Source organism: Perna viridis, chromosome 7 (genome assembly GCF_037379345.1).
Source record: "Perna viridis isolate PV_CMFRI_1.1 ecotype Kerala chromosome 7, ASM3737934v1, whole genome shotgun sequence".
In the NCBI taxonomy this organism is placed as follows: Eukaryota; Metazoa; Mollusca; class Bivalvia; order Mytilida; family Mytilidae; genus Perna; species Perna viridis.
In genome coordinates this window covers 30,283,307-30,342,328 of record NC_142451.1, presented here as the reverse complement: position 1 = coordinate 30,342,328, position 59,022 = coordinate 30,283,307, and the positions used below count along the sequence as shown (strand labels likewise).

Sequence of the window (59,022 nt, the reverse complement as noted above, 5' to 3'; positions counted from 1 at the left end):
AAAAACAAGACTGCTTTTACAAAAAAAACAACAGAATTTTGCTTATCGAGCCAGGTTAATGATTCAGGTTCTTTGGAGCCCCTAGTTTTAATTTTTGTCAGTTTCTCCTTTATTCCTTTGGCAGTAGCTTATGCCATTATCTATCAAAGTTTAGGAAATTTATGAACATAATTTAGAGAACTTTAACATTACAAAATGCCCTACACTGAGAAACGTCACATCAATGTGAAAAAGAAAAGAATACTTCATCTGCTTCAATTGATTTACTAAATAGGCCATCAAAATGCAATTACAACATATTAAAATTATTACAATGGTGAAAAAAATATTGCATCACAGACAGTGATTAGTTTTTATCACATTTTAGCATTTACTTTCAATCAAAACTATCCTATAGAATGTTATTTTTGTTGTAAGTTTACACAAGCCAAAAACATTTTCAATCGAAAAGATTTAACAAGACAAATCATTTATACCACAGCACTAGCATAACTCAATTTGATACACATATTTAATGTAGATAAACCAAATGAAAACAAGTAAGACATTTGCATATTAAGCATGGTCAGTTTGATTTATTAGGCAAAATATATACATGTAAGTTGAATACAATTTTACAGACATATCAACTAAAATAATGTTAATAATTTTGGAAAAAAAATAAAATTCTCTGACCCTAAATTAGCATGGTTATTGGTATGTAATATAACATTTGAGGACTGTGAAAAAAACTTGAAATCATTAATTGCCATATTATCTGATTTTTCAGAATTAAATGTAAGTGGGGGGGGGGGGGGAGGTCGCAACATACCTTTTTTTACTAACTACATCTGATGTTTTGTTGATGTTTTTCTCTTTTGTTCAATACAAGCTATACACTCCATCCATCATATATTTATTAGGAGTGCCCCTCCCCCAACACATTGTATTCTGAAACATCCCTAATACCCTATAACAGGTAATTTTCACAGGTGACAAATTTTTAGGACTATTAAATGCTCACTGTTCACTATCTTTATTTTTCAAAATTTTGTTTGAAAACCTTCAATAACTTTTAGGCTTGCAAAAACAATGACAAATACACAAAAAATGTTTCATAATCATTGAAGTGTGCCTCAAACCTCTTAGCCTAAACGCAATGCATTTAAAATATCAAATCTAGAATTATTTACCTGGATTGTATAATGTCTAAAGTGAATACTAAACATCAAACTTCTGACATTTACTAATAATAATTTTTTTACAATTTATATATTTTTTTTAAACTGGAATTTGATCTTCCGAGCAGGAGAACAGAAGATAGCTTTAAAAACAGAAGATTATACCCTCCCAGAGGTGGGTTCACATAAATGCAATTCAAACTTAAGTTTTTGTCATTTTGTATTGATCTTTTATAGGACATATTTCGTGATACCTGTCATTTGCTATAATTACATTGTTTAACTTCTCCAGTGATATGCCTTATTATCATTGCTCTGGTCCAGTACAAGATAAATGGACGGAGACGTCAAAATATAAGTACACACACACATGACACATGTACATTTACATTCCTCACTATACTGAAGATATATACAATTCGTAAACATGCAGGAGAGACTTACTGGTATTATTTTGCTACACTCTGTAACATTCACTTTTTTTTTTAATTTCATGAAAAGATACTGGTACTTAAATAAGGATGTTCACTGCTCTATTTTAGAATAGCCAGGATTTCAAAACGGTTGTGATATCTTTTAAGATCATTCATGCTAGAACAATATAAGAAAAATACAGGTAAGTTGGTGTATTCATTTTTGAGATATAAGCATTTGAAATTATGGTGGGAAAAGGATTTCTCTTGATTTTCATAGGTTTTGTCCTAGTAGGTTTTATCTCTTAAAATCACTGACGAAATAGACGAAATAGCAAGGATTTCATGAATCCTTCCCAACAAACATTTTTAAAAGGTGTGTTAAATGAAATTATGGAAGGAATATTGGGAGTCACTGGGAAAAAAGTACTAATGCTATAAAATAGATAAAACCAGAGGAGTCCAAAAACCTGACAAAAAATGGCTGAACATGACCGTGAACATCCTTAATAAGTTGCTCCTTATTTTTTATTGAAGGTAATTCTTAGTACAGTAAAACCTGTCTAAACCAAACCCTGACTATACCAAAAACATGTCTAAACCAAACCCTGACTAAACCAAAAACCTGTCTAAATCAAACCCTGACTACCAAAAACTGTCTAAACCAAACGATGACGACACCAAAACCTGTCTAAACCAGACACCTTTTAAAGTCCCTTTATAAGACTTTAAATGCATTTGTTAACCAAACAAATCAAACAGTCCATAAGAGATTTAGTTGTTTCACTGTAGTACAGAGTTATTTCAGATAGTTGGTGCCTAAAACTATTGAAAAAAAATAAATTATTGTGATTTTATCATTTTCTCCAAAATGTGATTCTCATTTGTACAATATTATGAATCCTGCAACATTCACATGTAAAGCTCAAAAATGTTATTTTCATTTTTTACAATTGCAATCAAGCCAGTCCCATTCTCATAATAATAAAAACATTCTCTGAATCAAGTGTAAAACATGTAATTAAAATTGAAAGTGGGCTGCTTAAAAAAATACAAGCATTCAAAGACATGCATAGACTAAATTTCTAAGTCAGTCATATTTTCAAACTTTCATTAACAAGACAAAATTTCTGTTCTAAATTTAAATCTTCTTTCGTTTCCTGTACAAGATTTCACAATATTCAAGCAAAAATGATCCTTAACCTTAAAAAACATCAACAACAGCACCATAAGAAACTGATTTTAAGCTTACCAAGATAAACAAGAGGCTCCCAGGAGACTGAATCGCACACCTGATTAAAGTCTGTCTTTCAAAGGCAATAAATATAACAAGGAGTTGTCCAACAATTTCGACTCAAGAAGATTTTGGTAGGACTATCATGAGGATCATTTCAGCTATAGAAAGTTCCTATCTATTAGTTTTCAAGATATTGGCTGAAAACCGTAAAAAATTCATCTTTCAAGGGCAATAACTCTTACAAGGAGTCACCTGACAAATTTGATCCCTGAAGACTTTTGAAGGCCTTATAATGAAGGTCATTTCAGCTATAGAAATAATACTGCTAAATCTAATAATTTTGGAGATATATGCGAAAAAATAGTCTGAACCCTATGTTCTATTTTTAGTAACGATGGCCATGTTTTTTCGACAGATCATAAATCCCCACATCAGATCTATGCACGATAACCCAAGGAAGGTACATGCTACGTTTGGTTCCAATGGGTCAAGTAGTGACAGAGGAGAAAATTTTTGAAAGAGATAACATTAAAAATAGCAAAAAATGTTGAAAAAGGGCAATAACTCCAACATGGCCTAACTGATTAAAATGAAAACTTGACCACAGCGAGATCTCATTATGTAGAACACTTCAACGTCAGTCAGAATTTGGCTAAACCTAACTGTTTAGGAGATATATGGAAAAAACTACTCTCTGACCCCTATGTTCTATTTTTAGTAACGGCAGCCATGTTTTTCAACGGATCAAAAATCCCCACAACAGTTCTATGCATGATACCCCAACAAATATTCATACCAAGTTTAGTACCAATTGGTCAAGTAGTGTCAGAGAAGAAGAGTTTTGAACAAATGTAAACGATGACTGACAACGACGACTGACGCCAAGTGATGGCAATAGCTCAAGTGGCCTTCGGCCAGGTGAGCTAAAAATAAAATAAATTTAAAAATAAATTAAATAAGAGACATAGCTGTCATCAGCTCATAACATACACAACAGTCTGAAACATTGATTGTAATACATGTAGCATGAAGCACTTAAGAATTGCAAACAATGGGTCATTTTCGAAGTCCTCGTAACATTCTAGAAAACCTTAGTAGTCCAGTAACATCCAGTTTGAAGTCAGTCTGTAGTAAGTGATAGAAGTACTCTGGTGCATTCTCCTGTATAGTTTTTAGCTCCTTTAGTAATTGTCCATCTAAAGTCTTCATTCTACAAGGTAAAAGAACTCTATATTATATCACATTATGATTAGCAAAGGTTTCCAAGTAACTTGAAAGTTACTGAAATTGTAATTCGTTATTACAAGATAATGAAGGCAATGCTATTCATAACTTTCCATAAATGTACAAATGTATGCTCAAATATGGGCACTCATTGTTTTCTGATACTTTGATATTCGGAATTAATTAGCTTATTTCAACTTAACATGTGGCATCACTAAATGTTACAATATATGACAAAATTCATTTTTTACTTTATTTTAGAATAACCTAATTGGTATTTTTTAATTAAATATTCAAATTCTTGTTAACAGTCCCAAAACAAAAATAAATCATTGTCCATTCCACACATAAAATGCCTCCAACTAACTCTTATTTAAAATTAGACTGGGTAACCTTTTTTAGAATTTAACGTAAAATTCTTAATTTGCATCATTCTTTTTTAAAGTATGGAAGGCTAAATAATTCAACCATTTTTAATGTTTAAAATTAAAACTGTATAGTATAGTTACTGCAAATGCAACCCAGTCACAGTATTCCAAATGATAAGAGAATTAATAGAACTGTAAGCCTAAATCATCAAATTAGTACATGCATTTTAATTATAAATTTGTCATTTTTAGAATATCAAATGTTTAAGATATATCAAATTTTCCATAAAGTGTGTATTTTACCATAACAATCAACCTCAGTCTCCTTATGCACAACAATAAAGCATTGCAATAATGTCTTAAGTAGTACTCCAGCTAAGAATAATGCAAATTCTGTAATTTGTACTACAACCCCAAAAAGGCTACACATTTTATTTTTGTTATTAACCTGTTCTATAGGTCTATATGATGAAATATGTAATGTAATGTATTTTTATCTCCTATGAACATGGGTTATATGAAAAGCCACATGCTAATTTCTGTTTACTATACAGGGTTCGACGTTAACTTTTATATTCACTTGTCCAGTCGGGCAAGTGACATATGTGATTCACTTGCCCGAAATATTGAAATACTTGCCCGGAACTTTGTGTCACTATATAGTGTTTAAACCAGAAACCCTTGTTTAATAAGACGTGGATGGCAAGAAACTGTTCAACTATAATGCAGATGACAGTGGTTTAACATAAATTGACCCTTCTAAGATTCGATTACAGTGATACACAGAGTTAGACACCATGATCAATCAACATTGTTGAGTATACTATTTTACTCCCTCAACACTTGGGGAGAACTGATTAATTGCAAGCCAAATAAATCGAAAAGCCGTCATATTTTTTGCAGGAATAAGGGGTAAAACAAGAAGCAATGAAATTACAAGTATTCATGTGAGGAATTTTTATTTCACATCTTTAGTTTAACAAATGGACAACAATAACTATCTTCAATAGAATTTTATTTCTCTTTTTCTCTCATATTTTCGAAGTTTTCGATACAGATTTCTTACAGTTTTCCAAAGTAAGAAATTCCATAAATAAATTGCGATGTTCAATTGGATAACGAAAATAGATGTACAATTGGACGCATCTGATTGGTCGACATTAATATCATACGATCTATTTTTGGCAAAGGGAAAATCAGAAAACTATCCAATGATAATCTAGGTCAGCAAGGTCGGGAAGAACGGCGAACTATACAGAAGTAATTTTCGATGTTTTAGAGCTGCGATGATCAGAAATAATGTAATTTGGGCACATATTTTTTTCACTTGCCCAGTCGGGCAACTTTGATGTCGTTTTTACTTGCCCAGACCGGCGATTTACTTGCCCTGGGCAATCGGGCAACCGTTAATGTCGAACCCTGCTATAAAATTTTATTTAAACAAAATATCAAAAATAAAAATTTGTAGGCTTTCCAACCATGAATCATATTTTGCATGATCCTTAGCTTGAGTGCTACATAATACACTGTATCTTTTACATCGCTTACATTTGAACAGGGATACCAGTAATGAAGTTATCTGACAACCATGTCAACACTTCATCAGTTGTCCATTCTTCATAAGAGATTCTTTGTGGAAGGCTTGCTATGCATAAACCTGAAATTAAAATCACTTTAGATAAACAACTTTTAACTCAATTTAGCCTTTATTTTGTCAAAATTGGTAAAATACAGAATCTTGGTTTGTCATTCGTAATACAAAATATTGCCTTTCAAGATTAAAAGATTAAAATTATCACACAGGAGTTCTCTACTAATTTAAAAAGTACATGTAGTATATTTTGGTATAATGTAGGGCAGAATTCTACCTAGAGCATTTTTTTCCATCCCTAAGAAACCTATCTACATTTGACAAATACATGTACCATCAACATTATCAGTGCCAATCTTTCCTCTACTTCCAAGTTCTTTCATCAAATTTGTCATTTGCTGTTCGATCTTGTCATCACTGCTAATGTCGAAATATAATCTGGTCCCAATGAGCATGCCAAGCCAGCCATCTGGTACATATCTATGCTGAAGTCGTAATGGGATGAAACTTTTCCTTAATTTGTAAGTGTACTCTGCTTCTGCAAATTGCAAAAATACATTTTTCAAATAAACTGTTCATAAATGATAAATACCAAAACACTGATCATTCTCTAACCTATTTACTGGTAATTGTTTAAGTACCAATCCATATACTGTATTCTTCCATGTATACCGCACACCTTTTTTCAACTTTTTCTTTGTTCCAAGAGGGGGTGCCCAGTATACACCAAAACAATGACTTTCTAGATTTTTTTTTTTCTGGAGACATAATTTTCGAGAATCAGAAGTTTTACTGCTATTTATTAGTTGTTTTATCCAGCAATGCCGTTTTCCTGCATTTCATAGTTTGTATGATAAAAAAAGGTGACTAGCTTCTTGTTTTTCTCTCAAAACATGCTGTCCTTATAACTTTTTCACTTGTGTGCAGTGGAGCGTTAAATACACAATAACAGGAGTTCCAACCTGTCCTCGGGCCCACTGTCATTTAATTATCAAATAACAAAAGATCAATTTAAAAGGTGAAAACAATTGTCATTAATCCTTTAATCTGCTTGATGAACTGTTTCCAGATGTCAAATATCAATACACAAACTTGTCAAATTTAAACATCTTTTTATATAAACGGTAGGACATGACGCCATTGTTTCAGTGAAATTCCTGAATTGCATGAAAAACAGAAAATGCAAACATTTTAGTTGAATGGATCCAATACATCGCTGTATTTAAATCAATAAATGGCTTGCAAACGCAGGGAAACATAAAAAAATACTTTCATTTAAAAGATTAATGATGAAAGGATACGCATTTCAGGGAATTTACTGGAATCCCTACATCTGAATATGGTCCTCTGCTGGCGATTTTTACTTCCACGTGCGCATTTTACACGGAAACTAACTTTTTTCATCAATATCCCTAGCCAAGAAGGTGGTGGGTGTAATACAGTGAAGAATACAGTACATGTATATAATTCATATACTGCTAATGACAGCTCATGGTAATTCATTGTGCAGAAAACTCCACTGAAGACACAATGCTAATTTCAATATTTTTATGTAGCTATACCTATAGTCCTTTCTGCAAACAATGCAGTATTTTCTAGAAAATTATGTATTCATCTCCCACTCAAATCAACCACATCAAAAAAGATAACTCTTACAAAGTACAATTTTCATGCACAATCTATTTAACAACGTACCTCCACTCTAATTTTTATAAAGACTGCTTGAACCTTTTTAGCATACAAACATACTCTCCTAGCTAACCGTTTTTTTTTTTGGTTTTTTTTTAAGTTAATTGTAATACTTTTCTAAAGTATAAAATCTAAACCTAACAGAAAATATTTTCAGTTGATTTTTGAGAGAACTTTATAATACTTTTAATTGTAAAAGAGGTTTTAAAGGAGGATATTGCACGAAAAATAGAATTTTTTTTTTAAGTTTGGCTAGCCTACAGTAAATGAAACAGGAAGTACCTGATCTGCAAGCAGGACTATCTTTATATTTCTGTGTCATCCCTATCAGTACAACAGAAGCCTTCTCAACAGCTAAGGCCATTGCTTCCAATGTAGATCCAGCTGTATTGGAGAAATATTATGTAAATGATGTTAATATTTTAAACATGTATATATAAATTCTAACCTTATTTTCGGTTGCATATTGATTCTATTGAATATCTAAAGACTTATCAAAGGCTCATCACATTGAAACTCAGATATGATGTACAGTACTTAAAACAGAATGGAAGAACAACTTCTGATAATTGTGCTTTAATTTCCAAAAAATTTCCACCGAAAAAGTACCATAATCAGATTTCATTGCAATGATTTAACTGATGTGTATCACTATTTCTTTTAAGTTTTTAGCTTTTTTCCAAGATAAGGAATGAAAAATGTGGCTACTACTGAATTCCAGAATCTCTTTAAAGTTTTAATCTGAGAAATTGATACGAATATGTGTCTATTTATTTGCGGAAAATCATTTCTAAGAGATAAACTTTCTCAAGAAAACTTACTCATATGTTCCACATCCATCCATACTTTGTACCCAGCATCCTTCAGTCTGTCCTTGACCTTCAACATGACTGGTTGGCTGTCCCACTGGTAACTGATCATTATATGGGGACAATCAGCCTCTTTCTGAACTAAATTGCAAATATCACATTTAATAAGGATTTTCTATTTCAGCTAGATACCAAATAGACTCAGAAAAGATATTGGACTTATCCATTAATGAATCAATTATACTCCATCATGACAAAACAAATAGTACTACTTGCATTAAATGACTGTGAAGGAATTGAATTGGATGGTATCAACTTTCCTGGTTTCTCAAATTTTGCTAGTTTGTTGAGTTAGTATTTGTGGATTTCAGTACACATGGTACAACCTTTAAGTTTTTAACAGACATTTTACATTCTGTCGTAAATTTGAACTGGTGGTTTGACCTAACCATGAAAACCATGAACATTTGGCACCCACCAAAAAGTTCTTCTACCAACTCATTCAAAAATAATATAAAAAAGAATTTTGAGAATTCCGAATAGAGTATCATAAAAGAGAAAAAAATTTTGATATTTTTGTACTATTTTTTATGTTCTATATTGTATATGTCTTTATAGTCCTTTTCTGTTGTCAAATAAGCTTTTGTTAAAATGTGGTTTTTTTTTAGTACGGTAGTTATAACTTTGTGTGTGAGGGCCACGGGAAAGATCAGGTTGTAAACCAACTGTGTAAACCTCTTGAAAAAAATACACTATTACAATGTATTATTATTATCATTATTATTACAGTTTTCAAGTTTTCAATATAATCCATTGTAGTTAACACACAACATAACAAGTTATAAATCCACTCACTTTTGTGGAATATAGTACACTGTACAAGATTTTTTAATTTTCAAAGCCTTAACTGCTAAGCATTATGGGTATTCATACTGTTCAAGTCAATAAATTAGTTCAGAACTAATTTTAAGGAGGTAGACCTAGGGTACAGGACACAACTATTGAAATCAGTGATATGTTTGTATCATATTCAATTTCACCAAAGCTTTTCAAGCTTTCATTTGAAACAGAATGAAATCAGTCCAAGTTACTTTGATGCTTACATGAAATTGATCTAAAATGGTGGATACAAACATTCCAATGATTTTTAAGAGTCGTGTCCCTTACCCTAGTTCTACCTCCTTAATAATCCATGTATCAAGAAGCAAGTTAAAACAGTTTTATATTGTATCCTACCTTTGTCTCAAATGGACTAAAGGAAATGTTTAAGTTAATATAAATAATTGTGTATATAATGTACAAAAAATCATTGTCGGCAGGAGTTTATGTTTAGTCTACATAGAGGAGGTCAAGAGTTTGGTGAATTTACTGGATCTCAACCCAACACAGAGGGACCACAATTCCAAAATGTTTCTCAAGTTTTCTATCCACAATTAGTTGAAGAAATAAATTTCAATCAAGTACAGAAAACAGAACTGGAAACTGTCAATTCAAATCTTTTTATGTTAGAAATTAAAATTTGTGTTGATAGGTAATGTATGTTTTTTCCTGATTAATCCCACATATTGTCATGCATAATACACAAAACATGTAAAGCATAAAGAGCACATGATGTTATTGCCTGTGTAATAAGATTTTCCTTGTGTAAGTCAGATTTTTAAAAGGAAAATCTACCAGTGACCGAAGTGGTAATTACATGTAGTATCATGTACATTGAAACCTGTCTAAACCAAACACTGAATCAATTGGAAACCTTTCTAAACCAGACCCTCTCTTGGGAATCATCAATTGAGTGCACTTTTAACTTGTGTAACCCAAACACTGAATCAATTGGAAACATTCCAAACCAGACTGTGTAAACACAATGCTTGTCTAAACAAACAAATCATTCTGTCTGACAGAGGTTCAATTGAGATAGGCTTCACTGTATATACATGTATGTAATTACATGTATATGCATGTATAAAGACTGCCGTTTTATTAATACATGGCGTGTGAACTATTTCGGGTCACTTGACAATATCACTCCTTGTGAAATGCTTGCGTTTCAGCTAGTGTCTGTGTGTCTGTTTCATTGTTTTTATGTTAAGCTTCAGTTAATTTGTGCTGTCATTCTGAGCTAACCTCTGCCTGATGATTTTAAATAATAATTTGCACTTAATTCAGATTTTAAGTGAGCTGCATCATAACTATTTTCAAACATTTTCCTTCCATACATGTAACTGTGTAAAAGCATTGTACATGTACCAGTACATCATTTTTTGCAAAAACACTTAGGCAAACATGTAGGACTAACAGCTAATAGGATAGACTACTGGTTAGAGAGTACATTACATTAAGAATTCTACGTTATATGCAAGGAAATTGAGTTCTATAGTTTCATATCCACTTACCAGATGCAAAAAGCAGAAACTCAAGTTAACAAACCAAACTGGAAAATGAAATTTACAACATTTATATTAAAAGCAATTTCTGTAAATAAAAAAAAAAAACAAAGGAACCTAAAGACCAATTATAATGAATTGTAACATCCAAATCCATTTTGTTTCAAATGCAAACAACATAGATCTCTACAATTCTATATTCTGTTCTTAGTATACACATCTAAAAGCTCAAAAGTTTCAACGTTGAATGATACGTACTCAGGTACTGTTTTAGGTTCAGTAATTACCATTCCATTGAAATTTAAAAACAGATACTTGGGTACTCAGGTACTGTTTTAGGTTCAGTAGTTACCATTCCATCGAAATTTATAAACATCTAAGAAATTATTTCACAGATACAGAACCCCTGAAGGTTTCTTCTCCTTAAAATTAAACAAATGCAATTCAAAATGTTAAACATCTCACTTATGAATTAAGTGCCTTGAAACATATATGTACAAGTCATTAAGTGTAAGTGTTTGTAAGAATCAGGCAAAATAGGAAAAATCAGAAACATGCATGTCAAAACCCCACCAATTTGACAATGTAATATCACTCAAGGATACTTTCTCTGTCTGAAAAGACATTTTGATCTCTGCATCACAGGCTTTGTGCAGAAATTTGTTAATAAAATCCTAGAAAAAAGAGGTTTTTTACAGAGTTATCTGCCCTTGAAATCATAATTTTCAGTGCATTTCAATGAAATTGTAACTCAATGGTCCAGCATGATATGGACAATATTGTCTGTTTTCCTTGATTCTGATAGTGCAAATAGATAAATTACACTATCAAAATGATGGTTTTTTTTCATACCATGTTTCATACCATGTTTCACCCACTATCTGGTTCTTCAGGATACTGACACTTAAAGCAAAACAAAAAACATGCAACAATATGTAAATTCTCTCATCTGAACTTCAACAGTCTAGCTTTAGGGATTAGCAAAAGGAGGGGCCTGACCTCTTATTTCAAAACAAAACCATAACAGTCACAACATACAGCCATTCACTTCAACAACAACAATCTTATACAATAATGCAAAGATACCTGATCGAGAAGCAATGTCCGGACTTGGAACATTCTGTCCTATCTCCCACAAGGCACCTCTGGCAGCATGTTTCAAGTCCTCATGTAGTGAATCCTGTAATTTGGTCAGTTCTGACAACAACAAAAGACGAATACAATTTATAAATGAAACTATAAGCACACTTGATGGACATGAAGCTACTAGCATTTGGAGGCATATTTCAATACTTGCTTGTTTCATATTACAAATTGATATGGTTTTGTGATTATTCCAAATGATTTTCAATAGATTGTTTTTAATGCTTACAAAATATATCTGCTACCTGGTTTTTGAAATAGTCAGTCCATAAATTTCTCATTTAGTTGGTTTTCATGACTTACAAACATCTGCCTTTCTGTACATGTACTTTACAGTAATCTTTAAAAACCCAATATGATAATTATATTCTGTTCATATAGTAACGAAAAATGCATCAATTTTTAGAACAATTAAAATGGTGTTTTCATAACAAGAAATTACCTTGAAGAAGTGCCTGACTGGCCCTCATCTTATCTTTGTTTGATCTATGAAAAGACAATTTCCATAATCCCAGTACAGTTAAATAAACCTCTTCATCAGTGAATTTCAAGGCCAGTAACTCTAGATATTCTTCTAATATCTCCAAGGACAGCAATTTCTCTTTGTTCTCATCATTAGCAAGGAGATTATTTATTCCATGTAAAATTTCCATAACATTCATTCCATATTTATAGGACATATGATCTTCAGATTTTTTAGCATCTTTTAAAATATTGATGATGAAGACCAGAACCTGACTGTCAGTGCTAACAATGTGTATTTCAGAATCGTTGACGACATAAGACATTACTATTAAACATTTAGCCTTGATCATTGAAATTCTTGTTTTGGACAGTTTCAACAATGCAGAGAGGAATGGGAATTTTCTCAAGTATTCCTTAGCTTCAAAGCAGTGTCTACATATATTGTGAAGTATACCCAAAAATGCCTTTACACAGTACTTCAAAGTTTTATCTTCCTCAAACTGATCATGGTTCACATATGTTTTGAAAACAAAATAAAGAAGTTGCAAAGTCTCGTCATCCCAGACAATCTGTTGACTGAATATTAGACTTGAATCTGATAAAATCCATGTAACATTCAGTACATTCTTAGCAGATTGCCAACCTGGGAAAGATTCCTTCTCATCCAATTTCAAGTCTTTCAAATGCTTCAAACAGTTTTTAAAAACTAAATGAAAATTTTCCTTAATAACTGTTTCCAATGCAACAGTATGCTTTCCCCCTATTTTGTCAGGTTTGACCGAGTTCCAGACAAGGTTTAAGTCATCAGCATGTTTTGAAATTAAAACATTGTTCACTGTAGTTAAGACTCTTACCACAGATGGAAAAGATATTTTTTTCCTGTCATCCTCTCTTGTGTGTCTAGATGGAGATTTTGGTACAACTGCAATAGGGCCCTTTAGTGCTAATTCAGGGGAAGTAACTCCATTCCCATGTTCAAAATGTTGCAAATTTTTGTGTTTACCTGTTCTGTGTGACGAATTTGCATTGTTGTTTCTATCAGGAAGATGTAAGGGAGTACTAGTACTTGGAAAGTTACCAGGATTTTTAGCTGGGTTAAAATTTTCTTTAAAATCCTTATTTCTACACTTGGAATCATCTATAGCAACAATTTTAGGAACTTGATTATTTTCTTGATCCTTTGAAATAAGTTTTTTTAGTTTTTTATGATCTGGGGATTTAGATTCAGTGGTACAGTCCACTTGACTTGATGGTGACCCAAACCTCTTTGGAGTATTACAGCCATCTGCCTCAACTTGTAACTTTTCCAAAAGCCTGTCAATTTCTTCCAAGCTCTTTTCCATTATGTTTCATTACTTATTTCAGTGCATAAATACATTGTCTCTTGTTACAGATTATCATTCATTCTGTAAAGGAGAGAGATTTATTTCAAAACTACATTCATTTTAAAACAGCAAGAAAGTTTTGCACCCCTATTCGCAAAGCAAATTTCAAAACTTGTCACCCGTGAAAATAGCCCGCTATACTGTATATATTGTAATACCATATTACATCAAAATCACATTTTTGTGGACCAATTATTTTACAAAAAAAAATGTACAAAATGTATAATTACTTAACATTTTAGTAAGGAACTTAATTGTTAGAGGAATACATGTAAGTGACTTGAAGTAGACAGTTTTTATTAAATTCTACAAATCATGTGCATTCAATTACATGTACATTTTGCTAGAAGTCACTAAGCATAGAAGATTTATCCATGTAAATCAATGTAAATTGAATAAGCCCATTGCCATCAGATATTATCTGATCAAATTAGATCACTGGCCCAAAGACGGTATAAAATATTCTACATGTAATAGAAAACAAGCACACGTACATTGTATGACAACCCCCTATTTTTCACTTTTAAAAAATTTCTCAAAATTATATGACAGTGCTTTTGGTTACCTCAAGCAAACTGCACCCAAATACATGTACAAGGATACAAGAATTCAAATACTTTATTCACAAATCAGTGACTCACTGTGGGCCTTACATAAAGTGAATATGTAAATATATCGGAATACAATAAGAAAAGAGTTAATGATTGAAAGAATACAGACTATAATGCACATGCAGAACATATTGTGTATACAAGTAAATTATTCTCCGAGTGTATAACAGTAATTTATAATTGTTTGACAGACACAGCCTCAGATGCTGTCCTTCCTTTTTTTAAACAAGGAACTTTCTTGTTTACAATTTATACATGAATTAGTAATAACATATATGGGTCAAAGTTCATTTCAAACTGGAGTGTCATCTGAAGCATCTTTCCTGCAGGAATGCACCTGATGACGGTGTAAATGGCCCAATCAGCACCTGTCCAGTGCAAGTCCTGAACAAAATGCTGACTTGCCACCTGTGCATGGTGTAGAGGAGATAGTTTATATATTGATGAAATAAAATAAAATAAAGTAAAATAAATAAAATGTTTTTGAACATTATCACTGAGTTTCATCATGCAACACATAGTTTTATATACACGTATTCAGGAAGTGTATATTATAGGGAGAAATCATATGTTATAATCTATATAGAACACTGCCATCGCTATTTGGCTGTTTATCAGCCAATTTTCTAATATTTCTCTGTTGAAAATAAGGTTACTTTGCCAAGGGTGTTTGCAAAAACAACTGGATGGATTTAGATGAGTGTTGTACCAAATTAAAGATAACAGATTGGAGAAAGGCAACATGTTTTTTTTCTAATTATCTAAGATAAAAGGAATGTAACAATTTTTAAGTTCAAAATTAGGTCTTTTTAGAAAAGTAAGCAAAAAATTCACTTTTTTAAAGGTTCAGAAATGATGATTTGTCACTGAGTGTTTTTGAAAGTTATTGCATTTATTAAAATGAAATTAATATCAAGTAAAAGATTAAAATCTGCTGAATGATAATGGCTACTTTTAATAAATGTGCTACGAATAACAATCAAATGATGCCTAAAGGAATGTACCTATGTCTTGAGAAAGAAATATCAAAATTTCCATTTTCATACACTATTTCTCAGTAAGCTACTAAACACTGTGTCTGTCTGTTTAAAGAAAAAAACTCTATTTTATAATTGTACTATATATAGTTTGTATTTAGAATACACTTATGTCTTTTGACAGTTTCTCATCAATCTTTTTAGATTGGTGCATACAATGCTAATGTTTTATTTTTTCTATGTAGGTTTTAAATATATATGTTTGTTAGTGGTGAGACTATACACAATGTAATAAAATATTGAATCTTGAATCTAGGATTAAGTTTTATTATTCTCAGCTTGAACACATGTATTTACTGCCAATTAAAACTTCTTTTGAAAGATATAATTTTTTATTACATAATAAGGAGTTTGATATCCTCAATTAACAGTTAGAATTTGACAAAATTCATCAAATTTCCTTGGGACAATAACTGATAAATAATAAGTAATAATTATTTATTTTTACAGCTAAATTGTGTATGTATTATTCTGGTTATTTTATGTTCTTTGTTGTGTGTGTGTCCATGTCTGGCCTTTGTCCTTGGATAACATTCTTTTGATTTCTGCTAGAATCTTGGTTTCCTTGATTACTCTGATATTCTTATAAAAGAGTAATCAAGGGAACCAAGTTTATAGTTGTAATCAAAAGAATGTAATCAAGGGACAAAGACCAGACATGGAAGAGTAATCAAGGGAACCAAGGTTATAGTGGTAATCAAAGAGTAATCAAGTCAACCATGGTTATAGCAGTAATCAAAAGAATGTAATCCAGTGACAAAGAGCAGACATGGAAGGGTAATCAAGGGAACCAAGATTATAGCGGTAATCAAAAGAATGTTATCCATGGACAAAGACCAGACATGGAAGAGTAATCAAGGGAAACAAGGTTATAGCAGTACTCGAAAGAATGTAATCCAGGGACAAAGACCAGACATGGAAGGGTAATCAAAGGAACCAAGGTTATAGCTGTAATCAAAAGAATGTAATCCAGGGACAAAGATCAGACATGGAAGGAGTAATCAAGGGAACCAAGATTATAGTGGTAATCAAAAGAATGTAATCCAGGGAAAAAGACCAGACATAGAAGAGTAATCAATGAAACCAAGGTTATAGCGGTAATCAAAAGAATGTAATCCAGGGACAAAGACCAGACATGGAAGGAGTAATCAAGGGAACCAAGGTTGTAGCTGTAATCAAAAGAATGTAATCCAGGAACAAAGACCAGACATGGAAGTAGTAATCAAGGGAACCATGGTTATAGCGGTAATCAAAAGAATGTAATCATGGGAAAAAGACCAGACATGGAAGAGTAATCAATGGAAACAAGGTTATAGCGGTAATCAAAAGAATGTAATCCAGGTACAAAGACCAGACATGGAAGAGTAATCAAGGGAACCAAGATTATAGCGGTAATCAAAAGAATGTAAACCAGGAACAAAGACCAGACATAAAAGGAGTAATCAAGGGAACCAAGGTTATAGCGGTAATCAAAAGAATGTAATCATGGGACAAAGACCAGACATGGAAGAGTAATCAAGGGAACCAAGGTTATAGCAGTAATCAAAAGAATGTAATCCAGGGACAAAGACCAGACATGGAAGGAGTAATCAAGGGAACCAAGATTATAGCGGTAATCAAAAGAATGTAATCCAGGGACAAAGACCAGACATGGAAGGAGTAATCAAGGGAACCAAGATTATAGCGGTAATCAAAAGAATGTAATCCAGGGACAAAGACCAGACATGGAAAACAGACATACACAACAAAGAACAAAAAGTAACTAAAATCATACATACAAAGTAATTCAGTGTTTTGAGAATACACACTTCCTCTGTATTTTCAACATAACTTTGTCATTATCAATTTGTCAATTTTATAAATTATATAACTAAAATCCGAAGTATTTTTTTTCTTTCCCCCAGTATGCGCAAGTCAAATGTAAATCTTATAGGCCTTAAGTTTAACCAATATGAAGACCGCTGAGGCACAGTTATTTTTATACATTTCATAGACTTTTGTATATCAAAATTTAATTTGTACGTGTATGTAAGTTCTCATTTTCATAACATAGAAGAAGTTAGCTATCATAATTAGACTGATGTTTTACCAAATTGAAAACACTATTATTGTTACTATTTGTTCTATCTCTGGATAAAGTCAAAAACTGGGACAAGCCCACCAGCCAATGCTGGTAAAACTACAGGCAGACTTGTGAAAGTTTTGCTAAAACTCCTTTCAGATTAAGGGTAGAGGCTTGTTGTCTAAAATTTAGATGGCAAAGACTGTGGATATCTCACACAGCTCTCCTTCAAGTTCGATGTCATCCCTGATTTCTGTTTGATTTCTATACAAAAGAATAAGGGGCTTGTTGGTCAGTTCCCCACTTGATAGGTCTCTTAAAAAATTATTCGTATGATTCTAAATACATGTATATTCAAATTCAAATTCAAATATTTTATTGTCGTGGAAACATATTAATGTTTGTGACAAACAAAAGCCAACAACATAATTAATCACAAATCATACAAAAATGACAAATGCCAATATGAGACTATTTAAAGTAAAATATGAAAATAGTTCTGCTTCTTCTACCCTCAGTTCTAATGACTGTTTCAAAAAGGAGCCGATAAATTTTACGTTCCTTAGAGGAGGGATTAAGTATAGATACAGTCGTGTCATCAAATTTCCAATTTAAATCTTTCAGAAGTTTATGTCTTAAGTTTTCATATAAATTACATTGTATAAGGAAGTGTTCTTCAGTTTCAATAACATTGCAATGCTTAGTCCGTTTTCCTTAGGAATTTTAAAATATCTCCCCCTCTCTATTTCAAGATTGTGGTCGCTTAATTGTAATTTTTTGAAACATTTTCTTATGTAAAAGTCATGAAAGTTTAAATAATATTCTTTATCAAGACTCAATTTCATATTTTTATATAGTGAAAGTTTGCTATTTTCATAACAGCTTTTTTATTTTATTTTCTTTAAGTGATCTATATTTCTCTTCTACAGATCTTTTTATATGAATTTTTACAAGATTGACATCTTTAAGGTTTTTACAGTTTTCATACAACTTTTTTTTTATTTTTATGAATATATTTATAATTGACTTTATAATGAATCGGCTGTCAGAGGTTCTATGATTTTCTCTGAAACCAAATTGTGTTTTAGAATTTTTATCCTTCATCAGGATTTTGAGTCTCTCATTGAGAATTGAACTAAATATCTTTGAAATGCTACTCATAAGTGATATCCCTCTATAGTTTGAGGGGTCATATTTACTTCCAGACTTATGAATTAGAGTTAAATAGGATTTATTCTAATCTAGCGGGTAAATCCCAGTTTTCAATATTAGATTAAATATTTTCACAATAGAAGTAAAAGTGACACTATTACTGTGTTAATTATTTCATTTATGATGCCGTCAGGCCCACGTTTTTTGTTTTTTTTAATTTGTTCAAGACTTGTTTAATCTCTTTGATGGAAATTGGTCCATCAGTATCTGTATTACCAGGAAGACTTTGAATCATATCTTTTAATTTAATTAATTTCATTTTCAAATTCCGATTTTTCATTTGAACACTTCCCTTGATCTTGAATGTTTAGTCAGATTATTTATATCACTAAGCAACTCCTCAATACCATCATGTTGATCTTCCTTTTTGTTTTCAATAGATCTTAAGACTTTCCAAAACTCTGCAGGGTTGTTCTCAATAGAACTTGATAATTTTTCTAATTTTTTTTGTATTAATACATTTGTTTTTTATATTTTACATTTTTTGAAAGGATTTTAGATGAAAGAAATATTTTTGTCTAAAACTGCTATATAAAAGGATCATTCCTTATCTGGCTACATATCCAGTTTAATTTTTTCTTTTGTTCATTTATAGAATAATCAGACCATTTTTGTTTTTCTAACTGCTTTTTTGGTTTTGACTTATTATTTTTTACTTTTTTGTAAGACTGATCTGCTATATCACCACATATTCCATTTAAAATAACTGCCTTTTGATCTTCAGAAAATACCCTTCTTTCATAATCAATTATTTTTGTTTTTATTATATTATTTGATAAGGTAAGTCAATGTTCAAGCGTAAGTCGCTAAACAATGGCAAAATATCTTTTATCAAAGAAGGTCAGACCGCGCAGTTTCATTAATGTGATGAAGATGGGAAGTTTTACCTGATATAATGTTCTTATGTAACTTATAAAGGCGTATTTTCATATTGTAATAAATGAAGACATCGGGAAAATACAAACAACAGAAAAAAAATCAGCAGCTGAATCAGCCAAGGGCAGGTAACTCTTACTGGAAAAGGACTCAAAAACGGGCAAGCGATGAGCTGAATTCCGGGACAATTTAGGCTGATACATAATATAACCCGTGGAATTAAACATACCTGAACATGAATACTACATGGTAATACATAGGTTCTAACCTTTGGTAACTTAAAAAGGGGAGATTGGTTTGATATAGCGTCATTTTCACATGTTTTTAGCTGTCAATGCTTTTTGTAATAAAAGAATTCCACACATTACATTTAATAGCCTGTTATTTTGCATGGCACAAAATTGAAACATGTCACGTCTGATCTACACGACTTCCCTTTTCTCCCTACCTCTGTGACTGATGAAAGCGGGGGGTGGTGGTTAAAACCCCCGAAGACGGACAATCCAAGGGAGACTACGGAATCTATGATGAAACATCGGAATGCTCCCGCCGAAAGCGGGAGCTAGGGTTAACACCTATGGACGATATCGAAATACTCTAATTTAACATAAAATAATATTAATTTAGATATAAATAATTATACAACGTATTTTTATCTTGTAGTTTCTAAACAGCTCGATATGAAATTATTCTCTCTCTCTCTCTCTCTCTCTCTCTCTCTCTCTCTGCGTGTGTGTGTGTGTTAATTGCTCAAGATGTATTTGTACTTCATTTTTTTTTTTCAATTTTCAATGAACTCGTTTCTGTCGCTCCAGCAGTGCAAGAGGTTATCTTGTAAGTTATTTTCTTACTTGGGGAATTACAACCGCTTACAATATAGGAGTACGTTTCTGCAAGGTCGATCGTCTTTTGTTTTCTCTAAAAGTATCATATATATCGACTTTTTCTTTTTAAATATCGTCATATTTTTTCTTTTACGATTTGATTCATACACAATGATTCAGGATTTCAAATTAGGGGTGTTAGAAGCGGGGCAAGAAAATTTTGGGGGTAGAATTTGTGAAGAAACATGCAAAAATTATTCCCCTTATATAATCTTATATAAATATTTCTGTGTGGTCCTGGTCCAAAAAATATTCGGTCTGGATGTAATTTTTGCGGCAAGACTCCATAAAGTCTTAAAAACAAATAAAATAATACACAATAAATTTTCACGTGGTCTGTATTGTTGTGTATATTTTGTGACCGCTTATTGTAATGTAGCAAAAATCACAACAAATAGTCCACGTTTGCAGTAGTTGATTCAAATAAGATTGAACTTACGTTTCGCTGATCAATTGTCATTTTTTAGCTATCAATTATCTCAAAGAATCGGGTCAGTTGTGCTATGGTAATTTGTGAAATGAAAAATAAAGCGTAACATGTCAAATAAACAATCCCGAAAAATCATTAAAAAAATAGTCGTATGTAAGCTTGAAGATCGACTCGGAAGTAACAATACGTAGCAACATGTTTGCTAGTCGATCACTGACCACAGTTATGTATTAAAAGTGAAGGAAACACATGTTTCTAACAAAGGCCTGTTCATGTTTCATATTGTTATGGGTAATTCATTTTTTTTATATGTGCGTAAGTTACAAAGATCAGTACCAACTTTAGTATGGGTCTTGTTCAAGTCAGACTGTGGGTGATTCGTAATATACCAAGATAATTAATGAAACATTTCAGTGGCGAATCCAGATGGGATGTAGGGAGTTGGTACCCCCCGTTTATCGGAAAATTTGCCATATATTGTCATATATATTGTTAATATTTTTGACTTTTTATAGTGTAAAAATTCTGGCGAGAAATTTCACCTACTTTTCTATAATATAATGTAACCAAACTTTTAAACGTGTTGATATCTCCAGTTACCAATTTTTATTTGCTCCCTTATTAGGCGTACCGAAGAATTCACAATAAAAAAAATTGGGGATTAAGATATGTACAGTGTATGAATCACTAATAATTAGCTTCGGTCTTTTATTTTAATGCAGAGCTGTACTTATTATTATTATACTATTTCGCGGCTTGTGGAAAGAGGCCTTATAATTACAACATGGAAAGATAATACAAGTATCTTGATGTGGATTTGATAAGCCTATTGTTAATAAGATGGCAAATGGAATAATTATAAACTTCAAACCCACAACTGAAATCGATTGTTTAATATAATATATCAATGTCTATGCTTGTACTTGCCTTCCATTGGTAATAGTGAAGTATAAAACTATTATAGTACTTCATATCATAATATAACCAATATTGAATTTCGTCGTAGAATTTTGTTTTTTTGGTCTCTTAAATCTCGTTGCATTCATTTATACTGATTAATAAATAAGCCGTATCTTAGACGCGATTGTGCACATTTTTATCAAGTAGGTAGTGATGCTTTTAATATACATGTATGTATGTACATTTTTTTTCATTTTGACGCTTCGGTATTTTGTATGAATTGTGCAAAGTAGATAATTTGATTGACTGCTAAAAGGCAGGTAGGGCATTTCCAATTTTTCAAATCCTTGACTTCTTATTATGTCATACAAACATGAGCTCTGTATAGCTTTAATTTTACCGTCGTACAAATAACAACATCGCACTACACTGATAACACTATTTTGAAATGTTTCTATATACGTTACAGTGCCTTTTTAACCTTTCACATAGTTGATACAACCAAGAGCTTCATTTCATCTTCACATAATAAACACCCCGTCCAAATCAAATTTTAAGGTCGAGTTTTCCCCTGATGGGATTAGGCTCAAACTTCATAAGGTTAACGTAATTTGAGACTTCAATACCAAATGCATCGATGCCCGAATCGATCCTAACATGACAATCATATCACGGGAATCACAATAAAGCTAAATTGAGATATCATTTAGGAACATAATAAATAAAATCTGACCTAAGATAGAGCCTTGGGAACACCCTTATAATCATATTGCCAAGTATTGAACAAAGAGCAAACTCTAACACAAATTGAGATCTTTTCGATAAATAGCTATAAATTGAATTAATTTCATTTTTTACCAACTATAGATTGTTTATTCCATCGCTAAATCACGAGGGAGGCAGTGTAAGGCTTTCGGGAACCCAATCAACACAGCAGCTACATATTTATTTTCGTCAAAGTAGGTTTACCTATTCATACGTACTATATGTATATATCTATGCCAAATATACAATGAGTTGTCCACATTAATGTCATTCACTAGTGTTCAATGAATAACCAAGGGAATCAAGACTGGCGGAAATCGAAAGAATGTAATTCGGGGACGAAGATACAGACACGGAAACAGACATACACAACATAGAACATAAAATAACCAAAATAATACATACAAAGTAACAAAAGTAAATGAGTAACTTGGATTCCATTAAAACCTTGGAGCATGGACCAGGTGCACCGGTAAGTAACCGTCCTCATAGATCTGTAAAAAATTATAGGTATCTGGTGTCCTCTGCTTTTCTAGAAACACCCGCTGAATTGCTCATAAAAAATCATGTCCAGGGTAGACGAAAGAGGAAATATCAGTTTTAAGAAATCCCTCAATTCGTTAAAACTTCTATAATAGAATTTTCAGGAATTCTTGTTCGCCATGGTAGATTCCGTGTTCAAGACTGGAAAGATTTCGTCATAAATGTCATTCGTTACATTTGAAAAGAAGTGAATAAAATCCATGTCTGCAATCATTTATACACTGGTCATTTTGTATTTCATTTTCCTAACACAGTGTAATACTATTTTAAAACAAGGGGCTCCCAGGAGCCTGAATTGGTCACCTGTTTCAAGTTTGTCTTTCAAGGGTAATAAATTTAACAAGGAGATGTCCAACAATTTTGACTCAAGAAGACTTTGGTAGGACTTATAAGGATCATTTCAGCAAATGAAAGTTTCTTTCTATCTATTATAGGTTCTAAGATATTTTTTGAAAACTAAAAACAAAACAAAAAATCATCTTTCGAGGGCAATAACTCTTACAAAGAGTCGCCTAAACCTAATGCTTTTGAGATATATGCGAAAAACTACTGTCTGACCCCTATGTTCTATTTTTAGTAATGGGTGCCATGTTTTTTTTATGGATCAAAAATCCCCACATCAGTTCTATGCAGGATATCACAAGGAATATTCATACCAAGTTTGGTTTTAATTGGTCAAGTAGTGTCAGAGGAGAAGATTTTTGAAAGAAATAACATTAAAAATAGCAAAACTTGTTGAAAAAGGGCAATAACTCCAACATGGCTTAGGTCTCACTAACCACTTCCGGGTCAAATGGCAACCCCCCCTCCCTTATGTAGAACGAAAAACACACTGAACCTACACATATGCATTGTAAATGCATTATTTGTGTGTATTATGATTAATAGTAGTCAAAATAAAGCAGAGAATGTGTACTTTAGTCATATATGTAATTAACTACATAAGTGTATGAATATTGTTTACATGTGTGAGTAATTTGCCTCCATGCTGTCAGTTAGCAGAAAAGGCAAAAATGTGGATTTTCAGTATTATTTATTCAAGTAAATTTTGCGAAGAATTTCTACAATCATCGTACCACTAGCATAATGATTTTGGAAGCCTTATTTTCCAAGCTTCGCAATGGTATGCAACTTTAAGATGTCATTTGTTCTGGGAATTCTCAGTGAAACTTTGAAAATTACTTTTTTAACATGTAAAGTAATGGAAACGCTAGAAGTGGTTAGTGAGACCTTAATAGATTAGAACCAAAATTTGACCAGAGATAGATCTCATCATGCTGAACACTTTAACCCCATGTTAGAATTTAGCTAAACGTAACGGTTTTGGAGATATATTAAAAAACAAAAATCCCCACTTCAGTTCTATGCAGGATACCCCAAGAAACATTCATACCAAGTTTGGTTTCAATTGGTCACGTCGTGTCAGAGGAGAAGATTTTTGAAAGAAATAATATTTTAAATAGCAAAAATCATTGAAAAAAGGCAATAACTCCAACATGGCGTAACGGATTAAAACCAAAACTTGATCAGAGATAGATCTCATCATGCTAAACACTTTTACCCATGTCAGAATTAGCTAAACCTAAAGGTTTTGGAGATATATGTGAAAAAACTGTCTGACCCCTATGTTCTACTTTTAGTAACGGCGGCCATAGTTTTCGACGAATCAAAAATCCCCACATCAATTCTATGCAGGATACCCCATGGAACATTTATACCAAGTTTGGTTCTAATCAGTCAAGTAGTTTCAGAGGAGAAGAGTTCTGTACAATTGTTAACGACGACGGACGCCGAGTGATGGCAATAGCTCACATGGCCTTTGGCCGGTTGAGCTAAAAAGGCTACCTTGGTTGGTTGAGAATGATTAAATAATCAGACAAAAATCTTTTGTATAGAGATCTCCTTTAGGCAACGTTCAATAAAATATATTTGTTGTGTATCTCTACTTCATCTATAAATATCTGGTGGTTATTAAGGCAGTGCCATTTTTTCTCTTTTTTTAATGGGGTGTAACCAGGACAATCTTTATTAAGAATTTTGATGATACTAGCGATACCTTGAAATGTAAACTTACCCAATTGGTCTTGTATAGGCAACTCCTCCGTAACAACACAAAACAAGCTGATGAATCAATTTTAAAAAGGTTTGGCATTATATAAAGAATCATATATTGATATATGTTAATTTATATCTCATTTTACTGAATGCTTTGGTATTTCAACATGTATAATTGGCCGACCACTTCCCAAATGTACCGGTAATATATATGTTTTTTTTTGCGTTAATGTTTTTACATCGTCACATAATTGCAGAATTGTATAACGGGATGTCCTTGTAGTATGCTTTCTCATCATGTAGGTTATTTATATACAACTTGGGGTCTGTGATTTCGAAAATAAAATTTCATCCTATATACACTTATGTGTGCATAAAGAATCGCTTAAGGTTATTGTCAGACGCTAGCATAGGAATATAATCAAAATTAATGGGTTTTACATGTTTAGAGCTCCTTAGAGTAACTCCACTTTAAGTGTCAGTCTCTGCAAGATTCAGGCAGTGGGTGAAACATGGTATGAAAAAACCTACCAAACTGAATGTTTAATTCAACTATTTGTACCATCAAAATCTGGAAAAAAGACAAGATTTTCCAAATCACTTTGGTTTGTTTGTTTGTTTGTTGGGGTTTAACGTCCGAGCAGCAATATTTCAGCTATATTCAGACGACAAATCACTTTGGTAAATTGAGTTGTAATTTCATAGAAATGCACTGAAAAAATGAACAAGGGCAGATAACTCCTTCAAAAACATAATTTTTCTAGCAATCATCTGAAAAATTTCTGGGCAAATCCAGTGATTCAGAGATAAAATAATATTCCTTTAAAGAAGAGAAAGCACCCCTGGGTGATATTTTATTGTCAGATTGGTGGGGTTTCGACATGCATGTATTCTGATTTTTCCCATTTTGCCTGATTCTTACAAATACTTACATCTTTAAAATACCTTTCCTTTGTGATAACGAACTTTCCATACATTGGATATTTCATGATATACTTATGTCTGACAACCAAATGTTTACAAACAAAATTGCCTACAAATTTTTGCAGTAATATATGTTCAATTCACAGAAACTAAATAAAAAAAAAAAAAACAATAATTCAGGTCATGGGTGATAAAACATTTATTGAATTACCAATACATTTGGGTTTAATACAAATTGTTTGTGAAGAGGTAGTGATATAAACAAAAAAAATATGTTCCAACTGATGTACAAGGGAATGATTCACCAAGACACAATTTACGTCCAGTATAATATAGAAACAACAACCAGTTATCATCTCATTCTTAGAGAAATATAATTTAAAAGTACATAATAGAGGAGAAAAAAGACAAAAGACCTGATGAATGCAGACATCATAACATCTTCTGATGATTTTAATATTAAACATTACTAACGTTCCCTTTTAAGGAATTTAATATACATAGTCTTTTGCATAAAAAGAGAATATTTTTTTCAGTTGATAAGAAATGTCAGAATGCAAAATTTAACCCAGCCAAAACACTTCACTAAGGAAAAAATTGAAAACGTAACCTAAGAATAGCTAAATTATGAAACAAGTGTACTTAGTTTTTGTGGAATTTCAGCAAAATTGACCACTGACCAGAACTGTATTGGTTAACTAAATTTATCAAGTAATAAAATATAGGGTTAATCTGATACTGTAACAATTAAAACTGCCCAGCTAATGATGTTGTCCCAATGAGAAGATAACTGGTTGTTGTCTCTATTACAAAACTTCTTAAGGAGGTAGACCTAGTGTAAGGGATAAAACCCTTACAAATCACTGGACACTTTGTATTCAACATTTTACATCAATCTCATCTAAGCATCAAAGTAACTTGGACTGATTTCATTCTGTTTCAAATGAAAGCTTGGTAGGCTCTGGTGAATTTGAATATGATACAAACATATCACTGATTTCAATAGTTATGTCCCTTATCCTAGGTCTACCTCAAAAATCAATTTATAACAAATCTGCAAGAACAATTCCAATTTACAAACATATCTTGCCCCATCACATAATTTCAAAACATGATTGCCTATAGCTTAGCCATATAATTCTTCAGTTAGCTTCTTAAGCATAAGTACAAGTACTACTGCTGATGTCCAGCTTGAGTAAAAGCAAATAAAAGACAGAAACATAAAAAGTTATGATACTCTTCCATTTATTTTCTATCAATTTTACTTTTAAGAGTCAAAGGTCCTGGACTAAGCCAAATTTCAAATCAATGGACCAACACTCCTCAATAAAGTGCCAATCAAAAACAATTGAAAGTATATGACATAGGTAATAAAGATTTCAAAAAGGTCCTAGGTCCAAATAGAGGGTCTTTGAGCTCCGATTCAAACTTGAAACCTACAATCTGTCCAAAAATGGAAACTTTAAAATACAATTTACTGTTCTGAAGTTAACCTAGGGTTCACTACTCTTAAAAAAGTGCAAGTTTTTGTAAGAATCAGGCGATACTGGAAAAATCGAAAACCCCACTGATCTGACAATATAATTTCACTCAAGCATGCTTTCTCTATTTGAAAAGATTCTTACTTAACCACTGCATCCCTGCATTTGCTCAGAAATTTTTCAACAGAATGTTTGAAAAATGAAGTTTTTGACAGAGTTATCTGCCCTTCAAGTTTTCATTTTCAGTGCATTTCAACGAAACTATAACTCAATTTACCTAAGTGATAAATAGATAGATTCTGAAGGTGCGAATAGTCAAATTAAATTTTCAAAATGGTAGATTTTTTCATACCATGTTTCACCCACTGCCTGATTATTACATAGACTGACACTTAACCAAATCTTTCTCATCACGTTTATTACATATCAGTTAACAATTATTTCTTTTTCTATATGGACACTAGAAATTTCCAGGTACAAAAGTTGTTTTCAGAGGTCTGTGTCAGTTATCAAATAGTCATCCCTGCCTAAAAATAAAACCTAGCAAAATGATAAAATATACAGATGAAAATTAAAATGAACAAAAAAAAATGATGACTGGTCAACAAGTGAAATGTTATAATATCAATTAAAATACAGTTACAACAACTAGTTGTGAAATGATAACATATTTTTGTGAATTATGATATTTAATTGCTTAGTTCAAGAGTAAATATAGTAACAAAAGAAAAACTGTTTTGTGAATATAAACATTTTGTGAAATCATGACTGTATTTATTGCCAAAATACTAACACATCTACACTCCTTATCTTGACAGGTCACTTTCACATAATCATAGTCTGATCTATCCAGCAAAAATCACTGGTGCAGGAGTTGATCATCCTTAAAGTCTAAAAATACCTAATGACTTGTTATTTTTACTTTGACAACTGTTCTAAGAAAGTTGGCGGGAATGGGAATATTTGTTTTAAAATCTTTTAACAATATGAAAAAAAAAATTGAAGACAAATCTAATGGTAGTTAAAAATAATAATATATCTTTAGAATTGGAGATCTCACAAAGTAAGAAAACCATTACTGTACAGAACATGATAAATATTCACTCTTTGAATAATAAATTAAAATATAGTCCCCCAACCCACCAAATGGTTTTGAATATGTTAAAAATTCATTTAGTAATTGGAATGTCAAATCTGAATGGCCCCATCATCAATATATTAATTATCATAATCAAAATTCAAAATTGATGTTCACTGCATGATTTAAATCAAAGTTACAGCTCTACTTGAATGAGTATTATACTATTCATTTGCACTTTTGTCTTCTCTGTACAGATAAAAGTTGACTATATCATGAATAAAAATGTGCTGTTTTTGTTTTTATATGGCAACAACATATTTTGTACAACCATTTTCTTTACAACAGCATTTTTACACAATTAGAGGACTAAAAGTTATTTTCTAAATAAGATAATGTGTTGATATATTTTTGTACAATATTGTCATCAACCTTGACACAATTTGGTCAGAGACTAAAAATTCATCTTTGAAATAAAAATTAATACCATGTTGAACATGTGTAATAAGTTCTATATAATTATGTGAATTATAACTATGGAAGAACCCTACAAACAAATATAAGTTCTGTTGAAAAATTACAGCCTTAGCATGCGCCAAAAATAAAAATACAGGCTATACATATATTTTTGAATCAAATTAAAACAGTTTTTATCCAACCTGCAATTCAAATTTGATATATATACATTTTATGAGTAAAGTTGATTTTAATATCCTTATCCTTATTGTAGACATGGTTTTATGGAGCCAACCAATAAAGCAAAAATTGCCGAAATTGGAAATAAAAATATGGTAAAAAAAGAACAGTGACGGTAAATTCTGGATTAAAAGTGGAAAATCATGTCTACTATCATTCTCCAGCTATTTAGGTGAAGATAACATCAGTCATTTTTCAGAGGATATCATTCCACAGATTTCACAATAATTTAATTATTAACAAATTTCAATAATAGTTAAACATAATAAAAAAAAAAAAAAAAAGAAAAAAAAAAAACGGAAAAAAAGGTAATTAATGATTTCAAAAAATATTTTTTTTTACACAAATAAAACAGGTTATTTAATTTTCAGAGCGCAATCTCATCTATCATTTTGCATTTTTTGCTGATGTAAACAGAATGTGTGGGTATCTTGGGATAAACATTGATCCCAGATAATTGAGGACATGACTTAGGAAAAACAGCATATGTACCAAAACAAAACATACAGCACAGCTGTATTGGATACCTTGTATTTGTCTACAAAGGCTGGTGATACAACATACCCCTTAAGGTATTTTCTAAAGATTCACATATACAGACAAAAATTATTTATCCAACTAAGTTGGTTAAAAAATATAAACACAGAATATGAATGTGAAAAGTTGCAACTCTTCAATTAGAAGTTTAATGATTATTTCATGATAACAATTTCAATGGTTATCTGTAACTACCTACAAACATTTATTTGACGGATTTCTCATGATAATCTGTATTATTTTCTACAAACTCTAATACAATGTTCTGATAATGAGACAACAGAGGAAATATATGGGTAAAATATATATGTACACATGTATAAAATATTTATCAAATCAACATAAAATATACAAACATAACAAGTCTATCACATCCAATAAATCCTACCCAAATGCCATTATTGACCATGGAATGTAACATGTATGACAACTATAGACAGTTAATAAGAATTAGACATTTCTAAGAATTGAAAAGAATAGAGTAAATTAACACCTATCTATGGTAGATTGGAAGTAAATACCTTATAGTACGTCATAGTTAAAAAAATTAGTTAATTTTTTGTTTTCAAAATAAATGTTTTTTTGCACTTCAAATTCATCTTCAGCATATCAGGGTGAAATTTTCTACAATGTGTTTTAGTACAAATGAGAAAATCTTTAAAAGGCAATATATAAAAATGTGAAAATAACTGATGTATGAACATTTTTCTAACTATTTCATTTTATTTTCTTATCTTTGATGAAGATTAAACTTTTGAAAGTTTATATTGTTGCCAACAAATTCTGCACTCATTTAATTTTTTTTATTCAAATCTCGAAACCCAATCCCCCTCCAATACAAAAAACAAAAACAAAAAACACTACAATAAAGCTACAACTTTGAAAATTACTTCAAATGATACCAAGTTAAAATGCTTTTGAGTGTTATTATTTTTATTATAATACAAAATCATTCTTTGTGAAAAAGATTTCAACATTCATCAAAATCAAAATTGTACATATCTGTTTTGTGAAACATTAGGATACAATAGTCAACATATTTACACATTCTAGCTAGTACATATGAAATATAGGATAGATCTACTTTGATAAAATTTGTACACAAACATAACAGTAAAAATCTGTATAATACTTAAAGGGACCAGGGTCTGGTTTTTATAAAACATTTTCATTTGAGGCTTTCTTCAAATCCTTTCTCAAAAGTTTCGACCAATCAGGTAATTTCTATTTTCAAAATTTTAGGAAAGACTATAAGAATTCAAGGAAAATCTCCATTTAAGAATTAGCCCAGGGTGTGGTTCCATAAAACATTTCAACCATAAATATTCCTCAATTGCATTATTTAGGTCGGTAAATTACCCATAAAAATTTAAACTATATAAGTAAAGACTACATGCAATTACATGTATGCTGTAGAGGTGTTGCAAAAAAATAGTACTTTGTCATTCTTAACTGTATTGCAATGATTATGCATGGTCTAGTTAATTTAGGAGCTTGATTGAATGATTAAAAAATGAAGATTTTAGTTCGAAAATGTGACAGTTTCCCCCCCGATTTTAAAATCTCAAGCAATTTGATTAATAATTTAAAGTTGTGGTTGTAAAGAAGAAATACCTCAGCTGAAGGTGTTTTAGGAAAATCTCACTAAGATATGGAAATAAAAACACATTTTGGAATAAGCAGGGCTTCCAGAAATAAAGGTTCACTACAAACCACTATAATTTAACCCACTATTTTTTTCTATAATGATTATCTCACTAACAATTATTTCTGAGGTCCCTTCCTATCGCTTCCACATATATACACAGTTCTCCCTATAAGTTCAAGATGAACAATTATTTATGAAGTCCCTACATATCCTTTCCAGACATATATACACAGTTCTCCCTACAAGTTCAAAATAACATACTGCTTACTGGCATTATACTATTCCTAACAAGAATATAGCAAAATGCCCATAAAAATAGAAAACAAAACAAAACAAACTGTAGTGCTGAATATTATAGTGACACATTACAGCCCTTTCTTGATCCTGGGGAGAATACAGTGCATATTTACTTCTAAAACTTTTAAACTTCTTTGTTACTGCTAGTCATGCACACATAAAATTTCAAAATTAAAAAAGAGATAGAAAATTTGTGACTCCTCATGAGAAAAAAATATCTCCATAATCAAAAAAAATTTTGAATACAGAATTTCAAATATGGGTATTATATTTATAATGGAATGTAAACCCTGTATACAAACTGGAATGATAATTTAAAAAACTAAAAGTGAAATAAGCAAAAGGAAAAAAGGAATATAAAAATAAAAATATATTTACAGAATAAGATGTGTAAAATGTATTTTTTATTATAAACATGTGTGAAAAAAAAATGGAATGATACATTTTATAAGGAATGCAATAGTTCATATACATTTTTTAACATAATTTTTAACAAACAAGATAAACTGAGGTACAATCTTCAACAGAATATAACTGCAAATAAAATTGAGAATGATCAACTGGTATATTTGTCAACAAAACATGAATTCTATACTGTTTCGTTACCCAAGTATCACACAAAAATAAGTCTTTGATTGAATGTTTTGCAAACAGATCAATTTTTCTAACAAAATTATACACCACTGTACATCTAACAGTTACTCTAGCCAACAACACTGGCTCTTAAATTTTTAAAAATGTCTTACAACATATTGGTAGACCTACAGGTGGTCTACCAAACGATAAAATACACAAAAACTTACCCTGCCAGTATTGTTGACAACACTCTTACCACATAATCAATATTTATCACTATAGCTCCAAACAATCCTAACATAACTGCCAAAGGCTCTATACTTCTTCCCCATTCTCCATCTTTTGCATTTTGACAATGCAGTTCCCATCTAGATGACGATGTAAGTTCCGCAGGGTAACAAATCCTTCATCACAGTGGGGACAAGCATGTTTTGCTTTCAACAAGTGAATCTGTGACTTCATGTGTCTGTTAAGATCTGACTGTGTTACACCTTTGTAGTTACATAACTTGCAGCAAAATTCTCGAATACCTGTAATAATATATAAATCATCTTCCTACAAAGCATGAAAAAAAGAAAAGATAAAGTAATCTCCCTCTTGCCATCATTTCAGAGCCCAGTTGTTCAAAACTTTATCTTCTGGATAAATATCCAATGATAAGTTGTATAGATTGTACTACACTTTTCCAGTGAACAATTTTTTGAACAATTGTGCCCAGAAAAGAAAATATGCCAATACTCTTAAAAGCGCCAATAAAATATATATTTAGAGATAAAAAATCACTTATATAGAAGTATGTGTTTCCCATAGTAGGGTGCATATATTTTATTAAATAAAAACAAAATATAGTTTGTCTGCAATGTTTTTATAAATCATGTTTGAAGACTGAAGACTACTAAAATTGGCATAAGAAATAAATTTTGTTAGATTCTGTAAGTACCATATTGCAGTAAAGAAAATATTCTATCTACAATGTATTTCATATTTAGATTATTGTATTACTCCCTCAAAATTTACCCTGTTTAAAATGAAACATTTGAAATTTTCCTCACAGATATAACAAATCCTTTTCAGTTGTTAATTAATTCAATTTGATTAATTGTCCTATGCCTATGGCAGATATTTCATGCATTATCAATCAAACAGACCCTGCTTGTCCGACAAGATTGTCAATCTCAAATGCTGCATACTCAGAAAAAAGCAATGACTACAAATTTTTAAAGTCTTTGGTACGACATGGCAAGGGATCAAATGTAAATGAGTACTATCTTCAACAATCAAGACAAGCATGCATCCAGACCAACATTGTGGTATTAAGTCTTTTTTGCAGGGATGATTTTATGAGATCAACAAACAAAGTGGAAATAGGCAGAATTGAAAGTAAATATATAGTGAAAAAAGAACCATAAGGTAAAATCTGGATTTGAAGTAACGGAATTCCGCTCTAAAAAGCAGAAAAAAATCATCCCTGTTTTGGAATCATTACTTAATCTCTTACCCTGATGCCTCATCATGTGAACCTTTAACTGACTGTTTGTCCTGGCATAATATTCACAATATTTGCACTTGAATGGTCGTATGTCTGAAAAATGTAATATCAATTTTAGTTCCTTCTTTTGTACTAAGGAATGCTTTTTATGAAATACCCTGTAAATGATGTTCTATTTTCATATTGCCAAAATAAAGAAGATTAGTCAACTCTGGTTATGACAGTAATATTCAAAACAGGACTAAGTAAACTCTTTAAAAAGATAACCTTTAAAGTCAGCTTCAATAAATACTATTTGGTACAATGGAAGAAAAGAAAGTAGAATTTGAGATTCGTTTTAAACATATTTTATTCATAAATCATAAATAGGATTGGATAGCAGGGTAAGCCTATATATATCCTCTCCATACAAGGCATTTACATGATGGCATGATGTATAATATATTAAACATTTAGAAAAGAATACATAGAAAGAAAGATAACTCTGTTTCTCTTGGAAGTTGGCTAATAATTTATCATCTGTTACGGTGTAAGTACTATTAGTATTCTTCTAAAATAAATGATTAATTACATTAAGTTACAATTTAAAATTGTTTATCGCATAAATTAAAAGAATAAGAATTTAGTGAAAATATGTATGCCGAATTGAATTATCTTTGATACTTAAATTTTACACTTTGTCATCTAAATACACGTAAAAAGAAGGAAGGAAATAATTTAGAAAAAATGTACCAAAATTTCTTCTTGTTATAATGAAACAAAAAAATAATTTTAATTAAACATAATAGAAAATGCAATACACATCAGTCTATAAACAAAATTACCAACTGCACAGCAATATAAGCATTTTACATTACAATTGTGTACTACTGAAATCTTTCAGTATTGTTAATAAAATTTTGAGTAGCTAACATCACCTTGACATTATTGTTAAATGGCAGGTGTTCATTACCATGAAGTATGTTACGTAAATTAAAATTGATCTGTAGTTCAGCACAAACATTCTGCAGCGACCACCTTTGAATTTGATAATGTGGACAAAACATAAAATAGTGAAAATTATCTTCGATCATGTCTCCACAGTGTGGACATTTCAGATTGTCAGTCAGATGATGAAGCTGCAAATGATGATTCAGATTGCTAGCCTCACACCTCAACTGACAATGCCATATATTCTCTTTTCTGTTGCCTGTGTTGAAGTATTCAGGAGCTCTAGGGTTGGCTGAATTCAGCCTCTTTCTGAAAACATCAACAGAGGACTATTTTTTGTTGATGTAGGAAGTTGATTCCAGAGTCGAATAGTCGAGGGTATAAAGCTTTTAGAATATGCCATAGTATTACAAACTGGCAAACTTATGTTATTACTGTTGACTTGTTGCCTGAGATTATAATCATGTATATTTAAGATATAAGGCTGTATAATGCTTGATAAATACTCTGGGGCAAGGTCGTTAACTATCTTGTACATCAAGATTAGCTATGCTTCTCACAGTGCTTATATAATGGTTCCCACCCTAATTCTTCATACATCTTTGTTTTTGAGGAATTGATCTGCAAACCAGTAATAATTCTACCAGCCTATACTTGTACATTCTCGAGTAAATTTGATTCATATAATGTACAGTTATCCCAAACAATACCCCCATATTCCAGTACTGGTCTAATGAAGGAAAAGTATATATTAATCAAAGATTTCCTGGAGACCTGGTACTTCAACATTCTAAGCAATTTTAGTCTGTCACATGCCTTTTTGTAGATCTTATTTACATGGTATCCATTTTGCATTATTCTGAAAGTCAATACCCAGGTGTGTATGTATGGTGACATCGTTTACCTGGTTTTCCAGACCCCCAAAATATACAGGATGGTTCTCTACATTTCTTTGAGAGAACAGCAAAGACTCAGTCTTGGATGGATTAAATTTTATGGCTCAATTTCGAGACCAATTATGTATATGTGATAAGTCTGTCAATAACCTGTCTGCAGCATCTATGTAGTTTTGATCATCAACAATAACAAATAGTGATGTATCATCTGCAAAAAGTTTTATATGACAATCTAAACCATCTATAATATCATTTATATAGTTAAGAAAGAGGAAAGGTCCTACAACAGAATCTTGGGGGAGCCCTGCATCAGTATCTTCTCAACTCAATCAAAAGCCTTAGATATATCACAAAATACAATCCTTAAATACATCCCTACCCACATCTACGTTACTGAGTATGGTATTATAAATATTTAACAATTGATAAACAGTCAAGTCTTTTAGCATGAATCCAGACTGATGTTCTGTTATAATATGATGTTCTAGAACAAAGTTATGCATATGTTTAACCAAGATCTTTCCCATCATCTTACAAAGATCACATGTTAAGGAAATAGGACAGAAATTGGAAACATCCAATATAGACCCTTTATTCTTATAAATGGGTGCAACATGAGATCGTTTCCAAAGATAAGATAACTGACAACAATGTAGAGACTTATTAAAGAGTAATGTCAGTGGATGCACCGACGACTCTGAAATATTTTTAAGTATAATTGGTGCAATAGCATCTGCACCACTTGGTTTTGTAATATTTAATATATTAAGTTGATCTCTAACTTCCTGCTCAGCAATTACAAAATCTGGCAATTCATTAACCGGTTCCTGAATCTCAGCTTGGAGTTCCAGCTCATCGTCAATTTGTGAAATACCAATGAAAAAATCATTAAATATATCACATTTTTCAGATGGGTGTATAATTATCCGTCCTCTGTTTACTAATGGTGGACTAATGTTATCACACTTGTTAAGTAAACATACAGACTTTGCAATACACCACCATTTGCCTGGTGAAATATTTTTATCAGTCAATTGCGTTGTTAATTTTTGCTTATAAGTCTAATAAGATGCCTTAGCATCTCTCAAGTTTAATGACATCATTTCACTGTTGTCGATACAAAAGCCCAATGATTTGGGTTATCTGTGTTTTTTGCTCTATAGTGAGCTCGGTCACTTTTGTGAATTGCTCGCCATATGGAATTATTCATAAACATATAACTACTGTTTTGGTAGGAATATGATTGTCACACACCTCCATGAGTTTTGACTGCAGAATTGAGTATGCTTCATTTACAGTCTTATTCTCAAAAAGTATATTCCAATCATTCCTTTGTATATCATCTGACATAGCAATATAGTTTGCTTGGTCATATCTACACACCGTACATTTGAAGCATTTTTTGCTTGAAATTTTTAAAATTTTTATCTACACTTACAGGACAGTGGTCACTACAGAAGTTTGGTAGAACATTAACAGATAAGATATTATTTGGTCGATTCATAATAAATAGATCTAGTCATGTAGCGGATGTATCAGTGATCCATGTTGGTTCAAGAACAATATTCTCTAAGTTAAGTCTACTCAAAAAGTTTCCAAGATGTCCAGAATGGTTCGTTAGCATATCTACATTTAGATTCCCTCCCAGAAAAATAGGTATGTTCATATCAATAATGAACTGTAAATTATTCTCAAGGGTCTGCCAATATGACACCTGTGAGTTTGGTGGCCTGTACATAACACCAATCATAATTTTAGATGATGTAGTACTAACCTCAACCCAAGTAATCTCAAGATCAGTATTATGAAATTCTGGACTCTCACGAATATGTAGACTGTTCTTGGCATAGATAGCTACACCTCCTCCATGTCTATTTCTATCCTTATGAATGGGGTTTTGCAATCCTTTTAACTGAATATCTTCAGTTTTTATTTAACCACTTAAATGAGATAGTTATTGATAATTAGAGATACCTAGCATACATACATGATTAAATAGCTGGACAAATTAAAAGGAAAAGTAAATATACATTTAAAAAATTGATAGTAAGGTTTACCTTTTTTTTCTTAAAGCCATTAAACATTATTTACTGACCTTCATGGAAGTCCATATGTCTGTTGATATCAGAGTATGACAAGAAGTCCTTGTTACAGAATGGACACCTGTAGACTGTACGTCCATCAGCTAAAACAGTGGGCTTACATACTTTCTCCCGATCTACTGGGGTACTCACTACTGGCAATCTACAAAGTCCAAATAATGATACAGTCTCAGGCATGGACTTGAATTTGTAGATTTTTATTTTCACTTAAACCATAATCCAAAGGCAATGTAATAAATTAAAAATGACACAATGTTAATACTGGTAATGTAAAAAAAATTAAAAAGAATATACACAAATGTAAACAAAATGTTTTATGATGTAACTCAAATGTCTTGTTTAATTTGTAAATTAATAAGGTAGATCTAGGACAAGGGACATAACTCTTGATATCAGTAATATGTTTGTATCATATTCAATTTCACCAAAGCCTGTCAAACTTTCCTTTTGAACAGATAGAAATCAATCCAAGTTACTTTGTTGTTTACCATAAGATTGATGTAAAATGGTAAAAAAAACTTTCCCATAATTTGTAAGAGTTGTGTCCCTTACCTTAGGTCTGCCTCTTATGTATGTTATTTTTTACATGTATTCTTTTTTAATAATAATTAAAATAATTATCAAATTGACCAATAATGTTGGTATAAAATATCCATAGAATAAAATCATTACCTAGAATGTGTTCTGGACAGAGAAGTAACCTTTCTGCCATCAGCAGTATGAAAGTTCCATGCTGCTTGGAGACTGGAAGGTAAATTTCTTGGGTTTCCAATAGGTGGTCTCTCTGACTCTGGTCCACTCCACTGTACTCTTGGTAGTCCAACTAAATTTTCTTTTTCACCGGTACCAGTTTCAGATTCATCAGACTGATTGGGTGATTGGTCATTTGATGAGTGAGAATGGTTTGAAGCATTATTTTCTTCAACAGGGCTATTTGGTTCTTGTTTAACAACTACTGGTTGTGTGTCTTCCTTTGCATGAGGTATGTTAACAGATACTGGTATATTCATAGCTTGTGGGATAGTAATAGGTTGTTGTAGTTGTGAAGTAAGTGCTTGGAATGAAGAAGCATTAGCAGCAAGTGTAGCAGGGGGTATGCCAACCATTGGAATAGTAGGCAAAATTTTTCCAGGTATTAGCATGCCCTGAGCTGTAACGGACATTCCCTGAGCAGCTAGTGTTGCTAGTGTGTTAGCCATGACAACAGGATGAAGCCCTGGATGCAGTAATGCCAAGTTATTAAGTTTAGCAGCCATAAGTTCACTGTTGATTACTGGATTTTGTGGTTGCACTGGAGCAGCTGGAGCAGGAGCAGATAACTCTTTTGCTTCCACAGGTTCTTGTTTAACTTGAATTGTCTCCCTTTCCACAGGTTCTGGTGTTGTACCATTTTCTGTGATTGTAAATTCTTGATCAACTGTATTTTCAATTTTGATAGGTTGTGTAGATTTTCTCTTGGATTTAGACAGCAGTTTAGACATGAGAAGACGTTTTGGAGATATTTGTATTTGATTAGACTCTTCTTTTTCAGCAGTCTGAGACAAGATTGAGTCTAAGTTTGCTTTTCTGGCCTCTGTTGAATTTTCTTCATCAGGTTCACTTGGCATGACCACTGTAATATCATCATGTATCCCCTCTTGCTTGAGAATTTCTCTGGCTTTTTCTAAATGTTTATCATTGGCCAAAGGTAGTTTTACTACAGGTGCCGGTTTGTGCCACTGTGAGGTTTTTGATAACAAAGATGAAAGTAAAGTATTTTTGGCAGCAGCAGAAGATGAAACATTCTCGTTACCATTCTTATGATCAGTTGTTATGTGTACCCGCAATTTACCATAATCAGTAAAGCCATCACCACATTCCTCACAGTAACAAATCAGTTGCTGGTCATGAATTTTGATATGCTGTAGTAAAGCTGCTTCCTTGTAAAATGATTTTCTACACAAAAGACAGATAAAAGACCCATTTGGCTTCTTTCTAAACCTTATACCTTTGTAGAGTTCAGCAAATGGATCTGATTTTATAACTTTGTTAGACGAGTCATAGAGGTTCATTGCAGTATTATCTTTGGTACTTTCTGAGGTAGAATCTTCAGTTTTTGCGACATTTGGATTTTCATCAGCCATTTTAGAGGTAGCTTCTGTTGCAGTTTCATTCCTATTTTTGTATTCATCTGTTTTCATGCCCTGTTCGTCTTTTTCATTATCTACTGAAACTTTTTCATTCTTATCTTTTCCATTACTTTCAATGTCTCCACTTTCATTCACTTCATTAGACTTTTCCATATCATCTGGTTTCTCTACTTGTTTATTTTCAGAGGAGTCATTCTCTGATGTTTCCTCTTCCTTTATTTCATTGGTATCTTTTTCTGTTTCCATTTCATCTGCCTTCACCTTCTCATCACCATCACTAAGAACTTCATCCTCTGTTTCTTCTTCAGTCTTCTCACTATTTTCCATCTCTTTGTCTTTTTCATTGTTTTCACTCAAAGTTTCATTGTTCTTTTCTTCTTCAATGGCATCTTTGTTTTCGTCAGTGTCTTCCTCATCAACATTAATTGCCTCTTTTTCTTTCAACTCCTTTTCTTCTTCTTCTTTTTTAAACTTTTCTAATGCAATTTTTGTATCTTTTGGATGATTTTTTCTGATGTGATTGATGACCCTAAATTTGAACCAGAAAGTATCGTCACACACCTGACAACGGTACAGAGTTAAGTCCCTTTGAAAATGCATGGACAGGTGGCATTGTATCTTAAGCAGATCATCAAAAAGCTTTCCACAAAGGTAGCACTTATACATGGAGACATCTTTAGCTGTGAGGACATCAACTCCATCAAGACGAGTGACCAGTATTGTTTCATTCTTAACACAGATGTGACGTTTCACTTTGTGAGATTCCTGGACAATTTGCCTGCCGACCATGCTGTGGGTCTGTTTTAAAGGTTCTGGTTTCAGACAATTCTTTGTGACAAGTGGTTTATTAAATATACTACCAGACTGCTTAAAAAGTCCTGTATTTTCATCCAGTTCCACTTCACCCTCTTGATGTGTATTGATATCATAACTATACAGAACTGAGTTGTTAGCTGATCGAACCTTTTGACCCAGTTTCTTCAGGAGAAGTGAACTTGCCAGTTGTGGATCATTACTTTGCATCTCTTGATTCTGCAAATCATTTTGTAAGTGGGAATTCGGAGAATCAACATTTTTAAGGCGAGTCTGTTTCTTCAGTTTCATAAATCGCTCTTGTAAACCTGGACTTAGCTCAATATTCAAACCATGTGATGACTTCTGATGGTAAAACATGCTGTTTTTGGCTCGAAAAGCTTTACCACAAATCTAATAATAGAATGGAAAGAACCACATTGTATTAATAAAACATAACTACAATTCAAAAACTCTTTGTTATGAGTTGTATAAACTTTAAACTGAAAGTAATTTTTGAACATTATTTTTTACTTTAAATTTTATCTTTAGATTGATACATTTAATCTACATCAATCATAAAAAAAAAAAAATCGTAGCCCTTTTACTTCAAAACATTTTGCTCTTACAGCTTAGTATAAAACTCTTGGCTGTCATATTCTGTCAACATACATATGTTAAAACCTGTGGCTGTTTTGAAGGTTTTATGTACAGTAAAACCTGTCTTAAGTGACCTTCCAAGGGAGAGCACAATGATGGTCACATAAGGTCTCACTGACCACTTCTGGGTAAAATGGCCAACCCCTATGTATAATGTACTGAACCTGAACCTAGACATATGCATTGTGAGTGCATTATTTGTGCGTCTTATGATTAAAAGTAGTCAAAATAAAGTTGAGAATGTGTACTTTAAAATCATATATGTAATTAACTACATATATAACTAGATATATATATATATATATATAAGTTACATTTTAAACGTACTTAAAAGCAGAAATGTCTCGAGTCAACTCGTAGCTTTTTTCGGTGGTTGAATGGATTTTTTTATACAATTTTCAAATTTTAAGTGATGAAAATGATCTAAAACATTTTCCTCATTTATAAAATCCTTTCATAAATGGCGAAAATGACGAGTGCTAGCTAAATCACTGGTGATTAGTGAGACCTAAGTCAGATTGTTGTTCTATACAAATTTATTTAAGACAGAATGCAATGCATAAGGAGATTCTAATTCTAGTCTCTTAAAACAGGCTATTGATGATATACAGATTGTCACTCAGACAGGTCTGACCGAAATTAACTGTAGAATATTTCAATTTAGTAAAAAATGTAAATTCATTAACTAAAGAATTTACAGATACTCAACAAATGACATGTAAAAAAATTACTTAGATGACTACACTTCTTAGACTGAATAATTATGTGGTTAAGAAAGAGTAGTTCAATATTTCATGTTCACCTTTGTTTTCATGTGGACATTCTCTAAGAATTTTTTTTTTGCTTTCCTTCTGGAAAGACATGTACCCTTTCTTAACAACAGAGTTATTCTGTCTACAAACCAGAAAATTTTAATGAACTAGGAATGTTTTGTTATAACCTATGTCTAACAGATGAGCATGACCAGCTAATGATATTGATTGCCTTATTCTCGTATACTTACATTACAAGTAAATGGTCTCTCTCCAGTGTGGCTCATCATGTGTCGTTTTAGATCACTTGGTTTGCTGCAAGTCTTTCCACAAACCATGCATGTTTTGTTATTACCTTCCTCTATCTTTACAAGTGATTGACTATTCTTAAAGTTTCCGATGCTGCTACAAGATGTCTCGGACATGAATAATGGCTGATGCTCTCCAGAATACACCAAAGATGGATAGCCATACAAGTCAGGAACCTCCTGTTTGATTTTCTTTACCTCATTCTCTGGAGAAGACTGACACCCAACAGCCTCATCTGATTTCCGCTTTCTGTTTAAAGGGATACTGGCATCTATGGCTACCATGGAAACTGACAAACTAATGCCATGGTGAACTCGTTGGTGATGCTGTAGGGAACGTTTTGATTTGAAAGCTTTATCACAGTGCTGAAAAAAAATTTGAATAGGACGTCAGGTCTGAAATGAACAAAATACATGTCCACCTAATTATGACAAATCCTCTTTAAAACAGCCAGTTCACAGCAGTATGAATTATTATGTAAAGATACCCTACTTATTATGCTTCCTTGTTTCAATATTTAGTAGCACTTTAGTTAAATTGATGATATGATCAAGAGCCCTTATATTTACTGACAAATCTAACTTCATCATCAAAATAAGGAGTCCTAAACCACATGTACTTAAACAACAAACTTCTCAACATTTAAAGAAAGTTTGAACTCAGCATTACATTCTGTTCATGCATAATTAAAAAGACCTACACTTTAAACACTTGTCTTTTTCCAGTCAGGGAGTTTCTAGAAAAAATAATTAATTTTCAAATACAGTAAAAACAAGAGAATCCCACGAGCCTGAATTACTCACCTGGTTATATTTTTGCTTTTCAAGGGCAATAACCCTAACAAGAAATTGTCCAACAATATTGACTCCATGAAGACTTTGGTAGGACTAATCATGAAGATCATTTCATCAATCGAGAGTTTCATTCTATCTATCATAGTTTTCAAGATATAGGCTGAAAACTGTAAAAAAAAAGTCATATTTCACCCCTCAAGGGCAATAACCCTTACAAGGAGTCGTCTGACAACTTTGAAACCTGGACACTTTTGTAGGCCTTATAATAAGGATATTTAAGCAACTGAAAGATATTGGCCAAACTTAACGGTTTTGGAGATATATGCAAAAAACTACTGTACGACCCTTATGTTCTATTTTTAGTAATGGGGCCATGTTTTTTAACCGATCAAAAATGCAAACCATCATTTTGTTAAGGATATCCTAAAAAAAAAAAACAACAAAAAACAAAAAACAAAATTTTTTCAGTGAATTCTGTATAGTTAAGGCAATAACTCCAACATGGGTCAACAGATTTTCACCAAAATTTGACCACAGATAGATCTCATCATGCTGAATACTTTTACCTGGTTAGAATTTGGCTAAACCGAACAGTTTTGGCGATACATGCAAAAACCTGCTATCTGACCCCTATGTTCTATTTTTAGTAACGGCGGCCACATTTTTAACTGATCAAAAATCTAAATGGTCATTTTGTGCAGGATACTCTAAGGAACAGTTATTATAGGTTTTATGCAAATCTATTTGGTAGTTTAAGAAAAGAAGATGTTTGAAGAAATTGTTAAGGACGACAACGACGTCGACGACGGACGCAAAGTGATGGCAATAGCTCACATGGCCTATGGCCAGGTGAGCTAATAATATGTTCTGCATTAGGTACAATAATAAGATCTGAAGTCTTCTTATGAGCATCAAATAGGTGAAAAAGACTTACATCACATTTAAATGGATGTTCACCAGTATGTTTTAGGAGATGGCGAGCGAGGTCGGATGGACTTTTCTTGACAACTCCACAGAAATCACACATGCGATCATTCTGTACTGGAGTACTTGACTGAGAAACATAGGAACTATCAGACCGATCCATACTGTTACTTAAATTGTGGGAATGGTTGGAGTCTTCATCGAAATTGTCTTCATCTTCATCAATATGCAGAAGACTTTCATCTTCTTCTTCTTCAGCTTCCATCTGAAGAGGGATGATGTCGGCTGAATCATCTGTACTGTCTTTACTTTCATCATTGTTTTCATCATTATCCTCATTGTTTGTTTCATCTTCCTTTTCATCTTCTGTTACTACAATATTAGCATTATTGTCTTCTACAGCATCTTTTCCAACTGGTCCATTGCTTCCTTCTGTTTCTTTTTTGTCTTCTTCATCTCCTAAAACAAACAAGAAACTTCTATGAGATACTTCATTGCTTAAAGTATTACTTTCATGCTGTATGTCCACCCTGTTCCCTTTCCAAACCATTTTTGTAATACTCAAGAAATTATTTTAAAAAAAAAACACAAACAAAAAAGGACAGATATGGCCAAAGACAAGTACTGTCAAGCTATTCAAAACACATGCAATATACATTGTGGTTAATATCTACAAAATACATGTAAAAAAAATATAAAGTGATCTTCCAAGCACAACAAAACCATAATACCGCTGGTCTTAATTTACTGGTAAATTTAGCATAAAAAACACTATATAGGTATATTATAATTAGTAATTAAATGAAGGTTATTGATGAAAACAGGTGGTTCCTTAAACAGGTTTGACTGCCTTTAATTTCTTTAACGAACACCAGTTAACAAATTGGAAATCGCCAAAATCCAAAGTTAATACAGCATTAACTAGAAATTGCTCCTAAAGGGACTAATACTCCCCACATCCTATTGAACCCTTTACATTTTGGGACCAATCTGGACACACAATTCTTTTTGGACACAATTTTTATGGTGGATAGACTAAGCATTTTTGACACACAATTTGCTGCCATTTCTAAAACACCAAACTCTAAACCACAATCAGTATTACTTTGTTGTTGCTGACAACACAATGACAGAATATGACTGCAAATTTACTAAAACATGAATTCCTGACAATATGCACATCCCAATATGGGAATTGAACACCCCATTAAGTTTCACTAAAAAAAACCTTCAATTTGTGGACAATACATGAGACCAAGTTTTGCTAAAAATGCCTGAGTCCAACAGTCGTCATTTCTACAATTATTGCACAAACATAAATTCCTGACAATATGCACATCCCAATACGGTTATCTAACACTCCATTGAGTTTCATTAACATCCTGCATGTTGTTAAGGAGGAGTTGTTGACAACACATCAGACCAAGTTCAGCTGAAAATTTGCAAGTTTAAACAGCTGACACTTCTACAATATTTGCCCAAACATAAATTCCTGACAATATGCATATATATATGGTCAACTAACACCAAATAAAGTTTCATAACAATCTTGAAAGTCGTTGAGGAGGAGTTGTGGACAACACATGAGACCAACTTTGTTGAAAAAGCCAGAAGTTCAAAAGTTGTCATTTCTACAATTTTTGTTCAAACATACAGGTTAATTCCTCAAAGTATGCACATCTCCATGTGGCTATATTATATGACACAAATAATGCTGCAAGCTGTTATGAAAAAAGTTCAGACAAACAGACACTGAGACAGACAGAGTGAAACCTATACATTGTATACCTCCCAGACTTTGTTTGCAGGGGATATCAAAAGGCAGGGAAAAAATCAGATCTGGATTTTAAGTCATCATAAATGGTATTAATAAATTTGACTTCCTACAAGTAACTACAATCAAAATTACCCTAGGCAAAAAAATAAGAAATATGTGCATGAAACTAAAGATCTACTTTCTGAAGACTATCTCATTAGAACTAGACTAAAATAAGTGCATGGGTAGACAAAACATTTTTCATATCTAGGCTTATTTTATTCAGTGGCTCTTTACAGCCAACAAAGTTTGATAATGACCAACTTCCTTATGTTCTTGCAAGCAGTGTTCATTGCAAGATGAAACTTAAGTATTCCCTTTAAGGCCTCATATGAATATATATTGTTGAACTGAGAATAGTAAATGTGAAAAATTAGCACACACATGTAGTGCAATGTGTTCACTTCTAATAATGTCAGGGTTATAATAGTCAAGCAATGAAATAAAACCTATTTTTTTTCTGAGAATATACTAACCATATTTAACAATTCACCTAATTTTGAAAAAAAAATCATGAACAGCGTCCCTAAAAGGCAAAAATTGTTATCACAAGTGTTTTTATGCCAAGCCAATATTTTCTATTCATCACTAATTATAATAGACTTTGCATAGCTAACTCAGTATAGATTAACACAAGTATTGATATTCTTGCGTGCACGCAGATCAAGTAGAATTATTGACAGAATTCTTCCTATCAAACCTCAGGTGACGCTACAATCACGTACCAATCTTGCAATCCAAATAGAAGCTTATAAAGCAATAGCTTACAGCACAAAATTATGTATTTAATATCAAATTTCATTTCAAAAAGAAGGTCTTAACATGCTTTGCTGATGTGTAATTGTGAAAGTCACTTAGTTTCCTTTTAAGAATACTGAAACATGTGAACATTATGATTAAAGAAAAAGATTTCCTTAGTTATTCAAATTGTACATGTGCCAGTTCTGTAAAAGAAACCATAAACATAGATCTAATAAACTCATCCTTCATTTAAACCAGAATAAAAACATTTCAAAATCATCTACACAACTTATTCCTCATCTAAAACCAGTGATTATGGAGAAACAAGGGTCATTGAAGCTAGCAAATGGCCACTAAAACCTTAAGTATTCATAAAAATGCTAAAAATGGTACATTTGAAAAAAAAAATCAATCCAGACCACTGAAGACAACTCCAGCTTCTACACTCATCATTCACATTTCAAAACTGTCAGTAAAGTTATCTCTTATTTAAACCTCACTCAAATCCCTCACCTTAACTTATCCCTCATTTAAACCAAAAGTCTGTGTGAACTAAGTATTTTGAAGTATTTTTATATCAGTTTCCATGTATTTAGAGGCTGTGTAAACATCAACTGGAAAGGTACAAAATACTAGTACATGTACATATACATTTTTCCAGTGCTAAGGACTTGTTTTCTTTAGTCAAAGTTGAGGTAAAGTTTTAGTTACAAAACACATATTTTACACAATACATTCATAATGAAGGTTGTTTCATCTACTTCTAGATATTTGCAATATCACATCATGGATGATGTGATATTAACTACTGATATGAAAAATTGGCCAATGCAATTGTGTATCACTTTCTGTAAAACCAGATCGGTCAAAAGCCATGCTGTGACGTTTCCAACTTTGTTCTCTTGATACATTTTGTGATGTCATAGAAGGTTGATTGCCAAAATTTCAGCCATAACAGTTGCCGCATGTTAATGGCCAAAACAGGCCGAAGGAACCATAGAGAAAAAGGTTTTATGACTATTGAAAGTTGAATGTCACAAAATGTAAACTCACTTTATTTAATTTCAACATCAAAACAAACTGGCCAAGGCTCATCTTTCAAGATGTTGAAATTAAATAACTTGAGTTGATTTTTTGCAATATTCAACTTTCATTCATTATGAAACCTTAAAACATGTAAACATTTTAGCAAATATGGATACATGTTTATAGAAAAGCAGAGGACGCTTTCACTACCAATGTACCTGGTCTATGCTCCCAGTTTTTAGTGGAGTCTCAGTTGCTCATTTACTTTTGTTAATTTTATGTTATTTTGTTTTTTTTTTGTTTTTTGTTTTTTGTTGTGTGTGATCTGATGTTAAGTATAAGATCCGATAACACTATATTTATTATAAAATATGTTTCTGATTTCTGAATCACAAAATGAAATGCTGTTGTGAAAACTCTATAGCTCTTATAACCAGCTGATACAGCAGCAGTAAACTTAAAGACAATGTCTTTGAAAAATAATCAGAGCCTATGATCTTTTATAAAGTTTAAACAATTCTATGAAATTTGCACACTGACAGTTACAATGTATAGCATAACAACGTTTCCACATTTAAATGAAGAAATTAATGAACATGACTGATAACAATAACCGTATATTTTTCTATCTTTTTAAAAAAATTAATGTGACATGAAATGAGAAAAAACAACATAGTTAGCCACCAGTAGATATCTCATTTTTTAACAAGTACAAACTTTTTTCATCTTGTAGAATTAATTACTAAATACTGAAGATAATCTTGTAATTACTGATATTTCATTCAAATACTCTTATTTCCTAGTTTGGTTTAAGAATGAGATTTATACCAACTGCATGTACAGTGTAAATGTATACCAAGAAGACCATTACAATGCCATTATTGAGAAAATGAGTTTGAGTATTAAGGATAAATTCATAGTCATCTTCATAATTTTTTTTTAAATTCTGCACGTACACGAAACAGGATCAAATCAACTGCCTTTATACATAAAACATTTCGTAATATTTCATGATCACTGAAAACCAATATTCACATTGCACACACCTACATGTGAATGTGTACTAACCATGAAATAGATTTTCAATATCTCTCTCTCCCATGTTCGTGATTATTCAATAACAACAGCTATTGACTGATTAAACATGGGTATTATGCAATGGCCATTTCAAATAGCCAAATAAGTGGACATTTTATCTCCATTTTCCCACAAGCAAATAAGTTGACACATACATGTATTGGGGGGGTTGGAACAGGTAAACTTTTTACCTGTTTAAATGCTGACCTAATTCTTGTCATGCATGGGCGCTGGTACACGCCATGCATTCTTGTCATTTCAAAGGAGAACAAATACATTAAAACTATTTCAGTGTTCGAGGGCAGTGAACAATAAAACGATCTGATTTTGAGTCCAACGTTTTAACATGACACGTGAAGTTTGTAACGAGCATTCTGTGATTTGTGAACTTTAAATTCTACAGGAAATTAAAATTACACCATTCAAATGGGAATTTCATGCCCGTAGCTACATGTTAATTTATTGAATTTTTTCAATGGTTTTCTTTTTTTAAAACATGACAATCCTTTAAAAGAAATAAATAATTCCAAAAGATATCAAATTTTTAACAAATTACAATAGTTAGTTAGCATTGGAAATTGGGTTGGCATCCATGAGATTGTTGATCTACATTTAAATGATATAACAGGTGATAGTCAATTTGCCAATCTTATGTTCAAGAACATGTAGTCAGGTACTGAGAATCACATTCTTCAAAGTATGTGTCAAAAACAATTTAAGAAACATGGAACTAATAAAACTGTAAGACCATAAAGGCACTCAAAAAACATGCATGTACATGTATCTAACACAATTTACATGTGTAAGTCTTGTAGTTGTACTACAAGTGACTGTTTGTAAATCAACTTATATATAAAAAAAAAATAATCACAAAGTCCAACAAACTACATTTTAAAAACATTTTGTAAACATGGAACTAAAAAAATTAAAGTCATGAATTTATATAAACCCAGAGTTTCTTTCACCTTTCACCTTATAAAACAAATAATCCTCAGTCCCACAGATAACATTTTTAACATGGATAATGCTTAATTTCACATAAACCAAGACACTGTAGGAGTAAAAATAATTTACAGCAGTTTGTAAGAAGTCTTATACAAAAATCTTTACTAATATATGTAGCTTTGGTTTTCACAATTTGTTCTAATTATGGAAAACAGGAGATTAGAGATCTCTTTTGAGTACAATTAAAATACTAATGATCTTAAGCTGACATAAAAATTCTTTAAGGATGATTACGCATAATGCCATTACTGGTAATATTCAATAATGCATTTGAAATATTTTCAAAAGTTGAATAAATAATCCAAGACAAAGAATACTTTTAAGTGCAAAGTGTTCAAAAAGCGGTAACACTATTTTATTATTATTTTAACACACAATTTTAGTATTTTTTTCAAAACTTTTAAACTGAAAGAAATGCAATCAGAACTACATACAACAAGGAATCTCCATATTGTACATGTACATTATGCATGCATGTATTAGAGGTTCATCTCGGATATTTCTAAATAAACTTTTTCAAGAGGGTGAGAGGTAAACACAAATTTGGGGGATTCTGCTTAATTCAAAATTGGAAGCTGTCTAAAATTTACTGTGAGGAGTGTTTAAACAGTGTGTGTCCATAGGATTATGATTCGACAATTATTCATGTGTATATAAATATATCTTGTTTTATTATTTTGAAAAATTTCATGTGCATAATAGTATCCATTGTATCATAGTGATTTTAAAGTAGGTAACCAATTGTTCCATTTACAATTTTTGGAACTTGCCACTTGTGCACATTAAAGGTTGCCCAAAAGCTGAAAATACAGGGTTTAAAAATTATCATATAAAATAATTATTAGAAACTACAAAAAACGTGTACATACATGTAGGAAAGGAAATAAATGCCCCTGCCATGTTACCTCATCCCCTAAACTTTGAGAGAGATTAACACAGGAAGTGTATGCAAGATGAAGTCAAAATCAATATTGAAATCCCCCCCAATGAAGGGATGCCAAGATCTGAGAAACAAAAAATTTAAAATACCGGTATGTTTTTGTACCCCCATCCACAGAGGAAAAAAGCTACAAAGAAGTAAATTGTATATAACATATCTTTAATTTTTTTTATGCGGAAGTCACTAACAACAATCATACATGTATTATGTACAAATGTACATGTATTTGCACTTTCTATTGCCATTACCGCATGTGTTATGACATTATACAATGTAAAGTAGAACTTTCAAACTAGAATCATTTATTCAAACTCATGCAACTAACAATTGTGAATACAATTGTTTGCCTTCATATTCTTTAAATACTTCCTCCCATTTTAAAATCTTAAAGAAAAAGACATATTTAGAATTCAATAATGTTTTACAAAATAAAGTTACAAGAAAATTGTCTTATCAAGATTTCTATCTTACTTAAAAGCATGTTGAAATTTCACATTATTCACTAACGCGGATTGCACCCCCTTTTTTAGTTACCAGCAACACATGCACACAGGGCTTTCATTATCTTTTCAATGAACAAATGGACTGACTACACCTTCAAAATGTATCAAAGGAGGGATGGGGCTCAATGTGAATTTGAACCGTCCATTTTCACTTCTTGAACTGTCTACATTTTGACAGTAGCTGGTTCTCGGTGAAACCTCTGGCACATGTATTCGAATGTAAGTTTACCTGCATTGGCTCATCTTCCTTTATCACAAAACTATTAAGAATATATAATCTGCAGAGGCTAGTGACTGAAGCCCTAATAATGGAATAACACGACCAAACACAAAGGCTAGTTTTCATTTAAATATCCTAATGATTTTCCTTAACTTACACAAAAACTTTGTCCAAATTAGTTCAAAATACAACTACACCAGAAATATATTTGTTGACATCACACACAAAAAAAACAACTGGAGTCTTAAGTACATGCATATTAGACTAACCATAAGTGGTGCTAACAGGAATAAGCAGTTTTACACTTTCTTGGAAAACATTTTCGAAAAAATAAATCTGCATGGCAAAATTAAGCTAAAGCTTGAAGCAGCAGGCAACCTTTGGAAACTAATAAAATTTCAATAATGAAATAAAATCATAACAAAATTCATTCATCAATTTTAGCATGTTTATTTTTAGCAGACTAAAGTGAAAGTAGGACATCATGGTATTCTGGCATTATTCAACAGAAAATGTGACATATTTACGAAATCTGATTAATTTGACATTCACATTTAAGTGAACCTTATTCTTGTGCATGCATTTTGTCGACTCATACAGGTGAATATGTCAATTACAGGTAAACTGGTCAGCTGACTAAACATGACCTATTTAAAGACTTGTAAATAAAGTGAACGGTACGTTCATACATAACACGTAAAACATCAAAGTAATAAATAATAATATGTCCTAAGCTAGTTAGCGACGACAAAAGAAGGCAATCAATACAAAATGCAACCAAAATCAATACAAAATTATTTATTCCAAGGCCTGCAAGTCGATGAAACGTCACGTGCGCACGCGTGAATAGTATGTGCATGCCGCTTGTTCACGCCCCAACAAAATACACATATTCACATCAAATTACATGGATTCTTTACTTACCACATATGTGTTGAGGTTTTGATTGCTTTCTTCTCGATATTTTTGGCATCTTCACAGCTTTCCTCTAGTATCCAGGTCATGTGTGTTGTGTTTTTCACAAGCATAGGTATGCAGTAGTGATCGCGACCACCTCGCTCATCTCCATGTTGATAAATGCATGACGGGATTGACCTTAGCACGTGTGCACGAGGACGGAAATATCGACAAGTCAACAAATCAAGTATTTGTGTTATTATAGAATTAAAACTATTATTAGTCGACTTGTTAAACGAAAGCATGCATTTGGAATCCCGATGTGAAAAAAATACAATGTTGTTGAATTCAAATTGCGTGAGACTTCTTTTTTTCAATAAAAATACGTACAATTAAAGACACCATGCAGGTACAGTGTACTAGTATAGTAATTTTATCCATTGACAACATCCAACAGAGAGATGAATTTAAGTTCATAGACAAGTTGGATCTTTTACTGAAAATAAATAACTTGACATATATTGTTTGCAGTAGGGTTCCGTACCCACGCGCAACATCGCTTATATAACTGTAGGTTTCCATCCTACGTAATTTCAAGTATAGGTGAAAACAACATACATGTAACTTTTATAACCGAGTAGCTGAACATTTAATTTCTGGAAACCCATATGTCTTATGTAAATATAGTGCGTGCAAGGGCGTAGTCAAGGATTGGTGCTAATGGAAGCTTATCACGGCAAGGGGTCTGGGGCCGCTCATCTGAGCCTTGGTAAAGCCCTGGTGGGGGCCGGGGGGAAGCGAAGCTTCACGGGAACTCCGAAGATTTCGTTTATCGTTTCCAGAAATTACCAGCATGTACATATTTCCGTAGACTTTCTATATACTAATATACACTAACCAAATAATAAATAACGTATACTGGTTCACCAAAATAGTTATTATTTACTCACAAAACATATTATTTCAAGAATGCAAAATTGACGTGACGTGCACAGTGACAACATTTTAAACATTTTGGATAAGCCTAAACTGTATCTATATGGGTTACATGTAATATTTTCAACATAGAACTGATGTGACTGAGGTTTCTCTATCTCAGACGTACAAGGGTTTATTGTTTTTATCTCAAAAAAAGAAAAAAAAGGCTTAAAACTGAATCATTATGCCTATTAATGTAAGTACAGATCTAGAATATTTACTGTAATATACTTGACCGAAACATCGAAATTAAATGCAGTAATACGAGTCTGATCCAGATTACCGTCGTCTTCTACTCTGAATAAGCATGCAAGACTTCAGTTAAGCAGCTTGTAGATGTGGTCATAGAAGTTGAACTATTTTTATCGGCACTGGAAGAGTCAAAAGGTTCGTCGACTTTGGAAGCGTAAGTGGGTTAAGAAGATTTCTGAAAATAACTGTCAATATTTCGTTGCATTATCAACTTGACGAGTGCAGATCGTATAAAGTCAAGAACAAAACCGTTCAAATCGATGAATTAAGAATAAAGTGAGAAGAAATTGCGCATTTCGTGCCGTCGGAATCAATTGTAGTTTTTTTATATGTCTTCATCGAACGCGGCCTGCATTTATACATTGACAGGCTAAACTATAAACCTTATAACCAAATTAAGGGATTCAGATGCAAATATGGTAATAAAATCGGATACTTTTTTAATTTTTAATATTAATTTTATTTATTTATTGGCAAAACTATGTAGAAGCCTGAGCGCGTCTGACGTGAAAAATTATGTCGAAATATTCCATTTAATCTCTTGTTAAGTTAAACATTAACCCCATCCTCAAAAGCATTCCCATAGAAGCACATCTGCAACCACCACAGTGTATGCTTTTTTGCGCAGTGTGATTTAAGTAAAACACATTTTCTATCAGCACAAGATGGTTGGTGATGTGCATTTAGGTGAAACAGTAACTTTTTCGTTAAAAATATAAAACACTTCAGATAGCTTATTACGACCATGATTATCATGTATAGTGTGCGTAGCCCATCTGAACTAACGGTCGTACAGTAATTTAAATGCGATTGTTTTTTGTTCAGGTCTGGACCATGAATATTTTTTATGTTATGAATTTTTTGGTAAAAATGCTATTATTGAAATGCCATTTCTTACTTTAGTCGATTAGTCATCTTTTATCACAGTAAAGTTCGTATTTTTAAAAGTTCATGTTGTTACACCTACAGACCCTTTTGGGGTAAGTTGGTGAGCATGCTCAAGATACACTTCCGCGATGTAGGGCATGGGTATAGAACAAAAGAATTTTCCTCGCGGAAGTGTGTATTGTGCACGCTGTACGCATTCATCGACTCCCCACATTAGCACAAAAGGGTCTATGTTCCAGGTGTTTCCCAATCAATCAAATGTATCATCGATTCGTGAAATGCTTAATTATATCATTTACTTGTTAGTACGTTTCAATGAACACAATACTGGGGAAATTGGCCCAAGCCCATTGCGAAGCAAATTTTTGGTCATTCCCTCCGCGGGACCCTATCCGTACCGCTGTGAATAAAAGTTATATAAATAGGTACAGATTTACGATCTTCGTCAGCTGCTGTATGGAGGACGTCATTTTCTAAGCTAGGTAGAGTGTTGAATACTATTTAAATTAAAATGGAATAATCTACATGTTTAGCTTCGAGGCGATTACTCTGACCCGGATCTACTTGGGTACAAAATAATAATAATAATCATAATCGTAATGCGGGTCCAAGATTTTAAAGTTATATGACAGAAAAGAACGATGCAAATTATGTATGTATATTATTGTTGACTATTTAATGAAATGGACGGAACAGAATGATGTGTTTATAGTAAAACATATTTCTGCATTGTATTCGAATTTTTAACACTTAATGTAGGAAACCCATGTATCGCTATGTTTGTCAACTTTAGGAATGATACACGCCCACCATGTCCTACGTCTTAAAATGCAAGCGCACGTATAGACATTTTTTTCATACATACATATACACAGGTACAGCGAAGAGTTGCCCCTAAGTACTCAATTTAAGTAACATACAAATAAACTAAAGGCGAAAACGAAACAAGACATTCTGAGGCCAGAAATTCCTGACTTGGAACAAGCGCAAATAAAGTGCTTTCCCGTGATCAGAACCCTCCCTTTAAAATCTGGCTACTGTGAAAAAAAATATAACACAATTAAACACACCTAATGGTTTGAGTCCCTTTTTACAACGTAAATGAAGAAACTGATTATAAATTACACAAACGTGCACAAACTAAGGACTACCATCAGATGACTGACATGCCATCTCCAAACCAATTATACACATCTTGGTACATATTTAAGATGGCCTTTTATCAGTATAACCTGGAAGTATGAAATATTTCGGAAATTTTAACGGATGAAAATGTAGCTGGCAAAGAGAGATAACTCAAGGAAAACACAATTTTACCTAAATTGTATCACAACTCGTACATTATGCCAGAGCTAGCTTGCCGAGACTACGCAGACTTTTTGTATCGCACTAGAATTCTTACAAATAGGCTTCTGGAGCAGGGTTATGTTGCTACAAGATTGAAGTCATCACTACAAATGTTTTATGGTCATCATCATGAACTCGTGGATCGTTACGGTGTATCCATATGCGCCATGAAAACTAATTTGTTCAACGTGTGATAGTTTTCCTTTCCTCCTACGTCTACCCCGGACTTGATTTTATGAGCAACTCGGCGGGTGTTTCAAGATTAGGAAAGGACGCTTACCCTACCGGTGCACCTGGTCCATACTTCCAGTTTTCGTGGAGTCCGAGTTGCTCATTTGCTTTTGTTACTTTGTATGTACGAACGATTTTAGTTACTTTAAGTTCTTTGCTGTGTATGTCTTTTTTCCATATGTGGTATTTGTCCCTGGATTACGTTCTTTTGATTACCGCTATAACCTTGGTTCCCTTGATTACTCTTTCATCAGTGTCCGAAACCTACTCTTTCTTAAAATTCCTGAGGATTCTTTTCTAGATCATATGTACGTAGAAAAGCAAAGGGTGTGTAGTAAGGCTACTGAAGTCTCCGGATATGAAATTTGAAATTATCAGAATCTTGACTCGATCATTTACTAATGTTCCAATTTTAAAGAGGCATAGGTCCTTCACATAGTCCTCCATCCTTCCCATTCTTGTACAGATTTTGTATACTCTGGCCAATAGTATCAACGAAATTATATGAACAATTTGAATCACACTAAACATCTTGAAAAAAAAATGATGTTAAATAATACGATAATAACTTTTTTCTAACAAAAAAAAAAATAAATAAATAAAATGAATAACAAGCACATAGAAATTAAAGTAAATTAGCAACCCGGACTCCACTAAAAACTGGGAGCATGGACCAGATGTAACGACTAGGTAAACATGCTCTGCCTTTGTTGAAATACCCACGGAGTTGATCATAAACTTTCACGTCCGAGATAGAGCAGAGAAAAACTATGACACGGTGAAGAGTTGGATACACCATAAAACGACCCACATGATGACGACCAAAAAATTCTTAAACTGTAATAACGACTTTAATCTTGTAGCAATATAACCCTGTTCAGAGGCCGAGTTGTAGGCATAGTAACACTGTACAAAAAGTAGGCATAATTTCGGTAAACTCCGTATGAGATGTGTCATGAAAACTCCATACGCAGTTGCTGAAACGATGAGCCAAATATTAAAGAAGTTGACAAAATGAAGTCAGTTGTAGCCCTGAATCAAGGATTGTTTAAAGACAAACGTCATATATATATATTTATTTATTTATTTATTTTTAGCAGAAATTGAGCGATTAAAGAATCTGGCGAAACGATGTTCCTTCTTTTGGTTAAGATCAGCCATAAAGGCAGTCTCATAAGAGTGAGATATTACATCAGTGGCCGTTCATGTCAAAATAGGGATATTTCTATCGGCTTACTTTCAACAAGTACCGGCTTACTTTTCAAAAGTATCGGCATACTTTTCTTACTTTTGAAAAGTATGCCGTTACTGTTTTCACTATGCATAAAGTTTTTGTATCGGCTTACTTTTGAAAAGTATGCCGATACTTTTAACAAGTAAGCCGATACTTTTGAAAAGTAAGCCGGTACTTGTTGAAAGTAAGCCAAAAACTTTATGCATAGTGAAAAAAGTAACGGCATACTTTTCAAAAGTATCGGCTTACTTTTGAAAAGTATGCCGTTACTTTTTTCACTATGCATAAAGTTTTTGTATCGGCTTACTTTTGAAAAGTATGCCGATACTTTTAACAAGTAAGCCGATACTTTTGAAAAGTAAGCCGGTACTTGTTGAAAGTAAGCCAAAAACTTTATGCATAGTGAAAAAAGTAACGGCATACTTTTCAAAAGTATCGGCTTACTTTTGAAAAGTATGCCGTTACTTTTTTCACTATGCATAAAGTTTTTGTATCGGCTTACTTTTGAAAAGTATGCCGATACTTTTAACAAGTAAGCCGATACTTTTGAAAAGTAAGCCGATAGAAATATCCCTATTTTGACATGAACAGCCACTGATAGTATTATGTATCTTCTTGGAGTAGCAACAATGAATAATATTTAAATTCTTTTGAGTCGAGATTTCAACAGAGCGTGGGAACAAGAGTATCAAGAGTTGAAAAATCATTGGTCTTGATGATATTATATTCCGATAATAATCTGGCACTGAGAGTTTCCGGAGTATTTAAATATATCAGGATTCACATAAATATATACATTGCATTGACACCACTACGAGAATAACAAGCGTCGTGGTAAGAATGGCAACCGTCTGACAGCCGAAAAAATATGGAAGTTATCAGTTTCGAATGAGGTTTAGCAGTGCATTTTGCAGCTATCCAATTATGAATCGTTAGAATCGTTTGTATGGATTCTTGTGGAGATTTGGAACCCAATACTAGTGCATGAACGGAGGATAACAATTGTCTTTTGTGGAGAGGATAGAATGGGCCTGTGGTTGTCAACTATCCCCTCTTTAGAAAGTGTGGTAGCAGTATAAGTTTTGTTACTGCTAGTATTTTCTAAATCCATATCCAATAACAAACATTGAATGCAAGGTTTTGGGGATTAATTTGGTGCGGGTACAACAGTCATGTACAGTGAAATTGTTAAATTCACAGAGTATATTAGTTTAATATGGAGTCCCTGTTTACCTGTGCCAGAATCTTTATTCATAAAAATAGAAGAAACGTGGACATTTGTTGTCCTTCTCATATTTCAAGATAAAAGATTTCACAGCTTTAACCCACTATGATGGAGAATCAATGTCTTATTTTTCTTGTTTTATCCAATTTTTGGCATAGTTATCAATAGCATCCATAATAATTTTAAAAAATGAAATATACAGTACTGGGTCTGTTTTTAGATACCAGGCTGATGCTAATTTGAATGACAAATTTGTGTTTAAAAAAACGGTCATTGTAATAAAAAAAAACCATTTTATTCATACACAGCAAGCAGTCACTGTCTGCCTGCAGTACAAACTATTTTTCATTGTTGCGAAACAACTAAAACAACCAATCACATCTCT

At 32.4% G+C, this 59,022-nt stretch overlaps 2 protein-coding genes and 1 long non-coding RNA gene across 4 annotated transcripts; 1 reads left to right on the top strand and 2 right to left on the bottom strand.

Moving 5' to 3' along the window:
- Window positions 1-553: 553 nt before the first annotated feature.
- On the bottom strand, window positions 554-19,823 carry LOC148612233 (uncharacterized). Of its 2 annotated transcripts, XM_088593487.1 has the most exons (8): window positions 19,678-19,823; window positions 12,461-13,889; window positions 11,962-12,072; window positions 8,504-8,632; window positions 7,965-8,066; window positions 6,328-6,531; window positions 5,951-6,059; window positions 554-4,020 (listed from the first exon to the last, which is right to left on the bottom strand). In XM_088593487.1, exons 2-8 carry the CDS (start codon window positions 13,824-13,826, stop codon window positions 3,867-3,869), a joined length of 2,175 nt encoding a protein of 724 aa, XP_088449613.1. In that variant the 5' UTR covers window positions 13,827-13,889; window positions 19,678-19,823; the 3' UTR covers window positions 554-3,866. The 2 variants fall into 2 exon arrangements, with proteins under 2 accessions (XP_088449613.1, XP_088449614.1); XM_088593488.1 differs by lacking the exon at window positions 19,678-19,823 and having other exon boundaries at window positions 12,461-16,067.
- Window positions 1,674-10,026, top strand: LOC148612234 (uncharacterized). Its single transcript, XR_015924350.1, has 2 exons — window positions 1,674-1,776; window positions 8,676-10,026. It is a non-coding gene; the product is annotated as an uncharacterized LOC148612234 (long non-coding RNA).
- Window positions 19,824-26,348: 6,525 nt separating the features above from the next.
- LOC148612232 (uncharacterized) lies at window positions 26,349-52,678 on the bottom strand. The gene is made up of 7 exons (XM_088593486.1): window positions 52,510-52,678; window positions 44,268-44,716; window positions 42,482-42,904; window positions 38,570-41,232; window positions 37,891-38,039; window positions 33,979-34,062; window positions 26,349-33,010 (listed from the first exon to the last, which is right to left on the bottom strand). Exons 1-7 carry the CDS (start codon window positions 52,556-52,558, stop codon window positions 32,796-32,798), a joined length of 4,032 nt encoding a protein of 1,343 aa, XP_088449612.1. The 5' UTR covers window positions 52,559-52,678; the 3' UTR covers window positions 26,349-32,795.
- Between the last annotated feature and the right edge of the window lie 6,344 nt (window positions 52,679-59,022).

Bases quoted from the DNA above. Each gene is read 5' to 3' on its own strand.
- LOC148612233 (XM_088593487.1), bottom strand. From the start codon at position 13,826: ATGGAAAAGAGCTTGGAAGAAATTGACAGGCTTTTGGAAAAGTTACAA. The intron at 12,073-12,460 runs GTAATTTCTTGT...TGTTGTTGTCAG, and splicing joins CAGTCAGGCACTTCTTCAAG to AACTGACCAAATTACAGGAT. The intron at 8,067-8,503 runs GTAAGTTTTCTT...TCTCCAATACAG, and splicing joins GATGGATGTGGAACATATGA to CTGGATCTACATTGGAAGCA.
- LOC148612232 (XM_088593486.1), bottom strand. From the start codon at position 52,558: ATGCCAAAAATATCGAGAAGAAAGCAATCAAAACCTCAACACATATGT. The intron at 44,717-52,509 runs GTAAGTAAAGAA...TGTTTGTTTTAG, and splicing joins AAAACCTCAACACATATGTG to GAGATGAAGAAGACAAAAAA. The intron at 34,063-37,890 runs GTCAGTAAATAA...TACATTTTTCAG, and splicing joins ACATATGGACTTCCATGAAG to ACATACGACCATTCAAGTGC.